Source organism: Perognathus longimembris, chromosome 11, assembly GCF_023159225.1.
Source record: "Perognathus longimembris pacificus isolate PPM17 chromosome 11, ASM2315922v1, whole genome shotgun sequence".
Taxonomy (NCBI): domain Eukaryota; kingdom Metazoa; phylum Chordata; class Mammalia; order Rodentia; family Heteromyidae; genus Perognathus; species Perognathus longimembris.
Genome location: NC_063171.1, coordinates 58,084,144 through 58,147,806, shown reverse-complemented (window position 1 = coordinate 58,147,806; position 63,663 = coordinate 58,084,144). Strand labels below are relative to the sequence as shown.

The window sequence follows — 63,663 nt, the reverse complement described above, 5'->3', positions numbered from 1 at the left end:
ATTTTTCAGGCATTGAGTTAGCCAGCTAAAATGCTATGTTGTGTGTTCCTCGGCGTCGTCCGGGTGGGGTGCCTGGCGCTCCGCAGGAAGGGTTCCGGTAGGGTCCTAATAACGGGGAGAAGTGGGCAAGGCCGTCCCCTAGCGCCCGAGCGCGGCTGTGCGCTCGCGCGTCCTGCGTGCCGACTGGGAGCCGGGAGGCCCCCTGGTTCTTGCGAAATGATGGCACTTCTATAAAAAAAACATATGTCATTGGTGCCACAGAAAGGTACGGCAACATTTCTTAAGACGCCGTGAAAAAGAACTGGCGTGCGAGGAGCAGTCCATTTCCCCCTCGCTCACACCGGGAACGCTGGCGGGGTGCACGGAGCAACCGGAGGACGCAGCCACTGGCGATCCGAAAGCAGTCGACAGGAACTGTTGGTTTGTATGTGAAGCAAGGGGGGAGGGGGGGGGAGGCTGGGCACCGGTGGCTCACTCCTGTAATCCTAGCTACTTAGGAGGCTGAGCTATGAGGATCACGGTTCAAATCTAGCCTGGGCAGAAAAGTCTGTGAGACTCTGATCTTCAGTTAACCAACAAAATGCCGTAAGTAGAGCTGTGGCTCAAGCGATAAAGTGCCAGCCTTGAGCGAAAAAAGAAAACACCTGAGGGACAGAGTCCAAGCCCTGAGTTCAAGCCCCAGTACTGGCACAAAGGTGGGGGGGGGAGGGGGGAGGGACGACGGGTATGTGGACACTTTTCCATTATAGATGTGGGGAAAATGGCCGACTCGTTGCATGAGGTGGAGAAGCACTCTAGTTACCAGCATGGTAATACCACCAACAGAACTGGCTGAAATAAATAGGGAGTGAAGGCTTTCCCTCAAAGTAGTAGTACCCTTGATCACAGCCTGTGCTTATTGCCAGTGAGATTACATGCTTTAGTTAGACTTAAGAAGGAAAACACTAATAGTAAAAACACACCTCTGAATTCCGTGTGTGTGTGTGTCCTCCATAAGATACATAAGGTTTTCTGCAATATTATTTGCAAGTGCAAAATGTTGGAAATAACTTTGAAATTTCTGCAATGCAAGAGCCTTGCATTTTCATTTTTCTTCTGCAGAAAAAAAAAACCCACGATGTATTGAAACAGTCTCCTCAAAAGTTTGAGCTTTATGATATCTAATTGAAAATAAAAGCTCAATTCTTTGTAGGAAATCTTTGGCAGTTCATGAATTCAGATTATGATTGGCAGGGGCTGGGGATATAGCCTAGTGGCAAGAGTGCCTGCCTCGGATACACGAGGCCCTAGGTTCGATTCCCCAGCACCACATATACAGAAAACGGCCAGAAGCGGCGCTGTGGCTCAAGTGGCAGAGTGCTAGCCTTGAGCGGGAAGAAGCCAGGGACAGTGCTCAGGCCCTGAGTCCAAGGCCCAGGACTGGCCAAAAAAAAAACCAAACCAGATTATGATTGGCAGTAATACCATTTCACAGCCATCATAGTTATGCTTTATATGGTTAGTGATTTTTAGTAAATAAGGCCTGTATTTTAGAAGGGTAACAAAACCAGTTACAAGTTGAAAAACATGGTATGGTAGAGTCTGCCAGTCATTTTTTTAAAGACAGCAGAAGCCAGGTGCTAGTAGTGCACACCTGGAATCCTAGCTACTCAGGAGGCTGAGATCTGAGAATCTCAGTTTGAGGACAGCCATGCAGAAATGTTGGGTAGACTCCATCTCCAAAATAACCAGCAAAATGCTAGGCTAGAGGCACAGCTCAAGTGGCAGAGCTCCAGCTGAACAAACAAGGGAAGTAAGCAGAGGACCAGAGTTCCAACCTAGTATCAACAAGAGAGAGGGAAAGAAAGAAGGGGGAGAACAAAATAATAATGAAACATCACTTTGAATGGGAATGTGGTAAAATGCATGCTTGCTACATGTGTGAGGCCCTGGGTTTGATCACAAGCACTGAAAAAAAAAAGACGTATAACTACATCACAAGAAACTTTAGAAATGTAGAGGTGATTTTCTGGGAATATTTACATATTTTCAAAGCTAACCCAAAAAGAGAGAGAGAAAAAAAGACAGATCACTGCTATAGGTGACACTAAAGTTTTTAAAAGACAAAGCATTTGAGGTACATAGGCCATTTGTGCACGCAAGTATTAACAAATTTCTGGAACATAGAAAGTGAGATCCGAGGCTGGGGATATGGCCTAGTGGTAGAGTGCTTGCCTCATACACCTGAAGCTCTGGGTTCCATTCCTCAGCACCATATATATGGAAAAAGCCAGAAGTGGCACTGTGGCTCAAGTGGCAGAGTGCTAGCCTTGAGCAAAAAGAAGCCAGGGACAGTGCTCAGGCCCTGAGTCCAAGCTCCAGGTCTGGCAAAAAAAAAAAAAAAAGAAAAAGAAAAAGTGAGGTCCGTTTGCAGACACATAAAACATCTATATGGTCACTTTTTTTTTTTCCATTCCTGGGACTTGAGCTCAGGACCTGGGCACTCTCCCTGAGGTTCTTTTGTCAACATTAGGACTCAGCCACTTGAGCCCCAGTGCCACTATGGCTTTTTCTGAGTAGTTTATTGGAGATAAGAGTCTCACAGACTTTTCTGCAATCCTCAGATCTCAGCCTCCTGAGTAGCTTGGATTACAGGCAGAAATCACCAGCACCTAGCATTACTTTTTTTTTTTGGGGGGGGGGGTAGGTTGTGGGGCTAGAGCTCAGGGCCAGGGCACTGTCCCTGACTTTTTTGCTCAAGGCTAGTGCTCTACCATGTGAGCCACAGCCCACTTCTAGATTTCTGGAGGGCTAACTGGAAATAAGAGTCTCAGGGACTTTCCTGCCCAAGCTGGCTTCAAACCAGAATCTTCAGATCTCAGCCTCCTGAGTAGGGAGGATTACAGGTGTGAGCCATTCAGCCCAGTTTTGGCATTTCTTCTAGGATCCCATTCAGACATCCATATTTTAATTGATCATTGGAGAATTAGCATCTTGCTTAAATACAGAGTATGGCTTTCTCTTTTTTTTTTTGCCAGTCCTGGGGCTTGAACTCAGGGCCTGAGCACTGTCCCTGGCTTCTTTTGGCTCAAGGCTAGCACTCTGCCACTTGAGCCACAGCGCCACTTCCGGCTTTTTCTATATATATATGGTGCTGAGGAATCGAACCCAGGCCTTCATGTATACGAGACAAGCACTTTACCACTAGGCCATATTCCCAGCCCTGGCTGGGAAGTGCTTTATCTATTTTACAAATTCACAAACTTTGGGTGCCACCCCTTCCAGGTCCTAGCCACTCTGGCTCAAGCCCTCTCCTCCCTTCCATTTATTGACTGATTGATTGGTACTGAGGTTGAAACTCAGGCCTGGTGCCTGACAGACAAGTGCTGTACAGCTGAGCAAGCCCTTTTGGACAGGTTGAGACAGGAGCATGCTTCCTGCTCAGGCACAGGCCTGGACCACAGTTTTAGACTCCATGTTGTTAATGAGATAATAAGTGCACAGCACCGTGCCAATTTCTTTCTGTTAAGATGGGGCTCATGGACTTTTCTGCCTGAGTTGGCCTGGAACTGTGACCCTCCCAATCACAGACCACTTAGGATGCCAGGCTATGGGGTTGCAAAGGGGTAGTTGTGGCCTTTTCTGCCAGAACTGTCCCCTGATGAGGATCCTCTTACTCTCAGCCTCCCAAGGAGGTAGGACTATAGGTGAGCCCTTGGCACCTAGCTTTTGGTTTTATTAATTTCACTAATAGATTTCAGAGACCAGAGAGCACTTAAGATTAGCTTTTCTATGCTATGCCTCTGCTTTTTCACCTATGCAATGGGGATTAGTGCCAAGAAGATAAGGTTTTCTGAGAAATAAACCCGCATTTTGTGGAGTCCTTGGAATCCTGTTAAAAGTAGAATTACTGAAGTTGAGTTGAATCGTGTTCAAAAGCCTGGAAGTTCAAGCTGACCTTGGACAGCTTTGCAAATTGATGATGGATGAGTAGGGTATAGCTCGAGGTTAGAGTGCTAGTCTAGTGTGCATTAAGGAGGGAGGAGGAGAGGGAGGGAAGCCGGGGAGGAAGGGAAGGCAGGAGAGAGGAGGGAAGGCCTATAGCACACTGACCTTGCATGGTGACTACACAGTGCTGTTCTCCAAGTGGTGGCTTTTTCAGCAAGCTAACTGAAGAGCAGAGAGCCTGAATAGAGAACTCAAAATGGTCTAAATGCAGAGGCTGGCACACAGTTACAGCCCCGGATTCTTCCCAATATGAGAGGGAGGAGCTAGGCTCCTGATGCTGCAAGTTCTCCATCCAACGGAATAGTGGGAAAAAGGTGTCACTCCAGGATAGACTTAGCAAAGCAATTTGCTCTTATTCCCCTTCTCTTCCCTGCAGGCTTCTCCATCCTCCAATCATCAACCATTTCCAGACCCCCACCTCTAGCAGTGTTAATATAAAGAACCCAGTTACCAAGAGCAACCAGGTGAGCTGATCATGACAGAGAGGAAGCCCAGGCGGGAGAGTAACAGTGTCATCACTCCCCCAAAGACAAACTGAAAGACATGGCCTACAGGCTACAATGGACAGTGACAGATTGGGGGGAAACCTGTGAACACGGGCAGGGCAGGGCAGGGAATGAAAGCCAAAGCCAAACATGTTAAACTAAAATGTTAATGTGACCTTTATTATACAGCACACCTGGTATTTGTGCAACTTAACGATTACATAGAATACTCTGTAAAACCAAACCCAACCTTTCAAAGTTACACAAAATGAAGGCTTAAGCCCATAGCTGTGTCTCTTAAAAATACACACAATCACATGGTCCTGCTGTATCAACGTCATGGAAAGAACCAGAAGCACAAGAAAGGAGGGAGTAGAGAGGTCTGTGCCAAAATAATTATTTTGTTATTGCACTTTCTTATTCTATACACTTAGTATGTTACTTTTATTTAACACTGTAATAACCATTAGTCCTTTAGAACAAACAGAACACATTGCATAAAGACAAAGACAGCAGCCGTGCAGACCAGTTTTCTTGCCAGCCTCTGGGAAGCTGGCCTCCCTTACTGGATGGCCTCAACTGGACTAGATGTTACAAAGCAGATGAAGTCAGAAACAAAATTATTCATCAATAGTGTTACTGGAAACCTCAGGGAGTCTGTGACACACATGTCCCCCAGTCACTCCTTCCTTAAAGACTTTCTGTTTGTGTGCCATTCTGGGCTTGAACTCAGGGCCTGAGTGCTGTCCCTGAGCTTTTATTCAAGGCTAATGCTATAACACTTGAGCCACTGCTCCACTTCTGGCTTTTCTGGTGGTTAATGCTGGAAAGATAAAGAGTCCCATGGGCTTTCCTACCCAGGCTGGCTTTGAACCAGGATCCTGAGATCTCAGCTTCCTGAGTGGGATTACAGGCATGAGCCATTGACACTCAGCTTTACCCACACTAATATCCCATGAGCTTAACCCCTCTTCACCATGTTTAGAAGAATAAACTCTCATCTTTTAAAGAAAAAGTGGGTAATTTGATCCAGCAAACCCCCAAAGCAAGCTTTGAAAACTAAGCAACTCCTCTTCTTTTTTTTTTTTTGGCCAGTCCTGGGCCTTGGACTCAGGGCCTGAGCACTGTCCCTGGCTTCTTTTTGCTCAAGGCTAGCACTCTGCCACTTGAGCTACAGCGCCCCCTCTGGCCGTTTTCTATATATGTGGTGCTAGGGAATCAAACCCAGGGCTTCATGTATACAAGGCAAGCACTCTTGCCACTAGGCCATATTCCCAGCCCGCAACTCCTCTTCTAACCATCAATCTTTCCAGAGCCATTAAGCTCACTCGGATACAATATGGACTTGGGAGTTCCCCTCCCCCCATTAGCCAAATGAGATGCTAAGTATGGTTGGAGTCTCAAGGATAGAGGGTGCCTCAGTTTCCCAAAGTGCTACTGTAATCACCAAATACCCTGGGCTTCTCAGTGCTAATAAGCCAATAAAGTAAAATAAATAAAGTGTCTTTCAGTGCAGTTGTCACTTTGCAGCCCCACCACGGGCCCTTTCTGTTGGGAAAATCACTTCCCAACTCTTCGTGGACTTTTCTGTTGTTTTCTGAGTGCTTGGCACTGAACCCAAGGCCATGTGCATGCTAAACACTCATCCTACCCAGAACTTCACCCCCAACCCTCTCTGGCTGCTCAAGCAAAGCTATTGATCGCGGTCTACCATTTCCTACTTATATTTGTGATGGTAACGGATCCTCTACTCCCTGTTTCGAGCTTTAGTGTTAAACAGTAGGAGCAGCTACTGACCAGTCTACATCCCCCATTGACTCTTTGGTTTGGGAACAAGCAGGGCAGTGAAAATCTTCCTCACTCAGAGCGGGCCTGGGGGAGCCTCCCCAGTAGGATCAAGCATTCCCTCCCCCACCCACACTCCCAGTCACTGCTAGCTCTCCAGACACAGGCAAAGCCAACCCAGGGCCCGGGCTTCACCAGCATTTCTTCTGATTGTTCTGCAGGAAGGCCTCTCTATTTAGGCTCTCCTTAAAAATGTTAGCAGAACAGAATACAGTGAGCATCATTCTTCATGCCATCCTTCCTCCCTCCGCTGCAAGCTTACCTAACTACGCAGCAACTCAACCAGAGCTGGGAGGTATGACTGTCAGGACTTTGGCTCTGCTGAGTCCTGCGTTGCCCAAGTGCCACCAAGCTTCTCTGAATACCTAGTGTCTTCCCAAATGATATACAATACAGTACATTTCATGGCATTCCATCGCTTTAATAATATGGATGCCAAGGAACAAGGAATTAGCTAACAATGTTATAAAACAAAAGTAAAGTATGCACACATTATACACACGTATCCTGCACTCAGCCTGCTGAGTATTTAAATAATATCGCCAAATGTCCTCAGGTGGACTTCGGCTAGCCTGGAGACTTTCAGGAATAGCTTGCACCTTTCTTAGAATACTTTTAACTTTTTTTTTTCTTCTGTAAAACAACCACTCATCTCTTTATTTACCATTAGTCGCTCTCTTCCTCCCACTCAGCAAAAGTTGTAGAGAGTCTGCCAAGAAACATATTTAAAAGCAGACTAAATGAGCAGTAGGGGATAAATGGAAAAGAGACTTTGGGGAGGGAGGTGGAGTGGGGAGGACTAACCTCCCAAATGTGTCTGAGCTAAGACTTTCAAAGAATGTCAGGAATGTGGTCTCCACAATGAAGTACAGACTCCTGGTTGTTATAGCTAGAGTTAAAAGAAACAGTCTACAGTTCCCTCACTATGAAAGACTTCCAGAAATTCTATACAGCATAGACTTAGGATTTTTTTCAGGAAGTAGAAACTATTAATTTCTCCTTTCTTAACTGCATACTGTTTTTCTGTAAGTCCATCGTAGCCCCTGGGAGGGTAGCAGGTTAAGGTAAGAACATAGTAGCCTGAAGTGTAGCTGAATAGCTTTTGAGGTTCTAAGAGACATACTGAACACTATAACAGAACACAGATGGAGCTAGTGAACCTCAAGTCACGTGGCCATCTGTACATAGGTAGGCTCCCAGCACCTTGTGGAGCTCCAAAGGTCTATGCATGTGTGGGGGCTTCTGCGCAAGTGTATCCTAATTAGAGCCCAGTGTGGCTAAAGTTAAGGCTGGACTAAAAGTTACATTAAAGCTTGGTGTATCTCAGTGGTAGAGAATTTTCTAGCATGCATGAGGCTCTTGGATCAACCCCCAGCACTGCTAGGGAAAAAAAAAGCTATATAAAAGTGGATTACAGACTCCATGTATATTATACTCATAACACGTAAGGATGGTCATTCAGTAACAACTCTAGAAAATAGCAGCTAGTCTAACTCTCACTGCCAACAACTAGTTAGGGACCTATTTCATACATTTTGTTTGGTTTTGTTTTTTGAGATAGGGTCTCACTATTTAGCTCAAACTGGCCTTGGACTTGTGATCTTCCTGCCTCAGCTTTCCAAATGCTGAGATTATGGGAGGAAGCCACCACACCTGGCTACTTCATATACTTTGGAGCTGGACACAAGGGCCAGATCCCAGTCTGGACTGGAATTGTAGAGGGAGGTGACTCACCTCCCTGGCTCATTCTTTCATCTCTATGTGCTTCTAAATCTAATGGGCAAGTTTGGTAGAGAGAGGCTTCAAGCCAAACCCTGAGATGCAGCCATGTTGAATCTGTCTCCCTCCTCTGACTGGAATCAGTTTCTCTCCTCAGGTACACTTCATGAGAATTTCACTGTTCTCTTCCTTCTGGCTCTTTTTCTCTTGTAACAAGTTTATTTAAAGTAATACAAAAAGAAGGGACAGAAGAAACCTTGGCTTTTTTAGACATTGGTCAAGCTTTAAAAACATTAGTGTGTTAGATTCAAACACAAAAGAATTGACTTTTTCAAGTTTCAGAAACAAGTTGGAATCCTCTTGGGAGGTGTGCGTGTGTGAGGTCCCTGACCTCTCTGGGCCTCCACCTTCCCAGTCTCCCCATGTTTCACACTGCAGGGGACGGGGGGGGGGGGTCTGCTCAGCCACTCATACCTCAGTACATGTGACTCTCCCCTCCTTGAGATCAAGAGAGCAGCCCATAGGGAAAGACCCAGGGAGAAAAAGAGTCCATTCTGGGCTCCCATAACTGCTGTGCCTGAGGGTGAGCGAGAGACACACGCCCACCTGTATGTGCACAGGCTTGTTTTTTACTGTTGTGGTTTTGAAATTAACAATGAACCCTGCCCCCCGCCCCCCCCCCCCCCCAGTATCAAGGACAGGTGGCCCTAAAATGTAAACACACAGCACTGCAGCCACAGACAGCTTTGTCTGCCCCATCTGATGTCCCTGGTCACTTATAGCAGGAACCAGGCAACCCCAAGTTATTTTGTTGTCCTTTGTCAACACAATCCTGAACTAAGGTAAAATTTTCTAAGTGGTCCTTACCACTGGGTAGAACCAGGCCTAGCTAGAGCTAAAAAAGTGAAAGCAATACATTTTAATACTATTGCCTCTGCAATTTCCCACTCCCTGTCTTAGCAACCTAATACAGTAACTATAGACGGTGGTAGAATAACGTGTCTCCTGGGCTCTGAGGTCAGAACCCTCTTCAGCTTTTTACAATTTTTAGACAATTATATACCACCAGGGACAGTGGGCATCAGCGAACAGCCCAGAACGCTCAGCCGGTCATCCAACTCTTCACTATCCAGGAGCCATCTCTGCCCATGAAGGTCTCAGGTCACCAGCAAGCACCGATTCCCTTGGGAGCTTCCATAATGAATAAACATCAAGTTCTTCCCACAGCCATAAGGTGAGGGGAGGACTGAAGAGCGAAAGAGGAAGGTCCCTGCTTTCAAGTAGAATCATCTAGTCCTCTGTTCGGCCGCTCAGAACTAGACTTGCAGAGTCGGTCCATGATGCCCCGGAGCATGGGCTGGACAATGCCCAAGAGAGGCCGCTTAGAGGGGTCGCCATCCCAACAGGCTTCCATCAACTGCCAGCACTCCTCGTCAAACACAGGCAGACGTTCAGGCCGGGCCCCTAGGGAGAAGAGCATGGAAAGAAGGCAAGAAGGGCCCAGCATTAGAGGCTGGTGCTGCCTGCTGGGGATCCGGAGAGTGCAGAATGCAGGGAACTCTAGCTTGCCCTGCAAGCTTAGCTTATAACTAACAGGTAGTGTCCAACCACACTGGCATAGGGAGCAGATGGACGCATTTTTGTGTGTCCTTTTTTTTTGGCCAGTCCTGGGGCTTGGACTCAGGGCCTGAGCACTGCCCCTGGTTTCTTTTTGCTCAAGGCTAGCACTCTGCCACTTGAGCCACTGTGCCACTTCTGGCTGTTTTTTCTGTATATGTGGTGCTGGGGAATTGAACCCAGGGCCTCATGTATACGAGACAAGCACTCTTGCCACTAGGCCATACCCCCAGCCTGGATGGACACATTTTTGATAGTGCAATCTCGTGTTCCTGGAAGCACTGTCTTTGCATATGCTATGGTGGGTCCCTCTCTGGATGGGCCAGAGAGGCCCACAGGGCCCCGCGGGGAGGCGGGGCTCCACGTGCTCTCACCAGGGCCATAAGGGCAAGATGGCGCTGGTGGTGCTTACCTCTCCGCACATTGTTCCAGAGATGGTCTTTGCTAGCGCATCTCTCGAATGCCTCGGGGAGCTTCACGGAGCCTGAGCAGATATACCAGAACAGAATCCCAAAAGCGTAGACATCCACAGAATTGTCATACTTCCCTAGTGAGAAGGGATGAAAGGCAGTGAGCCAGGGAGGGAGCAGCAGCATCGCTGTCACTTTAAATTGCCAGTCTGTATGTGCCTTTCCCCAAACCTGTTAACATCTACTGTCCTTCAGACAATTTTATCTGAAGACAGGACACATTTATACCTAGTTACGGTCTGGAAAACTATGGTTCTGGGAGGTTAAATAAGCCAAGACTTGAACCTGACGAAGGAGGAAAAGTAAGGCCTTTCATGTTAATGAGACAGTCTGAAAATAAATCAGAAAAAAGTTGTATTAGGGCTGGGCTCAGGTGCCTCACGTCTATAGTCTTAGCTACTCAGGAAACTGAGACCTACGATCACAATTTAAAGCCAGCCAGGGCAGGAAAGCCCATGAGACTCTTATTACCAATTAACCCCTCAAAAGCCTGAAGTGGAGCTGTGGTGCAAGTGGTAGAGTGCTAGCCTTGAGCAGAAAAAGCTCAAGGACAGTGCCCAAGTCCTGAATTCAAGCCCCATGACTAGCAAAAAAAAGGAAGGGGGGATGGTGGATTGTATTAGAGAAATACAGGTAAGTAGGTATACTAGAAACAGAAGGTAAGCAAGGTGGCATGGTAGTGTACTCCTATAATACCAGCACTTGGGAGGCTGAGGCAGGAGGATCCTGAGTTTGAAGCCAGCCCAAACTACATCACAATCAGATGCAGTTTCAAAAAACAAAGGCAAAGGGAAGGATTCCTACCAAGTGAGCAATAAGCGGATGGTCATCTGTGAATTAAAGTGGGATGTGAAAAGAATAACGTGCTTCAGGAAGATAATTCTGACAGCAGTAAAAATAATCAAAGGAATTTAAAGATGAACTCGCCAAAACAGAGTATTAGCAGTGGGTATAAAAAACTTGAAAAAAGTAAATCTAGGAAATGAAACGTGATGCCTGCAGGACCACAGTTCTCTGACTCGTAACCTTCATAACTTGAAGAGCTGGAGAAGACTGGTGAGTGAAATAAAATAAATATTCAAATATACTGTTACCGCTAGAAGCTCTCACCAACACTAAGGACTGACCTGTATTACCTTCCCATTTTTCCTGGCAAGGTACAGCCGTTCCCCATCCACCCAGGCTCAAAACTTCTGTCTTCTCTCTTCTGTTTTCTTGAATGGCTCATTGTTCCCATCAAAGAATCTTTCCCCTTCTCCTCTGAATTGTTCTCAAATCTGTCACATTGTTTGATTTCAACATTAATTGCAACTTAGTCCTGCAGACAACCACCATCTAACTGGAGTCCTGGCACTGACTTTCCTCACTCAGCTCCATCTTCAGCAGCTGCTAAACTAATCTTTCATAAACATTTTCTTTGCAATCCTGCTCAAAAGCAAGCCTAACTCCTGGGCAGGATTTTCAAGCTCAATATTTTTACTCCAATCTAGCTTGCTACTATGTGTTTCTATTCTGTTACAGTCCTTAGTAATTCTCTTTCTCCAGTCTCATCTCCTTCCAGATAAAAGATTGGGTTCTAAGATAGAAAGACAAGATTCAGTCCTCAGGACTAGTACTTCCTATCCTAGTGAGACTGACTTTAAAAAAAAGTGTCAAAATCATCATAGGGGGCTGGGAATATGGCCTAGTGGCAAGAGTGCTTGTCTCGTACACATGAAGCCCTAGGTTCGATTCCTCAGCACCACATATAGAGAAAATCATCATAGGATTGCTGTGAGGGCCAAATGAAACTATCAGAAGTATGTCCACACTGGGCATATATACTTCATAGATATTAAATCCTTTTCCAACAACCATTTTTCCAGACTGGAATAAAGTTCTATCCAAAACCATCATTTATCGTTTCACCAAACACTAATAGCACAAAATTTAGCCCTGAATTTAGCATTCAATGTTGCCTTATATTTTTTTTTTTTGCCAGTCCTGGGCCTTGGACTCTGGGCCTGAGCACTGTCCCTGGCTTCTTCCCGCTCAAGGCTAGCACTCTGCCACTTGAGCCACAGCGCCGCTTCTGGCCATTTTCTGTATATGTGGTGCTGGGGAATCGAACCTAGGGCCTCGTGTATCCGAGGCAGGCACTCTTGCCACTAGGCTATATCCCCAGCCCAATGTTGCCTTATATTAAACTATTTTACTCTTTCAGTGAATCTCTATGTCAATTGTAAATTCTTCAGTAGACATATAACTATCATAGGAGTTATTTGACCAATCATGACAATTGCCCATCATGATATTTAAGATACAAACAACTCAAAAACACACGCATAGGGTACTTGTGACTCTCATTTGCTCATTTCTTTCACACTCCGTTCCCTCTTCACAGCTCTTCTCCCTGATTTAGGGTTCCTGTTCTGGTTTCTTCTTTGCCTGTAGCAGACCTCCAGCAGAGCTTGTGTTTACTGCTTAGCCTGAGAGGTAGCACTCAAAGTTAAAGCACAGAGGCCTGCCCAAACATGCTCCATGTACTGCAGCCTTACCTGTGAAAAGTTCGGGGGCCATATGAATTGGTGTCCCCACAATACTTCCGGACATCATAGCCTCTGGCTTACAGAATCCTAAATCAGTGATCTTGGCCCGGTTCTGTTTGTCCAGCTGCCAAAAAAGAAGAGTGAGAGTCACCTTGCCTCTAATGTTGTATACAACATTTGGTTCTAGACCCAGGCTCAAAGCAGGTACCTTGCAATTTTACTTAACAAATCCTGTCTCCAAGCCTGCAGTCTCTAAATGCAGTCCCATTGTTGTCCTCCTTTCCTCCTCTGAGCACTTTGGTTGCAGGGATTGGTGTCTTCATCCTATATCCCTGGCACCTAGCATAGTGCCTACCACAAACCAGAATCTTTCTAAGTCTTGAAAGAGTAAGTGAAATTCCCAAAAGGACACTGAGGAAGACATTTCAGCTCCTGATTCTTTTTTGATTTTTTGATTTTTTTTTTTGACTCCAGGGTAGAAAGCTGAGATCTTCTAGTCTGTGGGGAGGTTTCTCTAATTCCTCAAGTTTCCTAAGGATCCAAAAAAGTGCTAGGGGTCTAGGTCAGTGGAAGAGAGCTTACCCAGCATAGGCAGGCCCCTGGGTTCTATTCCCAGTACCACAAAAACAACAAATAAAAAACATCTGACAGAACAAATCTATCTCATTTGGCAGTTGATTAGTCTCTTAGGTTTTTGCCTACAACTTTAGGGATATTTTCCTCTTTCTGCAAAATGCTGTCATTTTTATACAACATTAAAGCGTTGCTAAAAAAAAAAAAAAAAAACACTATAATGATATTCCTAACATTTTCAAGAGGATTATGTCAAAGGAGTCCTTTTTAAGTCTTCATTTCCCATTTCCTGTAGGGGGAGCTAGAAATTCTCTCTCTCTTCCCCACCCCCCACCCCCCACCGCACCATTTTTTCCCTACTTTAACCCTGTTATGTGCTAAAATAAATTCTTGCTAAAACTATTTTTTAAAAGGATTTTGGGGGGAGGTGGTACTAGGATTTGAACTCAGAGCCAAGAGCTTGCCCAGCTGGTATTTGACTACTTGTGAGTCATGCCGCCATATCTGTTTGTTCTATGGGTTTTTTGCTTGTCATTTTGGAGATTCAATCTTGTGACGTTTTCTTCCCAGGCTGGCATCAAAATGCCATTCTCTAAATCACAGTCTTCTAAGTAGCTAGGGTAACAGGCATGATTGGCTCAAAGACTAAAAGATTCTTTACAGTTTATGTGATCATTTGGGCAAGCTCCTGACTATCTTACCTTTAAGGTACATGTATTTACCTCCCCTCTCATTCAGCCTCCCTAATCAAACCCTTAGCAATCACAAAGACCTGTATGCCTCAAAAACATCACTGTCATAAAAACAGAACAAAAAGCAGAGAAATTATTCTATAAGATTAAAGGAGACAAAGGGAACATGACAACAAAATGCACCGTGTTAACACGGGACTGGATCAAACAAACATCCTATTTGGAGTAACTGGATTCACTAGGACAACTGGACCATGTAATATGAATCATATTTTGAGTAGTAGTACATCAATGTTAAATTTCTTGAGTGTAGTAATGGTACTTTAATTATGTAGAAGAGTTTTTTGTTATTTTTTTGCCAGTCCTGAGTCCTTGGACTCAGGGCCTGAGCACTGTCCCTGGCTTCTCTTTGCTCAAGGCTAGCACTCTGCCACTTGAGCCACAGCACCACTTCTGGCCATTTTCTATATATGTGGTGCTGGGGAATCGAACCCAGGACTCCATGTATATGAGTCAAGCTCTCTTGCCACTAGGCCATATTCCCAGCCCCTATCCTTTCTTATTAGAAGGTACATTCAGCAACAAAATGTGATCTGTAACTTATTTTCCTATAGTTCAGAAAATGTGTGTGTGTATAAATAAAGACAAGACTGTTAGAAAGCATGACAGAACAGAATATAAATCTTGGTAAAGGATATATGGGTCTTCATCGTGACATTCTTCTCTCTTCTGTAAAGTTAAACATTTTCAACAATGTAGAGGGAAAGCCTCCAGAATTTAAGTAGGTCTACATTGAAATTCCTTCCTAGGCATAAATCCCTAACACCATCCACTCTCTAACTAGTTAACTCTACCACTCCCCTCCTGAACTTTTCCTTGGACAGTCTGCCATTTGCATGCACTCCCCAGAAGCTGGCTAAATCCAAGAGGCATAGGATATTCTTGGGACACCAGTCTTACTTACCAGCACATTTTTCAGTTTGATGTCACGATGAACAAGCCCCTGGCTGTGCAGGAAGCGGATTCCCTCAACCACATCTAGAGCAATCTGCAAGCGCGTCTCCAGGGTCAGCCCAGCCTTGAGGAGACAAAAGGGCCTACGTGTCACGACAGAGCAATTCCTCAACCTGCTTGACCCAACTGGGATTTCAGTCTGTGAGGCATTAAATGACTTGCTGCATTGAGACACAGAGGACAAAACAAGTTAAGGGGGAACAGTCAAGAAAAGCAGGTCAGGAGCAGTGGCTCACATCTGTAATCCTAGCTACCTGGGGTAGGGGACAGAAATTGGGAAGATTGTTGTTTGAGGCCAGCTTGGGGGGGGGGGGGGAGTGTGACACACCCTGCATCTCAACCAGTAAAAGCTAGGTATGGTGGTATGCACCTATGATCCCAGACCATATCTCAGAAATAATCAAAGCAAACAGTGGCTTAGGTAGCAGACTGCCTGCCTATTAAGTACAAGCAAACACAAGGGCCTGAGTTCAAAACTCAGTACTACCAACAGGAATATTAAAACAAAACAACAACAATAAACTAATCCTAGCTACTCCAGAGGCTGAGATATAAGAATTGTGGTTCAGGGCTGGGAATATGGCCTAGTGACAAGAGTGCTTGCCTCGTATACATGAAGCCCTGGGTTCGATTCCCCAGCACCACATATATAGAAAACGGCCAGAAGTGGCACTGTGGCTCAAGTGGCAGAGTGCTAGCCTTGAGCAAAAAGAAGCCAGGGACAGTGCTCAGGCCCTGAGTCCAAGGCCCTCGACTGGCCAAAAAAAAAAAAGAATTGTGGTTCAAAGCCAGCCCACACAGGAAAGTCCACGAGACTCTTATCTCCAATTAACTACCACAAAATTGGAAGTTAGCGCTGTGGCTCAAAGTGCTAGCCTTGAGCAAAAGAGCTCAGGGACAATGTACAGGCCCTGAGTTCAAGCCCCACAACTGACAAAAAGAAAAAAAAAGGGTTCTGAGAATTGCTTACGGTTTTTCTGGAAATAAGTGCCTGATTGCTCCTTTATCAAAGTGGAAAATTCTGAATAATAGGAAAGAATGAAAGACCATAAAGAGAGTAGGAGAGATAGGCACAGATGGAAGGAAGGAAGGGAAAGAAGGAAGGAAGGAGAGAGGGAGGGAGGAAAGGAGGAAGGGAAGGAAGAGAAGAAGGGGAGGAGCAGAAGTGGTAGATCTGCCTTCCAGCTGACCCCTGCCCTCTCCTTGTCTTGCCTCACCTTCAGCCCTGTGTAGAGGTCTCGGTGCAGACGCTCCATAATGAGCAGCACAGCAATGCTGGAGCCACCACCATAGCTGTAATCAATGACTGAGCCATGGAGATCCACCAGTCGCTCATGCTTTGGCAGAGACCTGTGGAGGGGAGAGAGCTCTGGAACACAACACGTGGGACCCTAACTCTGCCTGAGATGTCACAACACAGGAAGAAAAAACCTCAAGGCCCCGTTTAGTCCACATCCAAGTGAATGGATCTAAGTGCAGAGAGCAGGAATCATAGAATGTACACATTGACAAGCTCCAAGAAAGAGAGTAAAATATAAATGGAATATGTAGTCTGAGAAGTTACAATGGTGGGAAAAGAGCAAGCTAAGACATGACAGGCCTTAATGGGAGCCAATGTCTGTGTACACCCACAAACACTAGTCTATAGAATTTAAAACCGAGGTACTGAGGCTAGAAATGTAGCTTAATGGTAGAATGCTTGCCTAGCATGCATGAGGCTCTGGGTTCAATTCCTTGGACCACATTAACAAAAATAAATAAAATTTATTTTTAAAGTTAAAAATAAACCCAAGGTATGGAGAGAAAGGGCAGGCTGGAGCTCTTGGTACAAACTATTCCAATCTTTTCCCTCTTCTCTAGCTCTTTCCCACAGAAAGAAACACGATCAGAACCTACCTCATGTAGTGAAACTCCAGAGCCAGATCATTCCAGTGCTTCTCATCTGGAGGGACAACTGACTTGAGAGCACAAGGGAAGTGCCCCCCCCAGTTGTCACACAGGTATACAACTCCATACTGCCCCCGGCCTAGTTCCTGTCCTAATTTAGGTTTACCTGTAAGATATAGAGGCAGCAATAAGACAGGAGGGATGGCAACCTACAGGATAAGCTCCTTAAGATCCTTAGATGTACACCAACCTAAGTCCAGGGGAAGAAAACCTGGCATTCTAAACCATTAGAGAGTAGTAACTGAACTGGTATAGCTAACATAAGCTTGGGTCATGTTTAAGCTACATGAATAGCAGGACCAAACAGAGTCCGGAATACAAAAGCACATTAGGAAGTAGTCAGAGAATTTTACAAGGCAGCAACTTGAGACTCTGGAATTCATTTTCAGAGGCTGAACATAAGATGTCAGGGATCCTGAACCCTTCAATTTACTCAGAAGGAAAAAACAGGGACTCACGATGCAGCAAGACGTCCTGTAAAGAACGGCTCTCAAGGGAAAGGCGGGCTAGGCGCGGTGCATGATCTTTCCGAACCTTCAGCCACAGATCTTCAGTTTTCTCCAGCCGGCCTGAGTGGCCAGCTTCCAGCTGGGAGGGACAGAGAAAGATCTGATTTACCAAGTCCCCAACCTGAGTTTCCTCACCTCGTGTAGGAATAATACTATCTACCTCATGTGGACAATTATGAGAAATAAGTAACAGGGACATGACATGTTGAATGAAGTGACTGGCACATGGTGAGCTGTCAGCACAGTGGTTTACCTTTTGGATGCATATTCTACACACACTCAACACACACTCAACAGACAAGCCGATGGCTCATAACCATACATTAGTACAAAAGCTGAAATGCCATCCCTTTCCGCCATTCATTCCTAAAACACCATGCTAACTTACATCAAGTTCCTACTCCTCTATATTCTTTCCTCTCTCCGTGAAATGGGGACAAATAAACTGAGCTCCTTCCATTCTCCCTAGAGTTAGAAAAATATCCACATGAAAAACTTATTGCTGAAACCTCTGTAACTTAATACTATCCTTTAATAAACAGAATAAAAGGAAAAGACACTGATGATTCTTTAATTATACAGAGTGTAGAGAACAAAATCTTTCTGACTGAATGAAGCCGTTCCCTGCTTATTCCAGAGCTACCTCCTTTCCTACATACCAACCTGCCGCAGGGAGGCTGCGAAAGCCTCGTGAGAGCTATTGAGCCGGGTCCTGAACTGGCTGCAAATACTCTTGGCCAACTTGGAGGCACTGAGGCTCTCAATGGCTTCCTGGGCCACCTTCCTCTTCCATTCCAGAGTGATAGCAGGGGGGCTCACCCACGTGATGCGCTGGATAATCTGCAAAGACAAAGACAGTGAGGTCACTGGGGAACGGAGCAAGAAACTACTAGAAGGCTTCAACAACACCTTCCATTTTCTAGGTTATCCACTGAATGAAGAGCATACTCTTTAAAACAGGAGCCATATGAATTCCAGGATCCTCTCCAACTCTACATATCTCAAAATCATGGCTCAGCCAGGAAGCATCAAAGGACACTGGGCCTAGTCTACATGCCCATAAACCCTCAATACATTACATTCAGTGTCAGAGAGTGCCTGCTACATCTCCTTCATAAGCAGTAAATAACTCTATGTAACAACCAGATCCAACTCTACAACAGGAACTGTATCCTTGGCCTCGAGCCAACTGTAATGCCTACTTTTGAGACGTCTAATAAATATTAGGCTGGATAAAAGAAATAAGAAGAAGCTAATGAGGTGGCACCGTGTGTCTCTGTGAAGTATCATTTAAGCTCACCATTTTTAAGAGTTAAAGGTAATTATTTGAAAGTAGACATAAACAAGAATTCTCTCGGGGCAGGCAAACCAAAACTCATGGCCACCCTACTTTAGCAGCAGACCTTAAGTATCATTTCTCTACAGGAGTGCCTAGGTTTCCTGTGAGCCAACTAGAGACTGAAATCTTTTTCTCTAGACCCCCTTACCTGCTTGATATGCTCCCACAGCATCCTTGTAACTGAAGACCCTGAGTGAAAAGTGACTTCAACATGATAGGCAGCATTTAAGATCTGAAAGAGAATACATACAAAAAAAAATAAAAAAGTTCCCTAAGTATCCAATGCTATGCCCCAACACCATACATGATGCTTCAAGAGCACAGCCCGATTTCAAGGTTTCTAAATTTATACACAGTATCAACTCAAGTTAATTACCTAGTATATGACAAGGTAAGCCCTTTTATTTCTCCCTGTTCATCAATTTTACAGCTCACTAGCACCTCCCATACACAGTGACCATGTGATAGAAAAACAAATTAAAATTCAAACTGGACTGGCAAAAAGTTGAAAGGAAATTCTTGCTAATCTGAAGTTGGGCTTCTGTGTGAATTGTTCCATGTGTTATCTTTAACACTGCATCTTAACAAGCATTCCTTGTATACCTGTTTGAGATAATTACTGGTGATGTGAACTGAGACATCCTGTGATTTCTCCAAGCTCTGCAAACACCGTTCTAGGGTCCCCACGAAGCTTTCTCGTAAGTAATCCACTGAGCTTATCAGCTTGTTAGCCACTGCCTGATTAAGCCGGGAGATGATTAGTTCCTGGATTTGTCGGATACAGCATTTGATCTCTCTGGTACCCACTGGTTCTCCATTCTCCGGTATAATAATATCTATAAAGGGCAGACACACTAAGTAAGAGCATATCCCAACTCATAGCCAACAAACTTTCATAATGATAGCTACAGAGAGAAGGCAAAGTAGGCACTGGGAAGCAGAAGGTATAATTAGGAAGTAACAAAGCTCATAGATTTCAAAGTCTAGGATGTATAAAACTTCACACTCCCTAGTATCTTAATGAGAAGATTCCAAGAGTTAGGAATTTAATTCTAATCTAATATGTCATTACCTCTTATGATTAAAAAAAAAAAACACCTACTTAGTAATAAGCCAGAGAAAGAAGAACTTAAGTCAAAAAAGACCTGCTCCACTCAGGCTCCAGTGGCTCATGCTTATAATCCCAGCCACACAGGAGGCTGAAATCTGAGAAGTGAGGTTTATACCTGGCCCAGGAAGAAAACTCTGAGAGACTTATTTTCAATTGTCCAGCAAAAATCCAAAAGTAGAGGTGTGGCTAAGGTGGCAGATTGCCAGCTACGAGTAAAAAGCCAAGTGAGAATATGAGGCCCTAAATTCAAACCCCAGTATAGTCACATGAACATGCGCGCGCACACACACACAATCTGTTCCTAGGAAAGTAGGAAAATTCTACTGCTGTTTAGAAGTCTATTAGTGGAAACTTAATTTAGTGCCATCTCTCCAGAGAAAATTTAATGATATCTATCAAAAATGTAAACTGACGCGCTGGGAATATGGCTTAGCTGTAGCGTGCTCACCTTGCATGCATGAAGCCCTGGGTTCAATTCCTCAGCACCACATAAATGGAAAAGGCCAGAAGTGGTGCTGTGGCTCAAGTGGTAGAGTGCTAGCCTTGAACAAAAAGAAGCCAGGGACAGTGCTTAGGCCCTGAGTCCAAGGCCCAGGACTGGCAAAAAAATTAAAATAAAACAAAAAAATGTAAACTGACCAACAATGAAAAAAATCCATATATTCTTTCACCTAACTATTCTGCTTTCAGAAATGTTTTCTAGAAATATATTCTCACAAATAAGTAGATTTGTACAATGCAGTACAGTCAGTAGTAGGGGGAAAAAAAGAAGCAGCCTAAATGTCATCAGGAGAGCAAATACATTGAGTGTGTCCATAAAGACAAACTTGCATGTACCCTTGTGAAAAGCTCTCTAAGACATAAATAGGAAAAGTGAAGAAGAAAGGTGCAAAAGAACATGTAAAGGGGAGCTCGATGGCTAGGGAAAGTATACTTGGCATCTTGGAATTAAGCACCATGTATGCCTGTTTTTATGTTCTAAAAATAAATATTTTCAAAACTATGCATTTCATGTTGCCCAGAATGCATGCATTACTTATGTGTGCATGTGTGTGCACACATTCCAATTTGGGGGCTTGAACTCAGAACCTGGGCACTGTCTCTGAGCTTTTTTTGCTCCCACTTGGGATACAGCTCCACTTTCAGCTTTTTGGTGATTAATTGGAAATAAGAGTCTCTCAGACTTTCCTTCCTGGGCTGACAGGAAAGATCTCAGCCTCTTGAGTAGCTAGGGTCATAGACATGAACCTCTGGTGCCCAGCTGCATGCATTACTTTTACTTAAAAGATAAACAATATAAATAGCAATTAACTCCACAGGATACATGTGAGGTAGCTCTCTTAAATTTACTTATAACTGATTGCCTAGAACAGATTTATAACAAGGCAAGAACGAGGGGCTGGGAATATGGCCTAGTGGTAAAGTGCTTGCCTCATATACATGAAGCCCTGGGTTCAATTCCTCAGCACCACATATATAGAAAAAGCCGGAAGTGGCGCTGTGGCTCAAGTGGTAGAGTGCTAGCCTTGAGCAGAAAAGTAACCAGGGACAGTGCTCAGGCCCTGAGTTCAAGCCCCAGGACTGGCAAAAAAAAAAAAAAAAAAAAAAAACAAGGCAAGAACCAAACACTTGTATCTAATTAGGGAGCTCTTGTTAAGTATATCCATAAATCCATGCATAATGCATCTAACAGAGTCAGACATTTGATCGACTATTTAGCTAACCATTCTGTCCTAGATACCAAACATGGTATGCCTGCCACAGCATAGGCAATCAAGTATTTCATGGCTGTCCTGACTTGCCTCCATCATGTACATACACTTTGATGCACCAGTACCCTTAAATACAGAAGAGGATGCTGTAGAATTCCCACAGGAAGTGAACAATTCTCAGCCAACTCCTCCCTGCGATGGGAGATTTGTCAGAGATTTATCTTTGTTCATCTTCACTAAGGTTAAGAAATCAAGCACCCTATCCTCGTTAAAGTCAACTACTTCCCTTTGTATTTACAAGCATGTCATGGCTAGATACCTTTATTCGCAAACTCATACATACAGTCTCCAAAGATATTTAAGACATTGTATTAGAGCTGGGCCCTTGTCCAGCATGCTTGAAACCTTGGGTCCAATTCCCACCAGTAGCCCCCAAAAAATTGCTAGCAGGAATATAATAATAAATAACATCCAGATTCTATTTCCCTTCATTCCCATATTTTGGAAAGTAATAAGAGAAAAATAGTAATAAGATAAAAAGTGAAATATGCCAGAAAAGTAAAAATGATAGATGAAATTAAGTTATAGATGAAAGTTACAGATGAAACTGTGAAAATGGCATTTGGAAAAGCTTGAAAGGTAGATAGGATTTGGAAGTTTACAGAAAAAAAAAAAAAACATTTTAGGGACTGGGAATGTGGTTTGGTAGAGTGCTTGCCTAGCATGCACGAATCCCTGGGTTTGACTCCTCAGTACCACATAAACAGAATAAGCCAGAAGTGACACTGTGGCTCAAGTAGTCAAATACTAGCCTTGAGTAAAAGAAGCTCAGGGACAGTGCCCAGGCCCTGAGCTCAAGCCCCAGGACTGGCAAAAAAAAAAAAAAAAAAAAAGATTGCAAGCTAAAGGCAGAGCATGAACAAAGAAAAAAGAGGAAGGGAAGACAATAAGCAGTTAAGACCACCAACACCCTAAAAATTATAGGAAAGCCTTAAGTAGGAAATAAGATCGGAACAGGGTTAGATTTTGAAAGATGTTTACTACTAGACTGAGGAGTTTAAACCTTGTAGAAACAGAGGTCCAATAAAGAGTAAGTAGAGAAGGACAACAGGAAGAATCATTAGGTAACCCTAGGTTCAGTTAGACTAAAGACAGAATAGAAAAAGCACACGTGACCTAGGGAGGGGGTGACATGGTCCAAAAAGAAATGTACTCTACTTAACCAATGTAACTGTAACCCCTCTATACATCACCTTTATAACAATTTTTTTAATTAAAAGAAAAAAACAATTAACTTATTAGCCCTTTTAAGCCTTAGTTCCATCATTTTTTAATAGAAATAAATAGAATCTGTCTAGAAAGATTCTAAAACACACAGGTTCTAAGTCAGAAACCCTGATGAATTCTGGTGTTATCTTTAGATGTCCTGAGCACAAGTATTTTCAGAAAACCACCCAGGCAATTTGGTTTGTACTCATGACTGGAGGATATGAAGAGCAAGTAAACTCTATCACTGTCATTAATAGGTAGCAGAATTAAGTTCATGTACTGAGGTTTATACAGGTAGTCAGTGTACAATCAGCAACATCTAAACCTCAGACACCAAAAGACCTCCCCAAGGGCTTTTGCCCAATTTTGTTAATAACCATTTGTGAAGAGTGAGAATGCCCAAAAACATAAAAACAAATCCTCCTGTGCTGGGTTTTAGAAGCGGCATAGGAAAAAAAAAAATGAGACCAGGTGACACTGCTCAAAAGGAAATGCACTTATTACCTGATTTATGAAATGGTGATGACCCCTGAGTGCAACACCTTTATAATAACAATTCTTAAAATTTTAATACTTTTTTTGGAAAAAAAAATGAGACCATGAAATAATAAGAATAGGGGAAAAGACTTGGCCCATACTGACAGCAAAAAGTTACAGCACAGGGGCTGGGAATATGGCCCAGTGGCAAGAGTGATCCTCGTATACATGAAGCCCTGGGTTCGATTCCCCAGCACCACATATATAGAAAACAGCCAGAAGTGGCGCTGTGGCTCAAGTGGCAGAGTGCTAGCCTTGAGCAAAAAAGAAGCAGGGACAGTGCTCAGGCCCTGAGTTCAAGCCCAGGACTGGCTGAGGTATACAGACAGAAAGTGAAATAAGAGAGCTAGTGAGATAAATTTACTAAAAGCTGGGCTGGGCCCTGAAAAGAAAATTACTCTTCAGGAAAGTCTGAGAGAAAGATAACTTAAGAAGGAGTCCTGCTGACTCTTACAAATCAACACAATCAATGGAGTCCATCTCCCTGGGACCTACCTTTAAACTCCATGTTGGCAGCATCATCCAGGAGTTCCTCCTTCATGGTATTGAGTGTCTCAACAATCATATCTTTCATCTCCTCTTGCTTTCGGTTGGCAATATTCATCAATGATTCATACAACTCGTTCTCCTTTTTACGAGTGTATTCTAGCCGTTTAGGAGTGATCTGCAGGTCCCGCTGCATGTCGAAGGCCTGGTTAATGAAGATGTCGAGGCAGTGGCAGTGCACCAGGTTTAGGGCCTTGGCTGCATCCACCAGGCGAGTCTGTAGCAACTGGTGAGAAAATGTGCTCAAGTGTCTTAGCTTCTCACTTTGCTCCACCAGCATGCTCTGAGCTTTTATATCCTGGCCAGGGGTCCCCCAGTTCCAGTGACTGCTGCTCAGATAGCCCAGGTCAATTAGCTGGCGATACAGTGGTGATCTTTCACTCTCCATTATCCTGGAGGAGGACTCTATTATCTCCAGCTTTGGCACTTTGAAAAAGAATATGGGAAAGGAAAAATACTTTCGGATTTCCTGAAGCTCTTGCTCATCTCTCTCAGATAGTTCATCTTTGTGGAGTGCATACATTATCACAGGCAAGAAATCATCCACCAAGTCCCCCAGAACATCCATTGCGGGCCGGAGGCCTTGGCATGGTGCCACCACAATGTCCACTTCCTAGAAGGGGAAGGGGGTCATATCAGCACCACAGGATCATAACCAATCCTTGCCTCCCCAAAGTCCCACACGAAGACCAAAATCCACATGTAGTGGGAGCAATTGGACTTCAGTGCAATGCCATCATTTGTCAGTTACCAACATGCCCTTGTGCAGTCTAGACAGGCAGGCACTCATCTAGAGAATGAAGGAACAAACAGGAAGGATGGCAGTCCTCTAGCCATTACAGATGAAAACTATACTCTGCCTTCCTTTGTTGCTTAGAAAGGCCCACATTTCTTCTGATGCAGAAATCAGACAAATAATGTAAGAAAAAGAAAATGACATGGAAATTATCAGACTGGAAGTCTGCCAGGAGTATTGTTCCCCTTGCCCTCCTCTCACACGCTCATGCCCACTTTCTTACCTGGCTAACTCCCGAGCCTTCTTTAGACCTCGATGAGTATTTATCTCATATCCTTAGTCTCTCAAATACCCTTTACTTCCCCTATCCATGTTCAACACATTTGTAATTTACTTAACTAAAACCCACTTGTTCCCCTGTAGCCTGCAAACCCTTTAAAAGCAGAAAACATGTTTATCCTTTTCACTAACAGAACCCCAAGGCCTAGCACAACTTAAGTCCTCAGCATTGCTGAACCAATTAGTTATTGAATTAAATGGCCAAGTTCACCAAAACTTCTGCAGGTATCTCAAAAGTCTTTGCCACCTAAGTTTTGTTAAAACACTTTAACGTGGGGCTGGGGATATGGCCTAGTGGCAAAAGTGCTTGTCTCATATACATGCAAGCCCTGGGTTCAATTCCCCAGCACCACATATACAGAATATGGCCAGAAGTGGTGCTGTGGCTCAAGTGGCAGAGTGTTAGCCTTAAGCAAAAAAAAAAAAAAAGCCAGGGACAGTGCTCAGGCCCTGAGTCCAAGGCCCAGGACTGGCCAAAAAAAACCCTTCAATGTGATCCTTTGGAATGCAAGAGACTGGTGTTGACCTAACCTTTTTTTTTTTCTTTTTTTTTTTTTTTTGGAGAAGGCAGCTTCCTTTACAGTTGAGGCAGACCTAGAAAAGCTCTTGGGGTGTGGGGATTTTAGCAGTAAGCATGATCTTTGGCCTTGCCTATCTTCCCGCCTACAGTGAAAATATAAAAGCTAGATCAGCATTGTTATGCAGCAAGCCTAGGCAGCCTGAGGGTGGGAGCCAATGCTAAGGATGATGAAGCAACAAGAAAAGAGGCTCTGGCCCCTGTCAACCACTGAGTTGCCACCACACCAGCTCAGCTGCCCACTTGTAACTTCTTTCACAAGAAAAGAAGACATCCATCTTGTTTAAACAGTTGTTTCTATGACAATCTGTTGTATGTAATCAATCCTAACTGATATTCCTAAATTCCTCAAGTGAGTTTCCAGAATGATCTTTGGTTTGGAAATAAGTCTTTTTCTTATTCTATAACTTCTGTTTTTGTTTCCTCCTTCTTTCTTGAGAATTGTCAAGGTACTTACTTATTAACAATATACCATTTCTACCCCCGTCACAGTTTGCTCCTTGAATCTGAAATGATAATTATCTAAAGGGGTGACTGGTGGGCTCATGCTTGTAATCCTACCTACTCGGGTGTAAGAACTTTATTTTCAGGTATGTCACATGACATTCATTTGGCTGGCCACTTTCAACTTGGGTAAAGTTAATGTGCCCCTTTGTAATTTGAGCAAACACTGCACAAATCCACCTACTCCTTACCCAAGCCCAGGCCAAGAGGAATTTGCTGGTTCATCGGTGCCTCAAATTGCAGGGACTGCATGTGTTCTGGTTGGAAAACTAGTATGATGCTCATCTTGCTGTTCAAAACAACTCCTTTGACCTCCTGAACCACATTTATTGGAGAGTGAGTCACTTCAGGGAGGCGTTTTTTTTTTTTTTAACTTGGGATATAAAAAAATTTCAATGCTTAGAATGGAATACATAATTTTATAAATACCAGTATCATAATTATGTGCATGATGGGATAAAGACAAAAAGCAATTCCAAGAAATAAAAACTATATTAGGTAGTTTTGGTTTTTTTTAACTGCAAAGCTCCCCTTAAAAAAATATATATATATATACATACATATATATATGTTTTTTAAAGCTATAAATCAATGAATCTTAGTACAGGAAGAAAAGCCAAATATTCAAAATTTAAGTTAAATGTTCTTTAGAAAATTCTCAGTAAGAATTTTGTATGACTGGGCACTAGTGGCTCACATCTGTCATCCTAGCTACTCAGGAGGCTATGATATAAGGATGACAGTTTAAAGCCAGGCCAGGGAAGAAAAGTCCCCCTGAGACTCTTATCTCTAATTAACCACTCAAAAACCACAAGTGGAGCTGTGGCTCAAAGTAGTAGAGTGCTGGCCTTGAGTAGGAAAAGCTCAGCCCAGCACCTGGGCCCTGAGTTCAAGGCCCACAACCAGGGGCCAGGGGTTGGGAGGACAGAAAGTAAGTACCATAGTCTTGTCTTCCCCAGTCAACTCACTTGCTCAGTTAGTTGGTCTCACTGCTCTATCATGACTGCTGGGAGATGGGCAAAGGGCTGCAGGCTGAGACCCTGGCAACAGTACAAATTAAAATGAAATGTGATTTGCAATTCTGCAATACTCACAACCAAGGGATGACTCACGCTTGACGGTTATAAACAAAAAGGGAAGCCAGCACTGTCTCCTGGAGACAGGGAGTGAAAAAATAAAAGTTCCTATTAAGTAGATGAGCCAAGCTGGCCTGGTCCTATTATAGCCACATAAGCCAGAAATCTGACCACAGCCTGTTGCATGGAAGGAACAGTGCTATACTCCTTCCCAGCACCCAATGCAGTGTCTGTCACTTAGTAAGCATCCAGCAAATACTTGTGGAATGAATTAGTGAAGAGATGACACCTTTACTACTTGCTCAAAACCACATTCAATCACCACATAAAATCCATCAGCCCACATCCCACACATTTTATCCCATATATTTAACTGAAATTGCTGTTTGCCTTCACTTCAAGAATGAAGCAGTGAGTAAGCATTTTGTTCCTAAATCAAGGAAAAAAGAAGTTCAGGAATCTTAAGAGCACCCCTCAGTTCTTACTTTGAATCATGATTCAGCTCCTAAAGAGATTCAGCTCCTAAAGCAGGAATCCATGGAATTATAGGAATTCATCTGTCACTAATAATTATCCTGGCAGAGTTAAGAGAATGAAATAGAAAGGTGCTTGCTAGTCTCCAAGCACGAGTATCACCTTTGGGTTTTGCTTTTTATACAAAATGGCACATGGAAAGAAGCAATGGTTTATGAAGAAAAGTAGGATTCATAAAGAAATTCACTCACTGAAAAAGACTGCTTCCTAAGAACATCAGTTTAGTGGTGGGGGCTCATCCATGTACAGCTCACTACATATTGCTAACGCTCAATTATAGTGAAGGGTAACCGTGTGAACTGATGATTCAAACAGGAAACAGTTATAATCAGGCTTATTAAGTGGCGAGCCAGGAGAGGCCTCTCCTTTCTCTACCATCCCAAAGTCAGTTGCATAAAAGCAAAGAGTTCTAATGTGGATGACTATCAGGACAATGATTGATTCATCCAATTAACCAACAAAAAGCTGGACACAGACATATGACTCGAGTGGTAAGGCACCAGCTGTGAATAAAAAAGTGTATTGAGAGCACAAGACCCTAACTTTAAACCCCAGCACTAAAGGAGAAAAAAAAAGTGTCTGCTGGCTACACAGTAAAGATACTCTATAAATTGAGATAATATCCTCTGAGGACTGGCTGAGCTATCACAAAGAAGTCACAAAGGATATGGAAAATGACCTGTGTGAGCAGGGATGGGAGGACACTGTCACAAGCAGTGACCATGGGCAGTGTGACAGTCTGGCTGCCAGGTGGCATGTATATTTATCCAAAGGGCCAGATAGCAGCTGGTGGGATAAGCAAGCTACTGGTAAGAGCAAAACAACTGAATATATGCAACTGCCATAATAAATGAAGTGCCACTGCCAGGCTGGCAGGAACCTCTCAGACTGGGCAAGTCTAGTTGGCTCTGCTGCTTTTTATTCCTCCCTTCCTCCCCTTTCTTCCTTCCTTCCTTTCTTCCTTCCTTCCTTCCTTCCTTTCTTTCTTCTTTATGTGTGTGCACTTTAACAGGGCCTTGATCTCTTGCTTTTTTTTTTTGCCAGTCCTGGGCCTTGGACTCAGGGCCTGAGCACTGTCCCTGGCTTCTTTTTGCTCAAGGCTAGCACTCTACCTCTTGAGCCACAGCGCCCCTTCTGGCTTTTTTCTATATATGTGGTGCTGAGGAATCGAACCCAGGGCTTCATGTATAGGAAGCGAGCACTTTGTCACTAGGCCATATTCCCAGCCCCCCCCCTTTTTTTGCTCAAGGCTGGTGCGCTACCACTGAGCAACATATCCATCTCCAGTTCCAGCTTTTTGTTGGCTAACTGGAGATAAGATTCTCATGGACTTTGCTGCTCTGGCTAACTTCAAAGCATGATCCTCAGATCTCAGCCTCCTGAGTAGCTAGGATTACAGGCATGAGCCACCAGAACTGGCTTTTTTCCCTTTTTACAGGTGTTTACAGGAAAAAACAACAAACCAAAAATGCAGTGCATACACACACACCAGATTTAGCAACTGTGAGGCAGTCAACGGTTCATACACCTGTAAGATTAAAAAGGAGGTGGTAGATGTAGGTGTTAAAAGAAGGAGGTGAGGGTGGGGAAAGTGAAGTGCATCTGCATAGAAAGATAGAATCGCTGAATATAAGCAATGAAGAATGTACTGCCAACTGGAAAAATACTGTGTTCTAACACGAAACAAGGCCTCAGTTATGGCTTCAAATTGTTCCTCTATTGTTGAATTATGAGCTGAGAATCTCAAGGGACTCAGAACTAAAAAGCTGGGACTATCAAGAAGTCTGGGTCCATGTGACTTGGTCTATTCTAGAACAAACTGAAAATGGCTAATTTATGAAGACTTTAAAGAAATGTATTATAAGAATGACTATTGTATAAGAAGGCAGTGGGAAATTCTGCTTTGATAATCTGACAGTTCAAAATGAACATCTTATTTCCCCTAATTCAATCTTGGTTTCCTTTAGCTAATGTTTCCTTTCTTTGCCACCCCCTCTAAAAACCAGATATGAGGGCTGTTTAGAGCAAACTTATAGCTCCTAAATACACCCAAAGTGGAATAAAAAGACTTTTTTTTTTTTTACTAGCACGTGCAGTCTTCTGGATAGCTCTTTGCACTGCTCCCAGCAGTGAGCCTAGCATCTCTGATTTGTTTAACAGAGACACAAATCCAACTGCAGCAAAAGGTCAGTGCCTGAATCCCATACAGGCTGCAAAGTCCTCTAAGCTTGGCATCAGGTGGTGTAAACTTAGAACGTTTATTCTCAGCTGTACATTAAAAACCACTGAAGAAGAAAGCAGATCTGGAAAAACTAAGGCTCTTTGTTAGCCATATGAAACAACATGGAAGGTTAGAGAATTCCTCCAGAAGAGTGAGAATCTGTATTTTAACTGTGCAGAGATAAAGCTGATTTGGTGTTGCAATTTCAGTAACCTCCTCAACAGTGACCTCAGTTGTGTGCTTAGTGCCTATCAAGAGCAAAGCCTGGGAGATCTTGGTAGTGAGAAACATGCTCACATGTTTGAGTGAGGAACAGCCTGCACTTTCCTTCCCGTGGCTTTCTTCTATCACTTCAACTCATGGAACAAAAGGAAATGAGCATTAGAAATTTAAATCAGTCTAATTTGCTTCTTGGGCAGATGGCTTTGCTCACATTCCAAAACTGAAAAGCAAAAATGGGAAAAATCACCACCTAAGTTACAGCAATCATTTCAGCTATTTAATGGTAGCTTTTAAGCTGTAGGTCACAGTATATCGGGTCACGACATCAATTTAGTGGGTTGCTATGATCCTCACTCCCCCATAGCCACTAACATCTTTTTTTGAACAAAACAAAATTAAATAGAGAATATGAAAGCGTACTGTAAGAAGAAGGAGTATTGCTTCATGAGACTCTTACTTGAATTCTTTTTATTTTTTGTGCCAGTCCTAAGGCTTGAACTCAGGGACTGGATACTGTCCCTACACTTTTTTTTTTTATCCATTTAAGTCACAGTTCCACTTCTGACTTTTGTGGTAGTTAACTGGAGATAAAGAGTCTCACAGACTTTTCCTGCCAAAGGCTGGTTTCAAACCAAGATCCACAGATCTCAGCCTCCTAAAAAGCTAGAATTAGAGGCATAAGCCACTAGCACCTGGCCTGTCTTAAAATTTTTCAAATAAATTGAATTATTCATATTTAAGGTTACAACATAATGTATGGAATACACGTAACCAATAAAATGGCTACTGTAGTGAAGCAACCTGTCATATTACCTAAGTTCTTTTGTGATAAGAGGAGCTAATATCAAGTTATTTCACAAAAATTCCAAGTACAGTACAATTTTGTTAACTATCTTTCCATGTTGAATACTATTTCCATGTTGAACATTCCCTGTCTATACTTGTTTATTCCACACGTCTGCTACTTTGTATCCATTGACCTGTATCTCTCTATTTTCTCCTTCCAACTTTCACCTTCCTCTCCACATCCTCAACCCAGTTTTTTATTCTCTATCTAAGTATATCTGACCTTATTTTAAATCACATGTGTTAAAAAGATCATGCAGTATTTTTCTCTCTTTGCCTGGTTTATTTATTTCACTTAATATAAATGTCCTCCAGTCCATCCATGTTGTAGCAAGTGGTAGGATCAAAAATGTATTTCTGGGGCTGGGAATATGGCCTAGTGGCAAGAGTGCTTGCCTCCTACACATGAAGCTCTTGGTTCTATTCCCCAGCACCACGTATATGGAAAACGGCCAGAAGGGGCGCTGTGGCTCAGGTGGCAGAGTGCTGGCCTTGAGCGGGAAGAAGCCAGGGACAGTGCTCAGGCCCTGAGTCCAGAAAGAACTGGACTGGGGCAATATTCTGCAGAGATTGCATTTGGATCAAACAGTGATAAACTATGAAGAAGCTTATGGTCAGATGCAAAACCTCAGTAATATAAGGATTACTTGAGGTGGGTGTAGTGGTTCACACTTGTAGTCTCAGCACTTGGGAGGCACAGGCAGAAGGATCACATGTTCTAGATCAGCCTGGGCTATGTAGGAGAGCTTGCCTCAAAAATAAACAAATAGGCAAGGATTCCTTCCAGAGCTACTATCAGAGTTATCTAGGAATTTTCACATTTTCCTGGATCTAAGAAGTGTTAAGTTCTCAGTCTGAACACTAGAAGAAAACTACCACTAGAACTAAGTGAAAAGAAAATGAGGACTAGTTACAGTTCCCTCCAGCATATAAAGAAAAAAAAAACATGCACTGTAGAAAGAAGTGAGAAACCACTTTCTAATTCTAGATCATCACATACTGTAGCCACAACCAAAGGACTCATTCATAGATTGATAAACCAAGTCTCTTAGAAGAGGGATAAATGGAGAGTTTATAAAGCAGAAGAAACCACACTCCTGAGTCCTGCCAAACCAGCCAGATCTTTCTGGTATAGCCACTCAAAGGTGGACTGGGATGAATTCTTCATTCCGAGCATAATCACCATCTTTTATTCCTACCCACTCCTGATTGCTGACAGGCATATCCTCTGCCAATCCACATTCAGTCAAGTCAGATGGCCTAGTCCTAGCAATCCAGTAGCAAGAGAAGCCCAGAAGAGAGGAGTCTTTCCTAAATGGAGGTGGGAACACTGGAGAGACTCAATGATCTCTTAGGAAACACCATGGCTGGTGTGCTTTATTTGGAAGTTTATGTCAAAAGAGAAGCCAAGATATTCTTCAAATGACAAAACTGCTATGTCTTCTTACATTGAGCCAGACGTGGGCTCCTTATAAAGTAGATGAAATAAACTGTTCTGTTTGGTAAATTAATGGCTAGATCTCAGGAAAAACCAACAACAATTTTCATTTGGTCTCAATTCTAGTAAGAATGTTAACTACTCGTCATCCTACTGTCTTTGAGATAGGGATGGCTAGATAAATTCCAGTAACAAATTTCCTACTAAGCACAAAAAAAGGGAGCTGAGAGTGATGGGTGTTTGCCTATATTTTCAGTTGCTCAGAAGGGGGAGATCAGGAGGACTGAGGTTCAAGGCCAGCCCAGGTAAAAGTCACCAAGATCCCCATCTCAACTAATAAGCCTAGAATGATGGTATGTTCCTGTGGTTCCAGCTGTCTAAGAGGCAAACATAGATGGATCAAGGTCCAAGGCTGATCCTTGGCACATAATGCAAGAAACTATTTTTAAAAAATTAATGAAGCAGGGGCTGGGAATATGGCCTAGTGGCAAGAGTGCTTGCCTCGTATACATGAGGCCCTGGGTTCGATTCCCCAGCACCACATATACAGAAAATGGCCAGAAGTGGCGCTGTGGCTCAAGTGGCAGAGTGCTAGCCTTGAGCAAGAAGCCAGGGACAGTGCTCAGACCCTGAGTCCAAGCCCCAGGACTGGCCAAAAAAAAAAAAAATTAATGAAGCAGTCAGGCACTGATGGCTCGCACCCATATCCTAGCTACTCAGGAGGCTCAGATGTAAGGATCAAGGTTTGTAGCCAGCCTGGGCATAAAAGTCCATGAGGCGCTGATCTCCAATTAACTACCAGAAAACCGGAAGTGGCACTTCAGCAAAAAAAGCTCACGGACAGGGCCTTGACCCGGAGTTCAAAACCCATGACCAACAAAAAAAAGAAGCAAAGGAGAGTTAGGGGGTATGGCTTAAGTGACAGAACACCTACCAAGCAAGAGCAAGGCCCTAAGTTCAAATTCCCAGTACCACCAGGAAGAACAAAAAAAAAGGCTTTGTAACTTTGATGGTAACAACTCTGTCAAGACAAAATGATCACGTATTTCTTTCCTTTTGTGCTGGGAGACATCACATTACCCGGTGCCATACAGCAATGGTGATCAGAGGCAGTGATGGGCACTGCTACAGCCTGGTCTGTTTTCAACTTTCTGAAATATTTCTTCTGACTCCACGAGCTGTTGCTCAGAACCCAGAGTGTACAGCATCAAGTCACTCAAAAAGTCAAAATAAATGCCAAGCTGGAATAAAAATGTACAACTGGTACATAAGATGGGTACCTGTAAGAGGGCATGATGCATCGTCACCTCCAGTTCAGCTAAAAGATGAGCAGCATCCTCACTGTCCTCTTGGACCTCCAAGTCCTCCTCAGGGATGGTCTCCCAGTTGCCCTGGTGAGCAGCCAGTGTGTGCACTAGTTCATACTGTCCAGGGAGAGCCAAGCTGACACGGGTCTGAGTCCCATAGGTGAAGTGGAGGCGCCGAAGCTTACAGCTCTCTTCGCTGCCCAGCTTGCTGGTGGGAAGCACCTGCACCCCCAACAGCAGGTTCAACAGCTGGCATTTGACTTTACAGTCCTGGCCGAGGATCAAGATGCAGGGGAGGCAGTCCACAATCTTCTGGAGGTACTTCTCTTCTTTAGCTGGGAAGGAAATGCAGCTCAGCTGGCCTGGTGGAGAAGGAGAAAGAAGGAAAAAGGAGTAGAGAGAAGAGTGAGAAGAAACAGAGACACAGAGACTCCATTAGGATATCAGGGTCCTAGAGGAAAAAGTTCCAGGAACTCTCAGTTAAAGGAAATATCCCAGTCAGAAAAGGTTCTTCAAATATCAAAGAATTTCCCTCCTCAGCTCATCCCCAGGGAACAAGCTGCTATTTCTATTAGAAGATGGCAGCGACCTCCTCTTCCCTTTTTCATTCTGTAGAGGGACAGCCTCAGGAATTTACATGAATTCCATACAAATGCCATTACTAGGATGTCACTCACTGGAACCCAAGCCCAAGGAGAAACTATAGCTGATGTGTGAAAATGAAAACCTTCCTTCTGGCTTAAGACCCCAAACTTCCCTGCCATATTCAATTTTACCTTATTATGCTTCTCACATTTACCTAAATGTATCAGCTGATCTGCATGAGCACACACACACACACACACACACACACACACACACACACACACACACACACAGAGCCTGCCTGAGCTATGGGCTCATTCAGTTCATCTTCTGATGGCTGAGACAGTGCCCAAGCTACCAGCTCACTAGTGCCACACTTCCCAATCAAGTCAGACTTCTGTTTATGGGTGAGAAGACTCAGCTTAAGACAAAGAAAAGAACTTCCCACTAGGATAAAACAAATCTAGGAAGAAATGTGATCTATCTCAAAAACGTTTCCCTTTCAAGATAATCCCCACTAATCTAAATGGCTAACCTCCTTACACAAACTCAAATAGTATTTAAGATAACAAAAAGCTTCCTAAAAAACATGCTGGGGGGGGTGGATATCACAATTTGTTTTACTGTAACTATCAGCATAAGATGGTTCAGAATAGATCTAGACCTATTCTGCTTCTACCTCAAATCCTCAAGCCTCCTTTGCCTCCCAAAATATTAAAGAGATCTGTCTGTATTCACCCAGGCTCTGTCTATATTTCGTGTCTTTCCTTTCTTGTCTGTCTCTGAACACATAACACTAGCCTGAACAAGTATATCAGTAACAACGCCAGACACTGAAAAGAAACTTCTCTGGGAAAGAAGTAGATTCATTTGAAAAAGCAAAAAGTATTCACTGAGTGTAAGATATTTAATAAGCACAAGAATAATATAAGACTACTGGTTTAATCTTCGACCTATAACCAAAAACAAGAGGGAACAGCATTTGTGTGAGCACTCGGCTGGTAGTAAGTCCTGAGTCCCTTTGTACCTTGCTCACTTATCAATTTATTCTAATTACCTGCTTATAATTATCACAAGCATCTTTCTCTGTATCTTCAACACCCAACACAATAATTGACACATGTAAGTGCTTAACGTTTGTTCTGCATAAGAATCCATTTATTGGAGTTGTCTACAGAAAGCAACAAGCAAACCCATTAAATATTTTGAATGCATAGTATCATGATGAATAGTCTAAGGAGAATGATCACTCCTAAAAACAGCTTTTATCTCAACACAGAGAATAGCAGCATATAAGAGAAGAACTGCAGAATTTAGCCACCACGGTCTCAGCCTAAACAGTAAAAAGCCCAAACACTGTCTTGTCTCTTAACCTACCAATTCTCCATTTCCTCTTTTCCCAAGCCTCCCAGATTCTCACTGAAGAATTAAGAATCTAAGTATCAAGGGACTTTAAAATAAATTCTTGTAACAAAAGCTGTTTCAAAATTTAGGAAAAAACTAACCAACCTAAATGAGCTTTGTGACTGCTACTACTAGCAGGGTGGATAACAGAGAAGAAAACCAACTGAACCACTTTTCAACACTAGACAGAAAGGCACCTGAGACAGTGTCCATGATAGAAAAGCTAATAAAACCTGCTGCATTGGCAAAACCACCGCAGGCACACCCCATTATTCATCTGACCCAAATTATCACCTCTCCTGTTCCATCTCTCCTACAAAAACAGTCACTACAAATAAACCTGCTATAGTCAAAACAACTGAGGACAAGTGTAATGCAAAGGAGACTCCAATTGAGCCTCGTGTCTAATTCTCGGCTTGCATGCTCTCTGCAAGGGTTTCATGTGCAACCTACCACACTCAAGAAAGGGCTTCATGGAGACGTCACTATCCACAGCCTTTGCTTCTCTCAAGAATCTTTACTTTCCTCACTGGCCTCCTGTCTGTAAGATCTGCACAAGGACATGAGAAAAGGAAGCTGAAAGCAGATGGTTAGACTCCTTCCTTCTCTGGGCACAGAGCTCCATGACGCGGAGTGCAACATGCCAAGGGAACAGCACTAGACCAGGGGCACATTTCGACCCCAGGCTTCACCACTGACTAGCTCTGTGACCTTGGCAGTCCACATGCCTTTTGGGCCTTGAATTGCTCATTTGTACACTGAAAAATGTTAGGTCTGATTGTCTTTAACATCATTTTCAGGTCTAAAATGCTGGATATCATCTGTTTTAACTGCTGAAAGAGTAAGGATGTGAAAGCAATGGGAGGTTGGTTTGGTTGTGTTTATTTTAAATTATATGTGAATTTAATTATGCAAGCTCCCTTAGGACTTCTGTAACTACAGATCAAAAAGTTGAGTGAACTAGCCAGGGGCTCTGAGGACCTACAGTGCACCCTTAGCAGTTCTCTAAAGAAGAGATTAAAAAAGCTGTGGACTGACAGTAGGAGGGAGGAAGGAAACCTGTTTCAAAGCTACAACAGCTGCCTCCCTGACAGTTAAAGGACTTCTAAGTTAATCGGGGTTTCTTATGTAATTAATACCAGGGCATCTGCATATGGGCTGCCAGAAGGCAAACAGCATGGCTTCTCAGCTGGCATGTATTAACCCTGCCAACCCTGGCTGCAGGAAAGCTCAAATCAAATTGTCCTAAGTGAAAACCAAGGCTCTTGTTGACTGAAGTTACCTTTAAGCAAAGGTTTTAAGTTAGGAGGAAGAAAAGAACAAGTAAAGAAGCAAGCCACTTTATTTGTTCCAGATAACACTTATTGAGCCCCTGTAGTGTACTGATTACTTTATTTGGCTTATCATATTTAATCTCACAGATCCTACCCGACAAGAACTACTACTGTTATCTTTAGGTTTAAAACCAAGGACACACTCTAGGCACTCACACAGAGTGAGACCAAAGGAGGATATTCTTAGGAAAGGATCACATAGGCGCAATAGCTATGTGCATCTGACCATACAAAATAGCATTTATCAAAATGAACTCCAGGAAGGGGAAACGAGGCTTTTTTTTCTTTTGTCTTGTTTGTTCATTTATCTATCTCTGGGAGATAAAGGGGAGCACAGAACTGGTGGGGACAAAAGGTAAACAAATGCACTAGACCTTATGTTGAAGATGAACTGTACAAGGTGTGGGTATAGGGTCAGGAGGGAAAAACTGGAAAAGAACAAGGGAAGGGATGACATTGTTAAAAAGAAAAAAAGAAATGTATTCCTTTTTTTTTCTTTTTTTTGCCAGTTCTGGGGCTTGGACTCAGGACCTGAGCACTGTCCCTGGCTTCCTTTTTGCTCAAAGCTAGCTCTCTAACACTTAAGCCACAGCACCACTTCCAGCTTTTTCTGTTTACATGGTGCCGAGGAATCGAACCCAGGGCTTCATGCATGCTAGGCAAGCACTCTATCACTAAGCCATATTCCCAGCCCCTGAAATGTACTCTTTATTTGACTTATAACCATAACCCCTCTGTACATTATCTTTACAATAAACAATAAATGGGACACAGAAGCCTAAAAAACACCTAAGCACATACAAGGTGAAAAACAGGAGTTGATCTAGGTCTCAGAGGGCCAAGTTAGTGGTAGGCATCGGCAGACATGCCTTGTGCAAAAGTGTTTCCCAATCTTGGGCCAAACTCATCTAATGGATGAGTAAAATTCCATTGTGTATGTGTGTGTGTGTGTGTATGTGTGTACATATCACATTTTATTGATGCACTCATCTGCTGTAAAGCACTTAGACCTTCACAAGTTTTAAAATCTCACTTTTAATACTGAACTTCCCTGCATATAATATGTTTCTATGGGAAGCCTAGGTCCTTTCTAAAAGCCAATGGAAATAGAAAATGCTTTATAATTAACTAAAGCAACTGATAACATAATTACACATTTGTGTCAAATAAAGTGATGGGATTTTTGTTTTTGTATTTGCCAGATCTGGGGCTTGAATTCAGGGGCCTAGGTGCTGTCCCTGAGCATCTTTGTGCTCAAAGCTAGTGCTCTACCACTTGAGCCACAGCACCACTTCCAGCTTTTTCTAAGTAGTCTCAACGGCCTTTCTAGAGTCTCAACAGCCTTTCCTGCCCGGCTAGCTTCGAATAGTGATCCTCAGATCTCAGTCTCCTGAGTAGCTAGGATTACAGGCATGAGCCACCAGTGCCTGACTTTACATTCCTTTCTTAATGTAGGGTTTATTCTTTTCTTCACTTTCGGCACATATAATTAATACAAAATAAAACATTACTTTAAGTAAAGTGCTAGTGGGTCACACATGTAATCTTAGCTACTTAGGACGCTGAAATCTGAGGATCAATGTTTGAAGTCAGACTGACCAGGAAAATCCATGAGACTCATGTCCAATTAACCACTCAAAAACTGGAAGTGGAACTGTAGCTCAAAGTGGTAGAGACAGCAACCAGGCCCTGAGTTCAAGCCCCATGACCAACAACAACAACAAAAGGCAGAGAGAGAGAGAACGCGCGCACGGGCGAGAGCGAAAATATGGAAGTGGAGCTGTGGCTCAGAGTGGTAGAACACTAGCCTTGAGCTGAAGAGCTCAGGGACAGGGCTGGGCCCAGAGTTCAAGCTCCACGACCAACAAAAAAAAAAAAGAATGTTACACAGTCTTCCCATGATATCACTCTACTATAAGCTTCAAAATATTGACCTGCAGGGCTGGGGATATAGCCTAGTGGCAAGAGTGCCTGCCTCGGATACACGAGGCCCTAGGTTCGATTCCCCAGCACCACATATACAGAAAATGGCCAGAAGTGGTGCTGTGGCTCAGGTGGCAGAGTGCTAGCCTTGAGCGGGAAGAGGCCAGGGACGGTGCTCAGGCCCTGAGTCCAAGGCCCAGGACTGGCCAAAAAAAAAAAAATTGACCTGCAAAAATCCTAGGAGCTGAGAGAGGAAAAAATATTAGACAAGAAACATTTTTGTCATTCCCAAATAAACTTTCTTTCAGCCAAATGTAAAAGTTAATGAATGACACAGGAGAAAACAAAATTAAGAAAATCATATGCTTAGGTACTGTGGGCTTCAGAATCTTCCGAAACAAAGCACATGGGGAAAGGAATGGTGTTTAAAGATCAGAAACTGAAATGTTCTCAAGAAAGCCACAGCTCTTGCTGGAAATGAGAAGTCAAGATGGTAGAAGTATCTCTAAAGTTATCCTATCTGATAACCCTGTTAAGATCTCTAGCAGGTATTTTGTCGTTGTTGTTATTGTTTTGGTCAGTGCTGGGGCTTGAACTCAAGGCCTGAACATTGTCCCTGAGCTTCTTTTGCTCTACCACTTAAGCCACATGGCCACTTCAGCTTTTTCTGTTTATGTGATACTGAGGAATCGAGCCCAGGACATGTTAGGCAAGCACTTTACCACTAAGCCACATTTCCAGCCCCTCTAACAGTTTTTTAAGTAGATTATCCTGAGTAGAAGTGGTGGTTCAAGCTTGCAATCCTAATTACATGGGAGGTGGAGAATGGGATGATCATGGTATGAGGCCAATCCAGGCAAAAACAAAGGTCACAAGACTTCATCTTTACAATGGCTGGGTGCATTAGAACATGTCTATCATACCACCTACAGAGGAAGCATAATAGCCTGCTGAATACAAAGACCCTAATTTTAAAACAGCCAATGCAGGCTGGAAGTGGTGCTGTGGCTCAAGTGGTAAAGCACTACTAGCCTTGAGCACAAAGGGGCTCAGGGACAGCACCCAGGCCCTGAGTTCAAGCCCCAGGCCCAGAAAAAAAATAAACAACAAAAAGCAGCCAATGCAGAAAGCATGGTAGAGCAGCAGAAATGATAGGGCACCTACTTAGCAAGCATGAGGACCTGAGGTTCAATCCCCAGCATTGCCAAAAAATAAAAATAAAAGTAAGCTATCCTGTACAGAGAGAGAGAGAGAGAGGGAGAGAGGGGGTAGAGAGAGAGAGAGAGAGAGAGAGAGAGAGAGAGAGAGAGAGAGAGAGAGAGACTCCCCTAGAGGCTTTCTTCCCCTGAAAGCCAAATGAAATAAGGAGAAGGCACTCAGCATCCTGCTGACAAATTCTCTTCCTGGGCAAAACTGTTCCTGAGGCTGGGCATGCTCCAGAGGGAAGAGAAACACAGCTGGCAGCTGGCAACTGTAGTTGATGGGACAGAGATGGAAGCGGTTCCTCGAAGCAAGCCAAATCCAAGCTTCCAAGAAGACTAAAATTCTGTCATTTGGAAGGAAGAATGCCAGCAGCTTTCCACCATTAGGAGTGATTCAAAGGTCGAGATGTGTCCAAAGGATACCAGAACCAGCCTGAAGGAATCTTCTTACCACACTGGGAATCATTTATGCATAAAAATAAAAAATAAAAAACAAGCCAGGAATTGATGGCCCATGCTTATAATCCAAGCTACCCAGAGGCTGAGTTCTGAGGATCATGCTTTGAAGCTAGCCCGAGCTGGAAAGTCTGTGAGACTCCTACTTCCGATGAACCACCGAAGAGTCACAAGTGAAGCTGTGGCTCAAGTGATAGAGCATCAGCCTTGAGCAAAAACAAACAATCTCAGGGACCAGGCCCTGAGTTCAAACCTCAGGACCTGCACAATAAACTAAATAGGATGGATGGATGGATAGACAGACAGAACAATAGCAAGTTGAATCCAGTGTAAAATTCATGATATAAATGAATTAACAAGAGAAAAGGAAAATCCCTACTTTATGGCAGAAATGAACCCAGCTGGGCTGGATGCTGGTGGCTCAGGCCTGTAACCCTAGCTCAGAGCTGAGATCTGAGGATTGTAGTTCAAAACCAGCTGGGTTAAAAAAAAAAAAGTCCATGAGACTCATCTCTAATTAACCACCAGAAAACCAGAAGTGGTAGAGCACTAGCCTTGAGCAAAAGAGCTCAGGGACAGTATCTAGGCCTTGAGTTCAAGCCCCACAACCAAGACACACACAAAAAAATTTGGTGCCAGTACTGGGGATTTTAACTCAGTTTGGACACTGCCCTGAGCTTTTTTGCTCAAGTCTGGCACTCTATCACTTGAGCCATAGCTGGCTTGGAACCTCAATCCTTGGCTCTCGGCTTCCTCAACAGTTAGGATTACAGGCATGAATGGGCCACTGGTGCCTGGCTCAAAATAATTTTTTATTGATTCAAAAGGATATCTTGCAAAGCTTATGCAGCTCTGGATTCTGGAAGGAAGAAGACCAGAGGCAGAATTCTAACTGACTAGGAAAAACAGCAGGAAAAAAATAGCAAATGACATAATCAGATTTAAATTGCTTAACAGCTCCTTCACTATTACTCCTTTGCCCTGCAATTACCTTCCATGTCTGCAATCTTTCTGTGGTGGATCACTACTGCCCATTCAGAGTACAGAGAATCCAAAGCACTATAATCTAAGTAGCTCAGAATGAGACCAAGAATCCAAATGCACAAGCTCCAGCACAGAATTCTGATATCGATAACCAAGGAAGCCAGCAGAGAAAGCATGATTTTGCGGGGCCTGCAGTGGCCCCTCTGTTTACCATCTCATCAGCCATATAGACCTTCTTCTTATTAGATGCTAACTAGTTCTAGTCTATTCCAACTCATCATTTTCAAAGTCAGAGCAGAACTTCTCCATTTCTCTCCATGAAACAAGGACAAACAGATAGCTCTACTCTGTGGGGTTCTTTTTTTTTTTTTTGCCAGTCCTGGGGCTTGAACTCGGGGCCTGAGCACTGTCCCTGGCTTCTTTTTGCTCAAGGCTAGCACTCTGCCACTTGAGCCACAGCACCACTTCTGGCCTTTTCTATATATGTGGAGCTGGGGAATTGAACCCAGGGCTTCATGTATACAAGGCAAGCACTCTTGCCACTAGGCCATATTCCAGCCCATTAGAGAGGTTCTTATATGCCAAAAAATAAGAATGACTTTGCTCCTACTAGCTATTTTCCCCTTACATTCTTCCTTACATTTACATCTCCTTAGTATTAAAAGAGTACTTTTTTTATTTGTCAAGGTGATGTACAGAGGGGTTACAGTTACTCTTGTCATATTTGTTACACACTCCCTCATTTTTCTTTCCCTTCCCTAGCTCAGATAAGCATATATACAATGTCCAGTGTACCAAATCATATATAGTGAACCCAGGGGGTATGCCATAGGAAATTCACCTAGTTCATTAAACATAACGACAACAATAAAATCCTCATGTTTCCTTCTCTTGGAGTTTCCATCTCTTAGCCTCATCTTCTATAATCATATGTACATAACTGTTGAGCTATTGTGATTCTCTGATAGGTCTATCCTAGACCTTTTTATGTTTATTTAGTAATTGTTTGGTTTTAGAGACAGAATGTAAAGTCACTGACCAAAACATGTGGAAATACCATTTGAAAAGGAGCTTGTTATTTTACAGACACGATCTCTAACTAATAGAGTATTTTATGAAATATTCCTAAAACTTAACTCCATAGTGGTTCAGTCACTCTCACTAATCAGGATAAAGGGAGTTTTTGTTGAAATTAGTCTTGTAACCTAGTCACATTTGTGACAAGGTTGGTGCGTGCTCTGGAAGTTTGGGTTTATTTCAGAGAAAGGGGAGAGAAAAGGGGAGGGAAGGAGAATGGAGAAGAGAGAGCTGGGAAATTTCTCTCCCATTATCTGGACTGGAAAGGACAAAAAAGGCACCACAGCTCTTAATCAGTAGAAACTGAATTTAGACACTTCACATCCAAATTAAAAAAGAAAGAAGAAGAAAAGCAATTTTTAAAAAAGTAATGTGAGTTAAAAAAAATCAAGGCTTTTATAACCAAGTCATCATTCTTTGGGACAGTTTGAAAAGTGAAAAGTGAATGGTCCTGCCCAGAGAATGGCACCCTTGGGAACAGAAGCACCACACAGACAGAGTGGTAGCCAAAAGGTTCCCACAGCCACATGGTACACCCATTTGGGAAATACACCCAAATCTTTCACGCTGCCTGATGAAGATGACAGGAAAATATACTGCATGTGATGGGCACTTTAACCCAGAGCCCACAGGGAACCAGTGGGTCCTATGCTTTGATCAATTTTCCTTCAGCTTTGGTTTAGACCTTAAAGGAACATTATACCTAGGGGACTTTCTCAGAGACCCTGATTCACAACTGAAAGGAAGGAAGGGGCTCATATCTCACTCAATGACACTGATGTTATCAGGTATCTAGTTGCAGGATCCCAAGATCACCAAACTCGTCATCTGGCAAAGAACTAAATCAGAGAATAGATGTCCTTAAAAGGGCTCCGGTCAGGTTTCTGGGAGGTAAGAAGGAAAAATCTTCCACATGGACTCACCCTCTGTTCTTGTTAGAGCTGATACCAAGACCATACAGGAAGCAAAAGCCATCATCTTGGATGCTACTTGCCTACCAGAAGGGGCAAAGTCACTTAGGTCTTACAACTGTTAGGAAAAGAAACCGTATCCACCAACACACGGCACACTCTAGCTACTGGCATGTCTGCAGTAAGAAGAATGGGGAAGCCAAACACCGGTGGTTCATGCCTACGATCCTAGCTACTCAGGTAGCTGAGATCTGAGGATCTCAGTTCAAAGCCAGCCCAGGCAGGAAAGTCTCATCTTCAATTAAACACCAAAGGAAACTAAAAATGGAGCTGTGTTCAAGTGGTAGAACACTGGCCTAGAGCAAAAAAAGCTCAGGGGCAGTCCCTAGGCTCTGAGTTCATGTCCTAGGACACACGGACACACATGGACACACATACACACACACACACACACACACACACAGAAGTGGGAGCTTTGGCTCAAGTGGTAGAGCACTAGCCTTGAGCTAAAAAAAGCACAGGGACAGTATCTAGGCCCTGAGTTTAGGCCAGAGGAGTAGCACACTAAATAAATAGAGAAAACAGGATGGAGAAAATAGATATAGCAAAACAAATGTAATGGCTGGGCACTGATGGCTCAGACCTATAATCCTAGCTATTTAGAAGGCTGAGATCTGTGGATCACAGTTCAAAGCCACACTGGGCAGGGAAATCCCTGGGACTCTTATCTCAAATTAACCACCAGAAAACCAGAAGTGGCTAGTGTGGCTTTGAGCTGTGGCTCAAAGTGGTAAAATGCTAGTCCTGAGTGAAAGGGACTTAGGGACAGCAACTGGCCCTGAGTTCGAGCCCCACAACCGACCAAAAAAAAAAAATCCACCACCACATTTAAATGCTTATTTTCTTATAAACTACTTGCAAGACCAGAAGTAATGGATTGCACCAAAATTTGTGACTGGAGGAAGTAGTGGGGAGAATCTGCAAGAACAAGCCAGGCATGGTGTTGTATACCTGTAATTTCAGCTATGTAGAAGGCACAGAAAGGAAGATCACTGTCCTAGGTAAACCAGGTAAGAAGTGCAAAATAACTAAAGCAAAAAGGGCTGGGGTATAGAGCTGGTGGTAGAGCACTTGCCTAGCAAGTGCAAAGCTCTGAGTTCAAACTCAAATACTACCTGAAAAAATAGCTTGCAAAAGCTTGGCAAGGTGAATCATGTCTGTAATTCCAGCATTTGAGAGGCTGAGGCAGTAGAATCAAGAGTTCTTGGCGGGGCTGGGGATATAGCCTAGTGGCAAGAGCGCCTGCCTCGGATACACGAGGCCCTAGGTTCGATTCCCCAGCATCACATATACAGAAAACGGCCAGAAGCGGCGCTGTGGCTCAAGAGGCAGAGTGCTAGCCTTGAGCAAAAAAAAGAAGCCAGAGACAGTGCTCAGGCCCTGAGTCCAAGGCCCAGGACTGGCCAAAAAAAAAAAAAAAAAAAAGAGTTCTTGGGGCTGGGAATATGGCCTGGTGGTAAAAGTGCTCGCCTTGTATACATGAAATCCTGGGTTCCATTCCCCAGCACCACGTATACAGAAAACGGCCAGAAGTGGCGCTGTGGCTCAAGTGGCAGAGTGCTAGCCTTGAGCAAAAAAAAGAAGCCAGAGACAGTGCTCAGGCCCTGAGTCCAAGACCCAGGACTGGCCAAAAAAAAAAAAAGTTCTTGGCCAGCACCACCTTATACAAACACAAAAATAAGCAAGTAAGAACTACTTCCAAGACTGAAGAAATGTACTGAACAAACCATACTGAAATATATTGAAATAAGGAACAACAAACTGCAATTGACTTAAAGGGAAATTATGCTTTTTCTTTTAGGAACAGAGTTTTACAACCTTTTAAAATAGCAGGCTGCCCTTTGCCATGGGAAACAGATCTTCTTAGGAAAAGAAGATTAGGAAGGGGAAAGAGAGGCTAAAAAGGGAAAGAGTATAGAGAGCTATTGTATTTGGGGAGGCCATTTCCTCCCAGGCTGCTGGTCAAGTAAAAGGGTCCCAAGACCCTGAATCTCAGCGGGTGGAAAGGGCAAGAAGGGCCTGAGTAGGCCAAGTCGCGTTGTGCTCACTGATTTGGACAGTCTCTCACTAAAGTGAATGATGGTCCATGATGAGCTATGGAGCCTGGGCTATGACTCACTACTGAAGTCTCTGCTACTGAGTGTACATTGTATTCCCAGCCAGGTCAAAGAAGAACTGCAGAAGCAGAACTGGACTGGAAACCTGGAGATCTGAGCCTAAATCTGACTCCAACTCAATTGTTCTGTCCTATATTCCCTCTTTCTGGCTTATTCTTCCTCCAAACCCATGTTCCAACTTCCTAATGTTCACCAAATCTCCTGACACAAACAGCCTTGTAATACTGAGCTCTAACTGAGTTTAATGTACTTGGTCTCCAAATACCACAATTTTGTGAGGAAGTCATTTTCATTCCTATTTACTTATTGAGATATAATTCTATAATTCTTCTTTGTCCGTTGCTGTTAGTGTTATCGACATTTGAAACAGGGTCTCACTACATAGCCCAAGCTGATCTCAAGCTCCGGATCCTCTGCCTCAGCCTCTCAGCACTACAGTTGTAAGAGCCCAGAATAAACCCTTTTTAAATGTACAATTCAGTGGGGCTTATGAGTTTTATTTGTTCATTCACAGTAGTGCAGATTGAACCGAGGGCCTCTCACATTCTAGGCAAATGTTCTAACTCTATACTACACACACTCCCAACTCCCCCTTCTTTTTTGAGGACAAGGTGTCATGTATTACCCAGATTAACTCTGACCTTTCAAACCTCCTGCTTCAGTTTCCCAAATAACTGGGATTACAGGCATTAACCACCATGACTGGCCTTCTGTGGTTTTCAGCATATTCATAAAGTTGTACAACCACCCCCTTTATCTAGTTCCAGAGCATTTTGAACCCTCCCCCAAATACTATTATAATTGCTTTATTTCTTTCTTAGGAGAAAAGTGTAGAAAATCTGATCTCTACTCACCTACAGAGGTAAGAGGTCCACCAGAACTTCCCATATTCCCTGGAAACCACTAATCTACTTTCTATCTCTAGAAATGTGCCTATTTGAGCCATTTCACATAAATATAATCACAGTATGTGGCATGTTTATCACTCCTATTCTGCACACAACCCAAGACGAACAGGCCAAGTAACTTGCCTAAGTCAAAGGGCTAGTAGGGTGCACTGTAATAGGACCCCATGGCTGGTTCAATGGTTATGTGTGCTTCTGACCACTGTATGCAGCATCCACATGGGAAAGAAGTTGGGAAAACAAGAGATAATTTACGAACACTTGGGGAAAGGGGATTCTGTTCATCTACAGCACCACAACTCTTCTACACAAACAATTCTTCTAAAAGATCCTGGTAAAGTACCAGAAAGTACTGTTGCCATTTCAACTAACAACTATGGCATCTTGTCATCTCTCAGCCCCATCAAGATGGCAGCTGAAAAAAACCAGTTGAGCATGGTGCTTCATGCCTCTAACCTGTATACTGGGACAGCTCAAACAGGGGGATCAAGAATTCAAAACTAACCTGAGCTAACTAACACAGAAAGTTCCAGGCCAGCTTGTCTCAAAAAAAAACCGAAGCTAGATATAATGACATATGCTTATAATCCCAGCATTTGTAAAGTTGAGGCAGGAAAATTGGGAGTTCAAGGACAGCCTGGGATACCCATTCTCTCTCTCTCTCTCTCTCTCTCTCTCACACACACACACACACACACACACACACACACACGGCAAGGATTACAGAAGGAGTAACACTAAGATGCACTGTATTCATAAGCTGACATGTTAAATTGAAATTCTTTTGTACAACAACCCAGAGATAATTTTAAAATTATATATACATATGTGTGTATGTATACACACACACACACACACACACACACACACACAGATTAGAACTGTAGCTCAGTAGCAGAGCACCTGCCTAGCATGTGCAAGGTCCTCGGTTTGATCCCCAGCACCACAAAAACAAACCAAAGGGAAACTAAGTCCTTTCCCCCCAATGTTTTGACCTGTCTCCAAATGTTTCTCTTCATTATCATATAAATTCCTAGGACAATGAGTATGTTAATTAAGTGCAGCACCAGTGCTTCTCCTCTTTAAAAATTATGACAACCAATGTGATTTTAAAAGATTGTAAAGAATGTTGGAAAATCTGCTGGGAATATGGCTTAGTGGTAGAGGGCTTGCCTCGTATACATGAAGCCCTGGGTTCGATTCCTCAGCACCACATATATAGAAAAAAGCCAGAAGTGGTGCTGTGGCTCAAGAGGTAGAGTGCTAGCCTTGAGCAAAAAGAAGCCAGGGACAGTGCTCAGGCCCTGAGTCCAAGCCCCAGGACTGGCAACAAAAACAAAACAAATAAACAAAGAATGATGGAAAATCATAGTTGGCTAACAAAAGGCAGAGAGGTCTTAAAACCTGAGAATTAAAATTCACATAAAATGTCAATAATCTAGCTATACTTTAGCTTTCTCTTTCTTCTCCAGCTTTCTGCATTCTAGACTGTAGGCTTTAGATTAGATTTTACTTCCACAGAGGACCAAGTTAAGTTCAGGTTTTCCTAGTCCTTTTTACTATCCATCATCCAATATAACCAAATTGGCCAACTTTAATGATATTTTTTTTTCTTTCTTATAAGCAAAGGGTAAGCTGGGCACATAGCACAGCATCAGGAAGGCTGAGGCAGCAGGATTCCAAGTTTGAACTAGCCTAGGCTATATATTGTTTTTTGGGTGGTTTTTTGTTTTTTTGTTTTTGCCAGTTCTGGGGCTTGGGACTCAGGGCCTGAGCACTGTCCCTGGCTTTTTTTTTTTTTTTTTTTGCTCAAACGTAGCAGTCTATCTCTTGAGCCACAGCGCCACTTCCAGCTTTTTCTGTTTAAGCGGTGCTGAGGAATCAAACCCATGCTAGGCAAGCAAGCACTTTACCGCTCAGCCACATTCCCAGCCCTGGACTCTATCTTGAGATCCTATTTTCAGAAGTGAGAGGAGGGGAGAGGAAAGATGGCAGGGAAGAGAAGAAGGCATACAGAAGGGAAAGGCTGATCTCCACTAGCCTGAGGCCACAGTCTCTATCTTTCTTTACTTGACTCTTTTCCCATGGACAACGCACTGACCAACACAATCCCAGGCACTCAAATGTCTATTTAATAATTAATGTCCATTTAATATGTGGCCAGGCATAGTTGCTTGGCCTATAATCCCAACATTTGGGAATGGCAGCAGGAAGATAACTTAAGTCCATGCATTTAATGCAAGCCTGGGCAACACAGCGAGATGCTGTTTGAAAAACAAGCAAACAAATAATAACCAATACCTACATAGCACCTAACCAGGCATTGTTCTAAACACATACATGCATCAGTCCCCAACAATCTTCACAGTAAGGACTATCACAGTCCCCATCTCCATGTGAGAAAAGTGTAGCACAGTGAAGCTGTAACTTGTTGAAGGTCATTCAGTTAGGGGCTGGGAATATGGCCTAGTGGCAAGAGTGCTTGCCTCGTATACATGAAGCCCTGGGTTCGATTCCCCAGCACCACATAAATCGAAAACGGCCAGAAGTGGTGCTGTGGCTCAAGTGGCAGAGTGCTAGCCTTGAGCAAGAAAAAGCCAGGGACAGTGCTCAGGCCCTGAGTCCAAGGCCTAGGACTGGCAAAAAAAAGAAGAAAAAAAAAAGGTCATTCAGTTAGGAAGTAGGATCAGGAATGAAGGAAGGGAGCCCAAGGGACAGCATTCCAAACACACACCTCTGGGTGACTCCAACTTCTTAAAATTGAGAGGTTCGTGACAAACTGTAAGAGTTGGGACTGCTACCAGGTCATAAAGTAAGAAAAGTACTTTTCCTTCTTAGGCTTTGTAATATTCTACTCTGCCATTTTTCAGATGCACTTTAAGACCCCTTGGGAAGGCAGAAGCAGAAGGGATCAAGATTGAAGACAGTGTGGGCTACATGGTGAGTTCCAGGCCAGTCTGGGCTGAGATCCTGCTCAATAAATAAATGAATATATAAGCACTAATAAATAAGTTACTAAGCCTATGACAAAGAAAAATAATAAACAGCTAGAAACTGATTATCCTCTACAGTTAAAAAAGCAGACAATGAATGGGCAACAGAGGAAGAACTGAATCAAGAAAACTTCATTCACAATTCAGTTTTCTTTGTAAAAGGCAAGCTACTCTAAAAATTTTGTCATTTTAGAGTTCAATTTCATCTTTTATTTAACTTCTAAAACATCAGGAACATTATACAATCTCTACCCTGACCCAAGAAAACAGAAAACTATCAAAATTAAGAGGGAAGTATTATTTTGGGGTTCTTCCCAGTTCTTTGTGGTTGAGAGTTAAATGCAACTTCTTGGTATTACAGGACACAAAATGGTATATAAAGACATAGGAAAATTGTTTTGCTATTGCGGTCGTCCTTGCAGTCCAACTATTTCAAATGTAGAGACAGTTCCTGATCTTCAGTTGCTCAAGTACTGCATTAAATCTAGAGGCACCCTTCCATCCTTAAATGATTCAAATCTTTCAGAGACCATTAAATTAACAAGTGCCTGCTTCCTTCATATTCCAGATTCCTACTGAACAGAAATCAGCATTCATAAGCAAGAGCTGAGACAGAGTTTGAATGACTTTGACCTCACAAAGAGAACCTGGGAAAAGAACAGGCTCTCCTTATCTTCTTGGGCATCTCCCAAGTATACACAGAAAGTATCACCTTATTTTCTGTGGCATATCCTCTTTCCCAAAAATAAAACTCTCCTCCAAGCATTTTATACAACAAAATCCATTTGTCCCTGATCCTGTCATGCACACCCTTCTGGGTTATTTGGGGGGGGGGGGAGGTAGACAAATACCAGAGGGTAAAAAGTTGAAAATAGGAACATTAATTCATAATCCAGTCACCTAGAAGAGCCAGTGGGTTAAAATTCAAAGGTAACTTTTCCTTTTAAGGCAGTATGAGGATATGAATTCAGAGCTTCCCACTCACTAGACAGGTGCTCTCCCAGATGAACCATACCTCTAGCCCTTTCTTTGTCCTGGTAATTTTTGAGGTCTCACTTATTGCCCACACAAGCCTGGACCAAGATCCTCCTATTTGTGTTTCTCAATATAGCTAGGTTGACAGGCCTATATCACCACACTCAGCTTTTTCTGTTAAGATGGGGTCTAGCAGACTTTTTTTTTTTTAATCTAGGCTGGCCAGGAACTTTGCTCTATTCTCAATCTCCACTGTAGTTATAATAGACACAGATACCATGCCCAGCTATTGATTGAGATGGGGTCTCAGGAACTTTTATTCCTTGGGTAGGCCTAGAAGGCCATCCTCCTGATGATCTCTGCTTCCCAAGTAACTACAGGCAGGAGCCACTGGAGCCCAGCCCAGGGGGATACTTACTGCATTCCCTAAGTTAGCTTTTAGGAACTAAAAGCAAAAGCTAACAAGTTGCCTTAAAATAAGGCAAATTTATTCTATTTTTTTAGAAAAAAAAGAGTAAAATTGTTTTAAAATAAGTGAAGCAGCAACAAAGGCTTTTTCAAGATAAGCTGAAAGAAACAGATGAGCAGGAAAGCTGCTGGACGGGTCCTTCCTAAACACCTTCTCCCCCACTGTCTTCTCACAACCCCACTGAAGTCTGTTTCCTCTACAAGTTCATCTCCTGAATGTAAATCCCCCGACGTCTAAGCACACCTACAGAAAAGCTAGTGAGCCCACTAATCCCATTTACCCCCTGAAATAAAAGAAAAGCTTCTTAGTTGATACCCAAGGGCAACTGACTGGACCCTGCGAATCCTGAGAGCTCATGTTTATGAGCATTTCAGGGGGCCTTAGACCAATTTAAAAGTACTCAATACACACCTTTGGGCATACAGAGCCCAATGCACAAACTCACCTCAAGTTCGAAATTAGTTACCAGTGTCTAAATGCATGTTTTCAAAAGAGTTTTAGAGCACCAGCATCAGAACCCTAGTCTTCTCATGTTCCAATGAGATTCTTAAAACCACCTATCACGCTCAATCAGAATCTGTGAGGCAATCTGTGGGACATGGCATTTAAATATATATATATATATATATATATATATATATATATATATATATATATATATATGATCCTGGGAGCGATTTTAATAAGAACTTCAGCTCCAGAGTCCTAAATGAAACCATGGACACATCTACCACATTCCCAAAATACCTGTATCTATCTGGGCGCCAGTCCCCTCCGGTTTCCTAACAAGCAGTCGTTAATAAACCCCTCCAGTTCCCCCAACCAGGAGTCGCTTGGAAGAAAACACGAAGTTGGAAAAGCTTAAAGATCCTGCAGGACTTGGGGGCTCGCTGGCTCACCCCGGTAAAGAAAGGCAACACAGCAAGCCGGCTCTCCTCAGAGACCCGGGGATGGGGGGGGGGGGGGGCAGACAAACCTCACAAAAACAACCGAACAACACGAAGAAAAACACACACCCCTTCCAGTTCCTCCCCATCAGCACAAGCAACGTCTCCGGGCAACTAATTTCTCCTGGCCAACCATCAGATCACGGTTTTGGTTTTTTTTTTTTTGGCAACTCCCCCAGGCCATTTAGAGAGCATTCCTCCTTCTTCACCGAGCTGCTTCATCATGGGTGTACAAGCCTTTCCCCACACTTGCTTGCACACACACACACACACACACACACACACACACACACCCCACTGCGGTCTCCCGGGCTGCTCCGGACACCGGGGACACCCTCCTGCCTGCTCCATCTCCTCCATCCCGACACGGGGACACCGAGGCGCCCCGTCGCGCCCCCGCCCCACTCGGAGGAGCAACTTCTCCGCCCGCCCCCCCCCCCCCTCCGCGGACTCGATCCTCCGCGCGGCCCGGGCCCGCCCCGGTCGGTCCCGGCCCACGCGCGGCCGGGGCCCCGGGCCCTGCGCTCGGCATGCGCAGACCCGGAGCCGAGGCCTCCGGCGCCCACGTCTCTCCCCCCACCCCACCCCCAACCCCCGGCTCCAATCCCACCCCGGGCTCGGCTCCCACTCGCCGCCTCCGGCCGGGGTCTCCTCACGCCGGGGCGCCCCACCCTCCAGTGTCCCGCTCCTCCTCGGGCCTGGCCCGCCTTACCCGCCTGCAGCTCGCGCTCGGCGACGTCGCCGCCCGGGCCCGGCTCGGCCCCGCCGCCGCCGCCGCCGCCGCTCGCGGGGGAAGGGGGACAGCTGTGGTCGTGGGAGCACTTGACGTCGCGGAAGAACTTCTGGGTTTCTCGCAGGTTCTGCCGCAGCCGTGACAGGTAGCGGCGGTAGCGACCGAAGCCCCGGCACAACTCGCGGATCATTCCGCCGCCGCCGCCGCCGCCGCCCCCGAGGCCCGGACCGGGTCCCGAGAGGGGCTCGCTACCCAACGGCAGCCCGTCGCCCTCCATCGCCCCGGCCCGCAGTCGTCGCGGCTGGACCTCGGCCGCTGGCCCGGCCCCCCTCCTCCCTCCCCGCCCCTCAGAGCTCCCGAGAGGCGGAACCCGACGCCCCCGCCTGCCAGTCCGCCGGGCTTCCAGCCTCGGCCTCCGCGGCCGCAAACGGACGCCCGCGCAGAGCGCCGCGCACGGAACCTTAGTTCCCGCTCTCCGGGAGACGCGGGGAAGAATTTCTAAGAGCTCCGTAGCCTCGCAGACTCCTGGGACTTGTAGTTCTGGTTGAGTCTCAGAGCCAGAAACCCACAGCACCCTTTAAAAGGTGACAATCTCACCGGCCCGGGGGGGTTTAAACCTTGCTGGCTTAACTATTCCTACTCCCTGCATGCGTCCCCGTGGACAGTGGGCACGGCGGAGCCAGCAGAGGTGGGGTGCCTTACTGAAATGAGAGCAAAACATTTTAATGGCAAAGAAAGGAAGGAAATCAGACGCCTGCCAGTCATATCTCCATGGTTACCTAAATGGCGCTCGCACTTTCTGGACCCCGCAGATATTTGGGCACCGGAATAGAGCAATCAATCTCTCAAGTGTGGGTGTGGTGTGGGGAGGGGGGTGGCTTTCCTCTTTTCCAGCTTCCCTCCTCCAGATGTGAAAGTGAGAGTGCAAAAGGATCACTAGAACTTCTAAGCTAAACAGTTGCTTTCTTGAAGTAGGAGGATGGGGTAAGGGGAAGTTGAGGTTTGCAGCCCTCTAAACCATTTCTGATTATCTTGACTTCTGCCAATGTGCAAGACTGCCATTGAAACAAATCTCTGCACGCAATCATCGAAGGGACAGAACTTGACACCTGCCACCTCTTTTCCCATTTCCCACTCTTTTTTGCTGCTCTTCACCAGGTATACACCCATATGCTTAGCTGAGAAATTTGTTTTTCCTGACTTTACTTTGCTATCATAAATTCTTCTTACTTAGAATTTCTGAAGATATTCTGAAGTCTTAATCCTCCTCTTCATGTAGATAGAAATTGGGTTGGCTTTGTAAAGCTTGTGAGAAATGAACATGCAGTTCTTCCGGTAAATTAAGAACAAGTTGCTAACAAAAAAAAGCATGGCTGTTCTTGATTAAGCAACATGAAACCACAATCCCAAGTCCAAGAATTAAAAAATATATACCATAAGCAAATTTGTGTATACATAAATTCTTCAAAGACATTTATTTCATTGCTACATAGTCAACTGCTGTAATCTGTTTATTAACAGGTAAGGGAAACTGGCTCTAAAAAAAGGAAAATTGTGGAATTATTAACTTACTTTTTCCTCCAGCTTGAAAGACCACTAATATTAAATTCAGCATACCTTTTCCCAGCCCAACACAGCTTTCCTAAAGAGCATGGTTAGATCTAAATTGCTCAAGACAACCTTGCTCCCTTCTCTATCTATTCCACATATCATTGGCAGTGGAGCCAAACAAGGCCTCTCTCATCCTGGGGGCCGGGGGATGTTCAAACATACTTCCCGGTTCAGAACATCTGTAGTGATGCTTGAGATTTCATATTTGTTACCAGCTCCGTGGTGGTGCCAATACTGCTAACCTCTGGACAGTTTGGGCAGCAAGGATGTAAGGAGACAGACGAGGAGCCAACCATGTCTTCTAGTTAATGAAATAAGCCAAAGAAAGTGCGTTCAAATCTTCCTCTTGGAGACCTTATTTATTTTCAGTGAATCCTGAGTTCTCATCCATAAAATAGGGACAATTGTACTTTCTTTAGTAATTGTGAATATTAATAGGGCAAGACCAACTAATCTCAAATATGGTCAAAATAAGTGTGGTTTTTTTTAAGCAGAATCTCTTGTATGACAAGACTATAAATGACAGTTGCTCTTTTCAATTGCATTATGATTTTGTAATCTGGGTTCTAGTTCTGACTCGCTACTCTACGATCTTGAGCAAGTCATTGGCCCCTGAGTAGCCCCATATTTAAGTCTTGGTTTCCCGTCCATCAACTGGGATAAAAATAATGCCCACCCCAGAGGTTATTGTGAGATTAGATTTCTGGTAAAAGGAAGACTCCTGTAATTGTGCTCAGTCTTACTGAGTTATTGGAGGGATTAACTGAGCCATAGAAAGTGAAATGGCAATCCCGCAAATCTTTTGGGAAGTGCAATAGAGTCCTAGAGCGAGCGAGCGTCTGACCTCAGTTCCAGTCCTGGCTGTGGTGCTTACTTATTTTGTGATCTTATGCAAATCACTCAACCTCTTGGAGCCTTCATTACTTCTTCCATATAGGGTAGGGACACCAGTGGCACGTGCCTCGCAGGCTTGTGAAGATGAAATGACTTAATGTGTCCCGCCTTACCTGGCACAGTCACATTTAAGATGCACCTTCTTTTCTATCTATAGTAACCATGTCTTCTTTTCTGTGTAACTACTACATGTGGGGTTACTTTTCCAAGGAGGATAGTATTTCCAAGAATATTTTGATTTTTGCTTATGAGATTCTCTCTGTGAAGGTTTAGTAACTTGAAGATTAAAGGTCTGTGAAATTGAACTGCAAGATGCATCCTATTTAATTATACATCAAGTATTATCCCATGCTAAATATTTCATCAGTGGCATCCCTGGCTGTTAGGATGCAGACCGTGGGGAGGAAAAGCAATCAATTAAAGGGAATTTGCTATAACCTCAAACAGAGGACATCTGGATTTCACTGCCAAGTGCAATAACAAGGTTTTCCAGAAAATACTTTAGAGTAACTAACCCAAATCTTTTCAGAAACAGCCCAGAATATAGTATTGCCACAAGTCACTTTCCATCAGTAAGATTCTTAGGTGACTACGGCTTTTTCAGGTCTCAGTGGTTACAGACTTGACAGTTCAGTAGGACCCATCTTTGTGGGGATTTTTTTCCCTTATAATCAAACTTTACAACAGAGTGTGTTCTTCTTCTGGGTTGATTCTGAAAAAAGCAGTTACATAAAAACTATGATATGCAGGTCATGCCTGTATCCCTAGCTACTCAGGAGGCTGAGACCTTAAGATTGTGGTTCAAAGCCACACTGGGCAAGACTGTCTGTGAAACTTTTAACTCCATTTAGCCACCAGAAAACCAGAAGTGGCACTGTGGCTCAAAGTGGTAGAGCGCTAGCCTTGCGTGGAAAAAGCTCAGGCCCTGAGTTCAAGCCTCACAACCAACAAAAACAAAACTATGATCTTTTTCTGTGATTCTATCTCTGCCTCTCTGTCTCTCTGTCCTGGGGCTAGAATTCAGGGTTTGATGCTGTCCCTGAACTCCACTCATGTCTTTTTGGGGGTTAATGAGAGATAAGGGTCTTACAGGCTTTCCTGCCAAGGCTGGCTTTGAACCATGATCCGGAGAGCTCAGACTCATGAGTTACTAGGATTATAAGCATGAGCCTGAGTACCCAGCTAGAAATTTTGTTGTGCCTGCAGCTTCTTTTTTTCTTTTCTTCTTGTACGTTATTTCGAAGACAAATTCCCAGGAAAGTATCCCTGGGTGAAAGGTTTATAAACATCTATTTGTCTTTAGCTATATATATATTATTTAATTGTCCTCTGCAAGAATTATACTGTGTCATTGCATCTTGAAAGAGTATACTATCTCCTTTCCCCAGCCCTTTGTGAGAGCTATAAAGCAAGCCTGGGTGGATTCACTAATGAAAGCAGTCTTTTGTCCTTCTGTCTGTGTGGGTCTGCCCCAGGGCCTTCTAACATTCCCTGATCATGATTTATGACATAAGTATGGTTATTCCAGAATAAGATCTCACATGAGATGGTGTGATTCCCCTTCCCAGGAGAGGCTTTCCTTGATTGACTTGTCTTTTTGAAGTCATAAGATCAGCGGAAGGTTTGTCAAACAAGTGAATCAGATAACAGCTCTTAACCCTATGTGGGATAAAAGGTAATGGTGTGTTTCAGAAACAAAGGTTACACTTTACTCATGATTTTACATTCTACACTTGGTGCCAAAGGGGTGAAATAAATCACACTTGGAGCAAATTTTCAGGCTCCCTCCCCAGAAATTAAATTTCTATCCCTTTGAGATGAGGCCCAGGAACCTTCATAACAACTAAAATCCAAGTTGTTTATGTTGCTTAAACATGTTTATGTGGCTCTAACACCTAAACCACACTTTAAGAAACACTGCCCAGGGCTAGGATGTAGCTCAGTGGCAAAGCACTTGCCTAGCAAGTACAACATCCTGGGTTCGATCCCCAATCGTAAAAAAGAAAAGACAAAATAATACAGTTTAAAAAAAAAAGAAAAGAGGGCTGGGAATATCGCCTAGTGGCAAGAGAGCTCGCCTTGTATACATGAAGCCCTGGGTTTGATTCTCCAGCACCACATATCTAGAAAATGGCCAGAAGTGGCGCTGTGGCTCAAGTGGCAGAGTGCTAGCCTTGAGCAAAAAGGAAGCCAGGAACAGTGCTCAGGCCCTGAGTTCAAGCCCCAGGACTGGCAAAAAAAAAAAAAAAGAAACACTGCCCTACAGTGTCAGAGAATAAGAATAAAAAGGAAAAGGAGAGGAGAAGGAGAAGGAGAAGCAACTCATATTATCTCCACTATGCCACAAAACTCTACATTGTCCAAAAGTCCTAAATATGGAAGGATTCTATTTCAAGACAATTTATGCAGTTCTTACCTACTTAAAGAACTTGGGATTTTCCAAAAGCAACATTTCATTCGTGTGTGTGTGTGTGTGTGTGTGTGTGTGTGTGTGCCCATGCTGGTGATAGGGCTTGAAGTGAGGGCCTAGGCACTGTCCCTGAGCTTTTGTGTTCTCTACTACTTGAGCCACACCTCCATTTCTGGCTTATTGTTAATTCATTTGAGATAGGAGTCTCATGGACTTTCCTGCCCAGTCTGGCTTCAAACCTTGATCCTCAGGGCTGGGGATCAGATCTCAGCCCCCTGACCAGCTAGGATTATAGGCCCGAGCCACCAGCAGCTGGTTGACATTTCATTGTTTTAACTCCCATCGATGCATGTGTGTTATGCATCTTGTAAAGACCGTATATGATATTTGGCTGGAACTCAGGCCACAGTGCATACTCTCCCTTAGCTTTTTCACTCAAGGCTGGATCTCTGCCACTTGTGCCACACTTCTACTTCTGGCTTTTTTTTTTTTTTCTGGTTAATTGGGGATTAGCGTTTCATGATCTGTCTGCTGGGGTGGCTTTGAACCACAATGCTCTGATTTCAGCCTCCTGAGAAGCTAGAGTTATAGGTATAAGTAAGCCACAGTCACTTGACCAGAAATACATTTTAGTAAATGTGGATATGTATATTGACCTATAGACTAATAGTCACTGAAAAATTCTTTACTATTGAGAGCCTCAGAATTACAGTCCTGGAAGAATGAGCTATTTAGGCTGTTAGGTTTGGATTCAAACAGAGCTGGTTGCAGAACTGAGCCCCAGGTACAGAAAGGCCCTAACCTCTCTGAGCCTGTTTCTCTCATAATGGAATGGAAAGAACACTTACCCTGTAGGGTTGCTAAGGGAGTTGTGTGAATGTTCACAAATGCCTAACACCTGTGGTTTCTGTAAGCAGTGGACACTTGTTCTATTATACGTAAGCTATCTAAGGCAGAACTGCCTTCAATATTTATTTTCAGATGTACAATAGCAACGTATTCTCTCCAAGCAAAGCTGGTATTTTCTCTTACTTTGTATTTAAGGTCTAGCATTTTAAGCTTTAAATAACGGATTGTCCAGAAATTTGTCTAGATTCCCCCACAGAGATGGGAAAAGACACAAAGCAGCCATTTTGCTAGTCTAGGCTTTCACACAGCCCAGCACAATCAGGGTTTTAAGTTTAGGCTTCACAGACCTCCTCTGTTTATATGATTATCGTGATATTTCTCCCTTTAGTGAGGAGCATCCAGGATAAAGAATTTGAATCCTACCTGAACTGAGAAGAATTCCAGCTTTCCATACTTGGGAAGTTTGCCAGCCCCAGGAGTGAACGAGGCACTGGGGTCTCCTGGGCAGTCTTAGGGATACACTGTGACAGCAGTGAGCTCAGGTAGGCAACTGAGGTTTGCCCACTCCTTTAGAAATATTTCCAGGGACGTATGAGAGACTACACCACAGAGAAAATAATACATACTGTTTCCACATTATATAGTCACTGAAGCTTTATTTCTAAAGGTGAAAAAAAAATCTGAAACAATTCTTCGCATCTACGAATGAGGTGAACAGTGGCTAAATCATGAAATGTTCAGCTGATAGAATGTTAAGCAACCATCAAAAATGCTTATATAGATATACAGAATATGACCAAGTAATGCCATGGAATAATGTGGGGAAATGTAGCAATGTGTAAAATGCTTCTGTGTACCTTTTAAAGAGAAAAACAAACAAACAAACAAAAACCAGGATAAATTTAGCTTTGGCTCAGAGCTTTCTCCAATTCTGGAATGATGCAGAATCTTCCCGGTCTTTCCTGCCTCTTGTAATAGCCAATAAAAAACTCCTATTTAGGTGGTGGGATTGTGACATCACCAACAAACCAGCCAATCTCCTTGTTGCTTATTTGCATAGTTTACTCCTTCTAATCCAACAGAACTCAGTTTCTTTTAAGGGAGCCTTGAGTGGTAGTATGACTTTCCAGCACAAAAAGGAAGAAAATTACATTAACAAAGAAATATTTGTAATGGTATTGCTATCCAAATATAGTGTTCAAAATTAGATCTTGTCCCTCTAGGCAGTGCTTTTATCTTATGTTAAATCTTAAAATAGCTCTCTGACAATTACTTACTTGTTTGATGTTTAGCTGTTAGATGTTTAAATGCTGGTGCTGTAAATAAGAAAAAACAGGGCTGGAAGAGTGGCTCAGGTGGCTGAGTGCCTGCCTGGCAAGCATGAGTTCAAACCCCAGTACCAATAAAATTGATGCCCCCTAATATTATAGATATTTGCTAATTCAAAAATCTAACAATAAAAGACAAAAAATTCATACAAACTAGAAAATTATTATTTTCTTTGATATTGGACAAGCCTTATACCTCTGGCCAAAAAAAAAAAAAAGTTGTTATTCATCAGACCTAATTGCTTTTTTTTTTTTTTTTGCCAGTCCTGGGGGTTGGGACTCAGAGCCTGAGCACCGTCCTGTCTTCTTTTTGCTCAACGCTAGCATTCTACCTCTTGAGCCACGGCGCCACTTCCAGATTTTTCTGTTTATGTGGTGCTGAGGAATCAAAACAAGGGCTTCATGCATGCTAGGCAAGCACTCTTACCGCTAAGCTACTTTCCCAGCCCACCTAATTGCTTTTATAAAAAGAAAACTCACTCTACTCTTACCTTTAATGTTGGCACCTTATCCTCTACAATTTAAGAGCCACCCATTTATCACACCATATGAACTGGGGAACAAGATGCTGTAACTGCTCTTCATCCTCCTTGTTATGTGGTTACTGTTTTACCAACTTTGATAGTTCTGTTTTTATCATCTAACTGAGATTTCCACTCAGAATGCACTCAGGGTTAAATCTACCTTTCTCATGTGATGTTCAGGAGCCTGGACAAGTTAATTGTGTTTGCTTCATCTAGGCTTTCTTTTTTGGTCAGTCCAGGGCCTTGAACTCAGGGCCTGAGCACTGTCCCTGGCTTCTTTTTGCTCAAGGCTAGCATTCTGCCACTTGAGCCACAGCTCCACTTCTGGCCATTTTCTATATATGTGGTACTGAGGAATCGAACCCAGGGTTCCATGTGTACGAGGCAAGCACTATTGCCACTAAGCCATATTCCCAGCACTCCTCTAGGCTTTCTTGTTTGCTTTGGGATATACTAGGGGTAGGGGGTGGGGGTGAATTCAGGTCCTTCTCATGCTTGCAAGTGGGTACTCTATCACTAAGCCATACCTCCAAAAAAAAAAAAAAAACCACAGGATTTTTTGGGGGGGAGGGGGTGGTACTGGGGATTGAACTCTGGTTTTTGTTCTTTCTCAGGAAGTGCTTTACTACTTGAGCCATTCTCCCAGTTCATTCAGGTTTGCACATATTGTATGTCAAGAGTTTTCATCTGCATTATCTACTTAAATGTTCAAGTAACTACTTGAGGATAGATACTAGTAGCCCCTATTTACAGGTGTGAAGAACAAGAATGAAAGAGATTAATATATTCAACTGTACAAAAAGTCACAGCAATACAACCTGAATTCTAACATGAAATTTCTAGTATACAGACCAGCATTCTTCCCACTGCACCATGCATTTGCTTATAATTAACTAAATGTGCCAAAATAGAATAGCAAATGCTATTCCTTACATACTAAATTGAACGACTTGCGTTGTAAATCTGCAAATGTTTTGGCTTATCTTAAATAGAAAAACATAGTTTCTTCATGTTGTTTCCCCCAAAGAAACATAACACAATAGAATGATCCCATCCTTCAAATTAAATCAATGAGCTCAATTACTTTCAAGTTCTATATACCTGAAGTGCTCAATCATTTGGGGCTGGGGTCACTCAGGTCTCTACACAGATTTTCTATTCAAACTTCTTTGGCAGTAGTATATTCATTACTACAAAACACTGTCACTCGGTGAAATTGAGCTTGAGCTTCCAAGGATAGAACCATTAGGCTGAAATGTGTAACCTTTTTGAAAGGGAGAGATACAAGACTTATTGTGTGTCAGACAATGTCTTAGAGCTTTACATACCACTCCCCAATACACTAAAATTTCAAATAACTGGGAAACTAGGACACAAGGAGTGAGGGCTGGGGATGTAGCTCAGTGGTAAAGTACATGCTTAGCCTTCTCTGGCTTCAATCCTCAACACCAAAACCAACACCACAATCCTTTTCCTGGCCTCGATTAAGCCTCGCTTGACTATTACATTGTATATAAGTACATAGTAATATCAAATATCAAAACTTAAAACCAAACTTAAGCAAGATGTGATAGCACACATCTGTTGTCCCAGTACCTGGGAGACTGAGGTAGAAAGCTGGGGAAGTTTCAAACCAGGCTGGCCTAAAATAAACCCCAAATTTAAGATCAACCTCAATCTGTATCAAAATGAGGCATAATTCAAAACTATGTTCTCTATTTCCTTAGGATTACTATAGAATCCTACTTTCCTCCAGCTTGGAGTCAAGTATACAGTATATGGGCTATTTGCTAGCCTACCACATACCCTGCTCCAAGACTAGGATTTGTAGATTATAGGCACTTCTCTGGGTAGGCTCTGACAGAGGCCTTACATTTTTGCACCATGGAAAGCTGGGATCCCCTTTGGTTTGTTCTAATCCAGCCCACCATCTATTCTGGCACTATGCCTTTTCTCACCATTGAAAATGCCAAAGGCTTATAGCTTTGTATGGAAATGGTGGCTGGGCTGATACTGTGTGGTGGACATACGTGTGTGTTGGGGTAAGGAGAGAGGTTTTCCTTCTCAGCCCATGCTAAATTTCTATCATCTAAAAATGGAGCAGCTCAGTTTAGAAAGTGGCTGGTGACTTTAGCAAATCCCTTACAACTTAATCTCTTCTAGGATACACATTGAAAGGAGTGGTTAGAATGGGAAGGATATGGAACAGAGTCAGGAAACTCATAGACTCGTGGGACTGCAGGGAGGCTAGAATGGCCCCCTTGTGTGCGCAGGCGACGGGTAAACTGTAAAATCCCTCAGAGATGTCACTACGACTCCCAGACTGAATCCTTCATTGTCAGAGAGGATTCTGAGAGGGTTAGCATGCGCACAATTTTCCGGGAGGGCTTGTCAAAACACTGACTTGCGGGCCCACTACTCTTCGGATTCAGTACATTCTGCTCCCATCCAAGAAGAATTCATCTTGGATCCGATTCCCGGGGTGATGCCCGATTAACTGCTGGTCCTCTGCTTTCTGGATTAGCATACCCCGTGGGTTAGCAACCGTAGGGATGCAATCTGCCACACAGGTAGTTCCTGATCGCTCCTCTCAAGTCTTCAGCCTCGATCGAGGAGGATGGGAAAAGAGGCAGCATTCTTTTTCACTCTGCTACATATGCATCCACTTTCCTGCCCTAAGTGCCCATTCCTATCTCGACGCTGCTTCACGGGAAACAAGAGATTCTTATCACCCAAGTTGCTGCGCTCACTGTGCAAGCGTCCAGTTTCTGAGCAGAGAGCATCAAGTGCTGGCGAGAGGTTCAGGGCGGGGGGGGGGGGCGTGGCTTCCGCGAGCCGTGGGTTCGTGACACACGCTAGGTATCCTAGAAGGCGTCGTGTCTCCGTAATTGGAGGGATGGCTACAACAGGCGTGCACCGAGTGTGCGGGGGGCGTGAGGATCGACACCCTTATTTCAGACACACACACACACACACACACACAGCGAGAGGGCGGATTGGGCCCGGGAGAGTCTCGCCCCGGCCGAAGTCCCTCCGAAGCCGAGGCCCCGGCGACCCGCTACCCGCGTTCCTAGCCCACCACCCCGCTCTCCGCAAGGCCACCGAGCCGCCCCGCGCCGTTGCCCGCGCTGCTCCCAGGGGCTCGCACGGTGCAACCAACCCTAACAAACGTAGCCGCGCGACGCCCCGCCCTCCACCCCCCTCGCGCCCCGCCAGCTTCCTCCCGGCCTTCCGATTGGCCGGCTGGCGCTGTCACTCCCTGCCTGCCCCGC

General features: G+C 43.7%; 1 protein-coding gene across 1 annotated transcript; it reads right to left on the bottom strand.

Annotated features, from left to right (window-relative positions):
- Positions 1 to 8,668: 8,668 nt before the first annotated feature.
- On the bottom strand, positions 8,669 to 53,083 carry Dstyk (dual serine/threonine and tyrosine protein kinase). Its single transcript, XM_048357104.1, has 13 exons — positions 52,755 to 53,083; positions 33,674 to 34,062; positions 23,850 to 24,513; positions 19,329 to 19,561; positions 18,874 to 18,957; positions 18,050 to 18,226; positions 17,336 to 17,465; positions 16,827 to 16,983; positions 16,148 to 16,280; positions 14,881 to 14,994; positions 12,661 to 12,775; positions 10,066 to 10,200; positions 8,669 to 9,500 (listed from the first exon to the last, which is right to left on the bottom strand). The coding sequence occupies exons 1-13, from the start codon at positions 53,050 to 53,052 to the stop codon at positions 9,313 to 9,315; spliced, it is 2,817 nt and encodes a 938-aa protein (XP_048213061.1). The 5' UTR covers positions 53,053 to 53,083; the 3' UTR covers positions 8,669 to 9,312.
- Positions 53,084 to 63,663: the final 10,580 nt, after the last annotated feature.

What these genes read in the sequence shown, in the direction of transcription:
- Dstyk (XM_048357104.1), bottom strand. Translation starts at nt 53,052, where the DNA reads ATGGAGGGCGACGGGCTGCCGTTGGGTAGCGAGCCCCTCTCGGGACCC. An exon ending in CGAGCGCGAGCTGCAGGCGG is followed by an intron (nt 34,063 to 52,754) that starts GTAAGGCGGGCC and finishes CTTCTCCACCAG; the next exon opens with GCCAGCTGAGCTGCATTTCC. An exon ending in CCAGTAATTATCTCAAACAG is followed by an intron (nt 18,958 to 19,328) that starts GTATACAAGGAA and finishes ATTCTCTTTCAG; the next exon opens with ATCTTAAATGCTGCCTATCA.